This window comes from Nanorana parkeri, unplaced genomic scaffold (assembly GCF_000935625.1).
Source record: "Nanorana parkeri isolate BGI_ZX_2015 unplaced genomic scaffold, ASM93562v1 scaffold675, whole genome shotgun sequence".
In the NCBI taxonomy this organism is placed as follows: Eukaryota; Metazoa; Chordata; class Amphibia; order Anura; family Dicroglossidae; genus Nanorana; species Nanorana parkeri.
In genome coordinates, this window is record NW_017306943.1 from 632,867 (window position 1) to 704,955 (window position 72,089).

At 40.4% G+C, this 72,089-nt stretch overlaps 1 protein-coding gene across 2 annotated transcripts; it reads left to right on the top strand.

Moving 5' to 3' along the window:
- Window positions 1-13,432: 13,432 nt before the first annotated feature.
- CMC1 (C-X9-C motif containing 1) lies at window positions 13,433-58,488 on the top strand. Of its 2 annotated transcripts, XM_018563560.1 has the most exons (5): window positions 13,433-13,574; window positions 14,801-14,805; window positions 24,110-24,197; window positions 54,963-55,053; window positions 58,353-58,488. In XM_018563560.1, the coding sequence occupies exons 1-5, from the start codon at window positions 13,556-13,558 to the stop codon at window positions 58,471-58,473; spliced, it is 324 nt and encodes a 107-aa protein (XP_018419062.1). In that variant the 5' UTR covers window positions 13,433-13,555; the 3' UTR covers window positions 58,474-58,488. The 2 variants fall into 2 exon arrangements, with proteins under 2 accessions (XP_018419062.1, XP_018419065.1); XM_018563563.1 differs by lacking the exon at window positions 14,801-14,805 and having other exon boundaries at window positions 24,108-24,197.
- The last annotated feature ends 13,601 nt before the right edge of the window (window positions 58,489-72,089 follow it).

Consider the following 72,089-nt stretch of genomic DNA (forward strand, 5'->3'; position numbering starts at 1 on the left):
ATTATTAGTGAGGCTCCTACATCAAAAACATAACTTTTATAGTCATATATAGTCAATAAAGGCCTAACTAACATCCTTAGAAGACAGTAACATAGTTAGTCAGATATAAAAACACACAAGTCCATCAAGTTCAACCTACAGAGGGAAAAAAAGAAAGGAAAAACTACCAAAAAACAGAGCCCTATGTCCACAGTTACCCACAGTTAATCCAAAGAAAGGCAACAAAAAACCCTAAAGAGCATGGTTCTATTGCTCCAATAGGAGAAAATGCCGGTGAAGGTTCTCATTCATCCTGGTCATGGTACACCTGTAAAAAATACATCAAGGCAACTGGACTTCAAGTACAGTTGCCTTGATGTATTTTTATAGATAGTCCTTCCTGATCCCATAAAGTAATCAGATATTCACTGTATCAATAATCTCTGGTGTTTTCCTTACTTATAAAATGTTAGCTAATCCTTTGGTATTGATGACTTTTAAAGGACTAATACTGTCTATTAAACACAACTGCATTACCAATAGACAAATACAAGCTCAAATATTACATTTTCTGTACATCATAAGGTAAGTATTTTTTTTTTGGTTTAATGACAGTTTAAGAGTTAAATAACTTAAGAAGACGGCAGAACGTGTTCAGATCATATCAAGTGTGTCAGGAAGATTCTCTTCCTCCGTTCTGATATCCTGTTTCTCAGGTTTCTATCTAGGTGTCAAGTTTAAATTTGGAATCTGAAGACTGCAATGCAATTAGCTAACATACATCAGAATCTCTGATTAAGACATCAGAAGTGGGTTTTCTGTTAAGTGTGAGTCTGAGATTTGTCTTCAGCTGCCCAAACAGCTGTACAGCAGTTCCAGTATTCTGGTAACGTAGCTAATATTAATGTGGCACGGTGCACGTGTCTGCACAATGGCTTATAACAATTTAAAAATATTTATTTAGATGTTTGGATGGAAACCTTTGGCAGGCAAACCAGTGCTGGCAGAGTTCAAGGCAGAAATGCTTGGTGTGGAATGCAAACTTGGAATTAGGTAAAATTAGCTCCCATTACATTATCCTACTCAATTTTCCAAATGAAAAAATACACACATATTTTAATACATGGATAGTTTAAATTTCTTTTGCCATATTTGGAAGCCCATTTCAATAAAAAAAAAAAAACTGTTTAATGGTATATTTACCAGTATATCTACTGGTATATAGTTTAAAGCTGAACTCTAGACAGATATCAATAAATGTATTATTTTAAATGCAAGCAGCATAAGTATTTAAATATGCCCTGGTATCAGCCTCTTGCAGTCACTGTGCAGCAGGACTGGAGTGTGTAAAGAAGAAGCAGCACAAAGAGGCAATCACTTAATGTGTTGATAAGGAGTATGCTGATAAAAGGAGAAAGCAGAGTGATAGAGATATTAGCTTATCACTTCTACTTCAATATCCAGCCTCAACCTGAGGCAGATACAGGTCAGCCTATGATCAAAGAATGTGAGTGAAATGATCCTGGCCACCATTCAACCAATGACATCTGGTAGAGGAAAGGAAGTACATTGGGGGGACACTTTCGGATTAAATAACAACTCCAATTAACCCTTGCAGTGGGGCTACCCTTGCAGGGTTGAGCTGTAGCTCGCTATATACTGAGCTTTGGGTCACGGGAGGACGTTAGTATATGTCCTTCCGTGAACCTCAAGAGAACTATGCGACAAAAAGTTTACCCCATAGTTCTCTTTTAAGTATTTGACAGAACACAATACCACTTCAGCTCCTACCCCATGGAACACAATCTTTCTTCAGGATTTCTGTACAACAATTACCACTTACAGATATTTAAGTATATGATAGCACATAACACCTCTTTATCCCCTACCCACCGCTTGATCTTATTTCATCTGTGGAACACAATCTCACTACAGGGTTGCTGTAAAATGGTAATACCTCCATACTGTTCATTTTGGTAGATCAGTCATTCTCACATACAAATAAACAGTTTTTGAACAGGCTGGACAAAGGAGATACTCGTAACTTTAGTCTATGTTCCCCTTTTCTTTTATGCAACTATGTCATAAGAATTAAAGCCCAAACCCACTCCTTTTCTGTCTCTGGTACCTAAACTTGCCTTCAGCTCGGCTCCCTCATTACTCTAATCTCCACCACTCCCCTACAAATTACTCATTGCAATTGCCAACCAAAAATCAGTACCCTATAATTGCACACTGGGGCCTAGTGATTTGCTGCTCAGATCCTAAGTGCAGCATTCTGGGGAGGTACATGGTATAGTATGTTCTCCCCTATACCTGGATGTTCCAGTGGCGGGGGGGATCAAAGCAGAAGGCTACAGTTAGTAATGCATCACAAATTCATCTGTGTAACTATGTAATGTAAAAAAGGGGAAAGGCAATCTTTGACCAAGGGCTTTGCAATACAAACATTACATAGAAAACTGCTCTTGGCATGTGGTATCCTGGTAGTATGAACTGTATAATGATTATAATGTGGTGTCAATAACGGGATCATGTTATTTATCCAGGCACTACATTGGGGAAATATAGCTAGAGCACATATATTTCCCTCCTATAAAATAAAAATATATAAATCCAAATATGCTACAAAATTAAAGCCTGACCTGTCCAAAAAAAAAGGATGTATGCTTAGATAGATTACAAATCCAAAAGTAATTTAAATTGATACATCTTCAAAATCTGAAATAAACTCTGGGAGTTAAGGGGTTTAAAAGTTAAAATGTAAGTAGATATGAAAAACAATATTTAATCTATCAGGATGAAGGAAAAGGAATCGAGCCGCACTCCGTATCTCACTTGCCTATAGTTTATAGGTAGTAGGTAGTACAGATCATACAGCAGCATTTAGTCCCGCCTCAGGCCCGCCCAAACTGACCCATTTCACCCTATGTGGGCTTAGTCTTAGATCTCTATGGCTAAGCTTGGAGAGGGGGAAACGCATCTGAGTGGGCAAGCCTGAGACAGGATTAATGCTGCTGTGTGATCTGTACTTGCTACAATAAACTATCGGTAAGCCAGGTACTGAGTGTGGCCGGATTACTTTTCTTTCATCCTGATAACAATGATTGCTGCAGTGTGGACGTGCTGCAGCTGGCAGCCACCTGTTCATGGTTTTCCCCCTGCAGCCAAGGAAGAGCAGTGTCAATCTTTCTATTAGGCCCACATTATTTAATCTAGTTATAGATTCAAGAAACAACTAACAAAAAGTACCTAAGTGCTCGTGTACATGAGTGCTGTTGTCAAACACTGAAGAAATTTAGTGCTGCCAGAGCTGTAGTCAGTCTAGCTTAATTATAGTTAACATTTATCTGGTTAATTCCAGGTGTTCTGTCATTGATTGTACCTGCCTCAGTGGGGTGTGACCCTGCTGCAGTGTGGGACAGCCAATGGGGCTTGGCCTGGGGGAGGGAATCCTCAAGTGCAGAAAATGCTGCCTAGGCCTCAAGCCTGGAGGAGGCCTAATACTGATAGAGGAAGAGAAGCTGGATGCCTGCCGGAAGTGCCTGATATTGGAATGGACCTCAGGAGCAAGTCTAGTGTCACTCCTGCTGAAGATCTCATGCCTATCCCTGTTCAGCTGTTCCTCTAGTACCCAGTGTCAGCCTGTGCTCTTATTGATTCTACACTGTGGAATATTGAAAGGGAATGGTGAGTCTGTGTTCTGTGCCTATTTTTGTCATGGATGTCTGAAGCCCTAAACCCTCTCTCACAATTATGAACTTCTGCAATAAAGTTCCATCAGCATTATATCTACAGTCTGGATCTCAGTCTTATAGGTCACCAGAAAAGGGTGGTAGATGCTATTGGGGCAGCTGGTTGCTAAAATCCCTAGACAGGCTATGGAAGACCCGTTCATCCAGCGGCTCCTTCGGGGGTGAGCGCTACACAAGCAAAAAAAGCTTCTCAGGGTAAAGGAGCTTACAGCTCAATCCCTTATACAGAAATAGGCAACATTTATGTTAATAGTTAAAGTATTGAATGCATTTTTAAGATTTCACTCCTGAGTTTGGTGTCACTTTAAGTGCACTGTCCATCACAACCAAATTCCACCATGGAATAAGTCGGAAAATAGAAACAGCTGTTTTGGGCAACGTCACTTCCTTAATTAAACTATTGTTTGATCATTAGCAAGAAAATACTTTATAGGGTTAATCCTGGCCAAAAATTAAGTGCTATAGTGGCACTTTTAGTAGGTAAATAGTATATTTAGAGTTTAACTATGAGCAAAATAAAAGTATAGCATATATGAAGCAGTCTGTCACCAACGCTAACACAGTTTCCCGTGTAAAGTTTTCTTACCTGTTGATCTGTCCAGAAGATTCTTTATTTTTTCATCTCCAGGGTGTCAGTGAAATCACACAGTAGCATTGTCACTCCAGGGTAGTCTTAGATTTTAAAATGGACTTTATGTAAGAGACAACCAAATCAAAGGCCAAATCCAGCTAACCTTCAAATTAAAAATGTTGCATTCCTTGTTCTCTAGTGGGTCACCGCAGCTCTCTCCCCCCGCCTCCTACATGGGTGCCACCATTAGCTAAGCAGCTGCTGTGGAGGCACCCATGCGTGCTCACTCCTGGCTGTGCCTGCAAGTGGCTGTGTGTGTCCATAGCCCCTCCTCTCGGCCCAACAGGTTATTGAAGGCAAAAGGAGCCTGTGGCTCCTCTGCCCCCAATCTCCTCCCCTGCAACCAGGAAGTTTGGACGGAGGATCGCTTCGGTGACTGACAGAGGTGACAAGACCGCTGACAGGTAAGTGGAGGGGGGACGGGGGGAAGGGGGCATTAAGGTACTGGGTGTTTTTTACCTTAATGCAGAGAATGCATTAAGGCAAAAAACACCCTGCCTTTAGTAATACTTTAAGCCATATAAATAAAAGTTGACCATTGTAAGCACCCTCACAATTGTAATATAGCTTGTCCCAATCATGTAACTGCTGTGTACAGGACATGGAAAAATGTCAATCTACTGGCAGGATCAACAAGTAATACCACTATGTTACAGTGGGGGAAAAACTGCTTTGTAAATGTGCCAGATGGCATTATATATATTTGGCAACATTAATTTTGCCCATAGTTATACTTTAAGGCATAAGTAGTCAAACTATGGCCCTCCAGTTGTGGCACAACTAGAAATCCCATTAGGCATTGCAAGACTCTGACAGCCATCCTAAAGGATGGAAAAGAAGAATAACAACGCTAAATATTTTACCTATAAAATGAGATGTCTGGCAGGAGTTCTGGATTAAACAAGACATGTTTGTTACTTCTCAGCCACCAATCAGCTTTAACATTTCATTCTGCTCATTCAGGCAGTGCACATCTGAATCTAACTAGTCCAGAAACAAAGCAGGTAGTTCTTACTGGGAAAACAGAAATTAAAGCACAAATAAACAATATACCCACTGCTGTATTCAACAAAATAAATGCTCACTTGAATGGTCTTCCCAATATATCTCAAAATTTTGAATTGTAGATCAAATATTTATTGAAAAAATATGAAAGGCGCAATGTCAAGTTTACGTATTTTAAAGGCGCCATTTAAATAAAAAATCCTTTTAATCAAGTATCACACCTGTAGGCTGCCATAACCTCTCTTTCTTTTTTGATAACCAAAAGGTGTGGGATTTCTGCAACAGATAATTAATCTCTGTTGTTATCTATAGTTTCATAGTTAACACTGTCTTAAAAGTGTAAAAACACATTCACACCTCACAAAACAGATGATTAGCTAATCAAATGACAATATGGATATTTGACTAGAGCTTTGGAATGAATTCTGTATTGAGAGTTCCAGAACTAGTATTTGTCTTGTAAACTGAATAATTCATTTAATTAAAATGTGAGTTACTATTTTTTTCTAAACATATGACTAGTGGGGAGGGATCCTTGGCAGATTTCGTGGAGCAAAGTCTAACATTTACTGAAGCTAGGATGGTGAATATCAACCCAGCTTTTGGTAAACTAGTAAAGCAGGCCTTTTGAACTGTCACTGAAAACTGTCACTGCACTCTCTGTAATGTCAATACCCTAACTGGGAACTGATCTGCTTTATTATTAGGGTAAGCATTTAGAATAATAAGGAAATATTGTACTTTCATTCACATTACGATAATGGGAATTTAAACGAATAATTTCCTGCATTTCACTCCAGTCAATACAAGTAGGATCCCCACTGCTTCCTGTGTACAGCTCAGCAGTAAATGATGAGGAGCTGAAATTGTGGGGTGGACCATGCGCTTCCTATAAATCAGGGGTCCCCGCACTCTTCAGTTCATTGACCCTTTATTGACCCTTTATAAAGTTTCAGATTGTTCATTAACCCCTTAAACATTTATTATACCAAAATTATTTAATAAATACATTTTTAAATAACAGTACAGATAATAATACTAATAATACTACTACTACTACTACTACTAATAATAATAATCATAATAATATTGTTGTGAATACTGTCAACCTGTTGATATCAGCAGCTGCCATTATGTTTGTTACAATGCTGAAATCTTAGTAGATGCACAGTAATCAATCTTTTTGGCAACACTCCTATTGCTATGGGTGTACTCACTGGCTCTCTAACAGAATTTTAGACTGGTTTACTCAATGGCTCTCCAACAGAGATTAAGGAAGGTGCACTCACTAACTGTCTAACAGAATTTAAGGTAGGGGAATAACCACAGTACTGGAAGTGAACGTAGACAAATATCTTTCTTGGAAAGGGAGGGTAGAAGGTTACACATACACAAACAAAGCACACTGGTAAACAAGGCCAGTAGCAACACACAACTGATAAGAGATAACTCTAGGCCATTCTTACTGGTGACTGGCCATATATCTTTGGCTAAAATTGTCTTTGCAATAACCACCTCACCTTCAGGACTTGGGACTGATGAAGAGCTGTACAGAGAACTCAAGAGATGAATTGAGCCCAATCGTCCTTCCATCATTTATCAAACACCTATTGACCCCAAAATGTTTACTGACCTCTAATCATTTTATCAAACCCTTGGGGGTCAATACTTACCACTTTGTTGAACCCGGACAAAAATGGTGCCTGAAGAGAACTGGTACAGGGCCTAATTTTCAGTTCACAGATTATGGGCTTGGTTTGCCCAGGCAGATTAGCAATCAGCAGTCAATAGCCACTCACTGTGGATCAACCCAATTCAGTGCAAAGTGTAGTTTAAGTGAACCATTCTGATCACCACTAAGTATAAATAAGAACTAATTTTAGCTGTTATTTTAAATATCATTTGCTACATTTATAAGAAAGAAAGGTGCACATAAGACTATAAGATATACATATATGGTATGTACTGTTACAGAAGAACTAGCAAGTACCACTAGAACATGGACTGGTGACATAACATAAAGTTAAGGTATTTTAATAAACATATAAACCTTGCCTGTTAACAAATTTTAGCTGATTTACTAAAGAAAGGGTAATTTTCACCCCAGGTGGAGATCACTTTAATTACCCATTCAGATTCACAAGAAATGTTTGGAATCCCTCTGAGCCCAATTTCATATTTGAAGTGAAAATTACTATGTTATCAGATCAGCTACCTTAGTCCTTATGATGACCATATGCACAGTAATTCCCACCAGCTTTATATTATAAAAACTAATTGATAGGAATGAGTGAAATTTCTCCAAAATTTCTCCAAAAATTCAGCAGATTTTAGCACTTTCTCCATTTTGCCTAAAGGTATTAAAGTCAATGGGGAAGAGGAAATTAGAATGTTTTGTCAGCTTTCAGGGGTGCAATAAGCCTTAAATTACTCCTATGGGTTACATAAGCTGCTTTCAACTATCCTTGATTTATTCATGTTTAAAAAAAAAGGTACTATTTTTTCACAGGAAGGAAAATCACAGTGAAAAAAGTACATCAATAACAATTAAAGTGCAATTAAACCTTCTTTATTTTGCATATATCTACTGTTAGCAAGCAGTGGACATATGCAAAAACATAAAAAAATGAAAAACTTACCAAACAGGTTATTACTTACCTCTGTCTCCACCGCTCGCTCCCGTCTGAAGACATGAAGATTCTCGAGTGGCCCTGAAGGATCATGGGGCTGGCACATGCGCAGTAGAGATCTTCAGCTGGGAGAAGAGGAGAGACACAGGGTAGGTCAATGCAGGCAGCCTGGCAGCGTGCACAGACACCATGGGACAGAGAAAACACAGCAGTCAGCACTGGATCGGAAAGCAGCACCAGTGCTGGAGGGACTCCTGAAAACTACTAAAAAGAAGAAGATCGGATCAAGAGGCATTATTTAGGGTAAGTCCTTAAAGCAGAATGGGGGGGTGATGTCACTTTAAACATGCAGAATATGGGTAAAAAACAGTAATGTATACGGAGGGATGGGAACAGACACAAAATATTTCATAGTGCTGGGTTCAGAAGTGCATATTGGCTTCTCCCCATTTGCTAGAGAAGTAGGTACCATCCTAACCCCTTAGTGACACAGCTTCAGAAAATCTTTTAGTTCCTGGGGACTGGAGCAATTTTGCCATTTTTTGCCATGTATTTGTTTAACCATAATTTCCATCTTCCTAATTCATTGCAGCTACCCATATTATATACCGTTTTTTTAAAAGGACAAAATATGCTTTAATTTGATGTGACATATGCATATATATAAATTCTTTTTTATAAAAAAATACAAGAAAAAAAAAAGAACAATTTTCACACTTTTGGCAATAATAATGTGTACATAATTAGTGTAGCTATCAGAAAGTAATTCATAATAAAGTATTTTATGTGTCCTGATTTATAGGGTATATCATATTTCTGGGATCTCAGTTTATTTTGGGAGTTACAGGTCACAAAATATACGAGTAAAATACAATTTTACTGTGAAACAATTTTAGAATGTAGTATGTTTGTCTCCTAACTTTAATAGCCCGCTTTGCACTATAGTTTCCATAGTTGTTAAGGTTAATAAAGACACCGATCCACCGATCCAACGAATGAGAAAAGTATCTAGACGGGTCTTGAATGATTCCATGCTCTCAGCTGATACCACTGTCTGTGGAAGGGAGTTGCACAATTTTATAGCTCTCACAGTAAAGAATCCCCTTCACTGTTTAAGATTAAACCTTTTCTCTTCCAGTTTCAGATGGTGGCCTCTTATATTCTTGTAAACAGTTTATTACTGATTATCCCATGACCATTAACCCCTTCGTGACTGACGACTTACAGTGTACGTCGCCAGCATCGGGGCTGTTTAAACAGACTCCCGGCGACTTTTGCCACGGGGACTCTGTTTAATCTTGTAGAGCCGACTGTCGGCTTTACAACAGAACAATTTGTACGTTAATATCATGTCCCCTCTCAGTCTCCTCTTCTCCAGAGTGAACAAGTTTAATGCATGCAGTCTTTCCTCATAGTTTAGGTCCTCTAGGACCTTTATTAGCTTTGTCGCCCTTCTCTGGACTCCCTCTAGCTCAAGGACATGCTTTCTGTGGATCGGTGACCAAAACTGAACCGCATACTCAAGATGTGGCCGGACCAGTGTTTTGTACAGGGGCAGAATTATGGATTTATCTCTACAGTACATTCACTTTGTTATGCATAATAGTACCCTGCTTGCCTTATTACCTGGCATTGCATGCTGTTACTAAGGCGACAGTCCACTAGGAATCCCAAATATTTTTCCACTTTTTATTCCCCCAGTGGGATGCCCATTAAATGAGTAGCTCGCTTTCGTATTTTTAACTCCAAAAAGCATAACATTACACTTCTCAATATTAAACCTCATCTGCCATGTAGATGCCCACCCCCCTATTTTATCCAGATCTTCCTATAATATTGCTATAACTTCTGTTGGGTTTACTACCCTACAAAGTTTGGTGTTGTCAGCAAAACCTGAAATATTTCTATTAATAGCAGTCCTACAATCATTGATAAACAGTTTGAGCAGCAATGGCCCCAAGACAGAACCGTTTTTACTTTTCAAAAAAAAAAAAACATTTTAAAACTGTTTGACTTTTTTTTTTAAACTGGGGGGACACTAAAGGGTTAATTTTTTTATTCACAGGGGCTTTGGATACTTAATATTCTGAGGAGACACTGTATTCAGGGTTATTCACTAAGCTGCCAAAGGCAGCCGAGTGAATAACCCAGCCGAGGTGAACAATGTTCGGCTATTCACTCCGGCTCAGTACGGCTGGGTGAAATCAGCCATCCATCGGCTGCCTTCCCCTGCCTTCGGTCAGCCGAACATGCTCTGCATGTTCGGCTGAGTCAAAGTGCAGAAGGGCTTCGACTCAGCCGATCCAACATCTGGATCAGCTGAGCTGTAGCTCCGACAGCTCACTCGCTACCGTTCGTCTCTATTCTTAGAGGAGCCGAACGGCAGTGAGTGAATAGCTGAATGCCGCCTAGCGGGGGTACCGAGCAGAATAGACAATAGTGAAAATAGTTTAAAAATTTAAATTAATAGTGAAAATAAATAAAGATATTGGAAAAACTCCCAAAACAATTGGGCAAAGCTAGCAGTGACAGCTAGCTCCGCCCAACTGTTTCCTATTGGCCGGCACCTGCTAGAGTCTTCTGCCGACAATGCCCAGTTGTTATTGTTTAATGACAGATTAGAGTCCCCAGGTCATTTGGGGACGCTGATCTGTCATTTCAACTGGGCGAAGCCAGCCATGAGATCACGGCTGGCTCAGTCCAGCTGTCATTTGCGGGACGAATGGCCGGCCTTCGTCAGGGCGTTTGCCCCGCTTCGGCTGTCACTTCGGCTCAGTCGAGCCGAAGCATATGCCTTCGGCTTGGCTGAGCCGCTTGGCCGCCTTCAGCTGCTATTCGGGCTATAGTGAATAGCCCGTACAGCAGCCCTTCGGTTCGACTAAACCGAAGGACTCCGGCGGCCGAAGGATCAGCCGAAGCTATGGCTGGATCCTTCGTTTCTTTCGTGAATAGGCCCCTTTTAATCACTTTGTAGCACACTGATCCGACTTGCTCAGCTCAGTGTGATGAGCTGCAAGCCGGATCAATGGCTGTAACAGCACTGTGATCACTGTGATTGGCTAGATAAACTTTTTTTTAAAATTTAAATTAAGATTTAGATTGTGTAGGTAAAGGTTCATACTCTGTCAGTATCTCATTGGGGTTGTGTTCTATTAAGAAGATTTCCCTTCACTTCCTGTCTTGAATCTTTTCCTTTGTCTGGGAGACACAACAGGAATTCCTTCGTCTGGGAGACACAATAGGCAAGAAGGAATCTCTGCAAAATCAGTGTAATTCCCCATTGAGGTCTATGGGACCGAAAAGTGCTGTAATCTGCCAAAAAGTATCTTGAGTATTTTTTCCAGCAACAGGCATTTTTCTGCTTGGGACAAATCACTCAGGTGTGAACAGGGGCCATAGAAATTAATTGGATTCTGTGTTTTGAGCGTTTTGAGCGATCAAAACACCTAGGTGCGAACAGGGACTAAAAGTAATTGTTTTGTGAGATAGTTCAATGGGTCAGGTTCTAGCTCAGGGCTGTGCTGGAGACATGCTGCATTTTTCAGCTTTGGATGGCATTGCAGGCCACTGAACCACAGCACACCACCCTGCTGTGTCTGGAGTGTACACTGCCAATAGAGTAATAATAAAGTAAACCATACCACACCACTGCCACCCAGCAAGCAAAAGCCGCACGCTAAAATGGAACATTTTAACATGTGAATGGTGCGACTAAGCCCTAAATACAAGTGACAGGTAGCATCATTTCCCTTTTGATTTTGGCCATGGTTCCACTTTAAGGGACCATTGCATACAAAATTGTTAAAGCGGACCTTTACCCATATCTTTAAAATAGCAACAAACACACATAGTTACATAGTATTTGAGGTTGAATAAAGACATTAGTCCATCAAGTCCAACCTATTAGGATCTCATTCTTAGGAGTACTACTTGTACCCCTGTATATTACACCTTTAGGAATGTTTGGTAATGACAATCTACAAACAGATACTTCTAGATAATTGCAGGCTTTGTATTCTTTGCATACCTTATTTCTCGTTTCATTCCGTCTTCTGACAGTGGCCATGTTAACTAAGGGCAGGTTATTAGCTCTCCATTTACTTCCTGGATTACTGGCACATGTGACTAGACTTGTGACCACAATCCATATACCCATTGCACTCCTGACCGCTTATCCATAATAAGAATGGTTTGGTGCATCGGCAGTCGACGGATGGCTATAGTCCAGTAATACAAAAAAGTATGGACACTGGCACTCCAAAGGTAGAAGTACGTCTATTTATTGACGTATCCACTTGTTCTGCCTAATTATGGGGATCCTGCGTGACCCCGAAACATCGCAATGAGCGTGTTTTGCACATGCGTCAATAAATAGACGTACTTCTACCTTTGGAGTGCCGGTGTCCATACTTTTTTGTAGACATGTGACCATGCACATCTCAGGAGAGGAAAACGCCTTTCCCTGAGATCTCGTGAGATTACAGATGAGATCTCCCAGCAATGCTCTGCTGATGACATGGCAATCCCAGTGTGCATTGTAGGGTCGCCACCTTTTCTTCAAGTGAAACCCGAACACTCTAGCAACGCGTGGACATTTTTTAGGGGGAATAAGTCACAGCTTATTCACATGTAAATAGCGCCGCCCATTCATATATAAATATCACAGTGGAGAGTATTTTCAGTGGGGGGCCAGTGGCCCCTATCTTAATTTTGGTTGCCCCTGTCTGCCTGGCATCTTGTGTCCGGGTTTCTGCTGCCATGAAACCTGGACACAGCATTCAAAACCCGAACTGTCCGGGTGAATCCTGGACAGGTGGCAACCCTAGTGCATTAGTTTGCCAAACTGTAGCCAATTTGTCCTTTCAAAGCAGGAGCTGAATGTTCTGCAAGTGTATTTCAAAATCACAGCATTTTACACCCGACATGGCTATGTTATTATTAATCATCATACATAGAGGGATGCATCGGTAGAATTTTATTTTTGACTGTAAAGGTCCGCTTTAAGTGCTGCTTAGTATCAAAAGAGTGACCACTTGCTGGCAAATGGAAAAGTCAAAGAAAAAAAAAAGGAATTTTCATCTTCATGCCAATTAAAAAAAAAGTCTCAAAGTGAGTCCAGGAAACTACCGTACATACAGGTAGTAAAATAAGCTGGTTACATGACAGAAAGCATCCCTGGCATCTCTTCAGCCGTGCACGATCCAAGCTCCGCCCACGCTGTGACCTACTGACCATTCAGCGAAGACTTTCTCAGTTACATTAGATTAGTGATTCTGGCAGAGAAGTGAGTCTTTACTCACACATTAACCCATTACTGCTGTCATTTAAAAAAACAGCTGAAGCCATTACACACTATGGAAGGCGCCCGATCATCTAAAGGGATGCAGGGATGTCTTATTTGTTAGCATCCTTTCTTTCTCTGCCCCGGAAGTACATGTGCGGCCAGTGAGTAGTGTGACCCCAGCAAGGTTATGTGCGCTTCTCCTCTCCATGTGTAGGGGTGCTGTAATATAGTGAAGTCTCCGTAGGCGGTAGTGTTGTGTGTCTTCCTTGTCATGGACTCTGGCAAAGAGGGTAAGCTCTGCTGTGTGCTTAATGTGACAGGGTTTGACGTGTAATGGGAAGCAGTGTTTTCAGGCAAGGCAGTGTGTAAACAAAGTGCAGGACTTTCTGATAGCTGTGTGATGCAATGTTTATAAGGCCTGCTGCTACTCTGCTAGTATACCTCTATACCTCACTGCACACCCCACACTGATTATATATATATATATTTACATAGGAATAAGTGTTAAAGATAAGTTTCTTTTTACACCTGTGCCCCTGCCTTCACATGTGTTTTTCAGCCGTGCATTCTTCATGCATTTTACATACACTTCCATTACAGCCTATGGGGTTACAAATGCATGTGTTACACCGAAAGAAGCATTAGTATTGAGGCCAGGCTTCGTGTGAACCCAGTTCGCATGAGTTTGCTCAAAACGGTGACTGCCACCCCCTCCTCCGGACCCAGTCAGTTGCGAGAAGGCGCATTGCCTGCTTCACAGCTATATGTCACAAAGGAGCTGGGAGGCTGATTGACCGGGTATTGGTTAGGGATATGAGCGGGCTTGGGCGAACTGGATTCACAACAAGCCCAGCCTAATCTGCACCCTTTTCAAAGCCGAACTGCAGCGCAAAGCATAAGTGTAAACAGGCCCCATAAAAGTGATGGGATTCCTTTTTGTCATTCGTTGTCAGCAATGGCTGAAGTGCTTCAGATTGCACAGGTGTCAACGTGGGCTTCAAGTGGACCTTTACCCCTTTTAACAAAAAATCACATCAGCATTCAGCTATGCATGCTGATGTGAAATCATCTTACATTTATTAGTTAAAACATTTTTCTTTTACTTACAATTACTGTTTTTACACTTCCTGGTCCTCTTGGGCATTAGTGATGTAGCCCATGCCTAAGTGATGCATCTTGGAAAGGTTACATCAACAGTGTATTGCTGGGAATGCTTATCTGTAAACTGCAAAATCTGCAAAATCTTGTGAGATCTTAGGCCCAGTTGTGAGATCTTAGGCCCAGTTGTGAGATCTTAGGCCCAGTTCACATTACCGCGCGATATCGCTCTCCAATGCTTCTCAATGGGGCAAAGGTAAGACCCTCCACGGCAGTCCCTGGCTCACACAAGGGACAGTGGAGCCCAGGACTGCCGTGGAGGGTCTTCCCTAATAGATCAGAGGAGAGATCAGCGGCTTCCAGCATTACATCACTTCCGGTGTCACTGGGCACATTCTCTGGCTCCTAGAGCCAGAAGAAGAAGCTGATGAAGCAAATCTCTGAAAGACCCCTGATGTCTCCATAAAGAGGACCTGTCACATTATAGTTGTTATTACATAGGGGGTTTTTAGCCCCCTATGCAATAGCAATAAAGCTGAGTGAAAAAAAAAAAGTCTACCGCCCCCCACGTCCACTCGCATACAACGGAAACACGCGCCGGATGCGCCTACGTGCAAAAACAGTTGCGCCACACTTTACATATCGTCACGATTGTCGGAGTGAGAGCAATAATTCTAGGCCCATCAATCACTGTTGGCACTAAACTGATGAGTTTAAAGCACCTGCTATGGGGAATTTTGGTCTTTGTAGTTTTTTGCAGGTTTCACGGACGCACGCAATTTTAAGGCTTGACATGTTTGGTATCTATTTACCCGGCGTGACCCCATCTTTTATATTTTTACAAAAAATTATACATTATATTCTGTTTCTGTGCACTAAATTTAGTTTTAGTGTATTTTATGCCCAAAATACTTGTTTGATAAACATTTGCGCAAATACCATGTGACATAAAAAATTACAACTAGCATCTATTTATTCTACAGGGCCTCTGCTTTCAGAAAATATATAATTGGTTGGGGGGTCTGAAGCTGTGTTCTAGCCAAAAATTCAGATTTTATCATGTGTGCGCAAAAAAGAAAAAAAGTGGTTAAACAGATGTCTACATTGGAAAAAAATGTCTCACTTCCATGTGCTAGTGATAACTGGAAAATGTTTTTTTTTTTAGTTTTGGATTGAGAAGGGAATACTTAAAGTGACATTAAAGTCACAATTTTTTCTCCCCCCCCCCCAATGCTGCTAAGGACTTACCTTAAATGATGCCTCTTGATCCGATCATCTTCTTCTTTCCTGTAGTTTTCAGGGGTCACTCCAGCGCTGACTGCTGTGTCTTCTGTATACCACGTTGTCTGTCCGTGTGCACGCTATAAGCTGCGTGCATTGACCTTTACTGTTTCTCTCCTCTTCCCCCAGCCGAAGATCTTTACTGCGCATGCGCCCTCCCCATGATCCTTCATGGTTGCGCTAATATCGTGCAATATAAAAATTTGCAACCGGCACCATTTTATTCTACAGGGTCTTGGTTTTCAGAAAATATATAATGTTTGGGGTTTTAAGTAATGTTCAGGCCTAACATGTGGATTATAACATGTAAACAAAAATGGGGAAAAAAGGCCTCGTCATTAGGGGGTTAAACCATATTGTTTACCATCACATTAATTAATTACCCGTCACATCTTTACAACTTTCTCTGTAAGACAACAGAAAGATTATAGTAATTCTTTGGAAGATACACACAGAAGTAAATTCACTGTGCAGTGTAGAGCATACCCTCATCGATAAGGAGGGGTGGGAGTGAGTTTAAAGCTGGCCACAAACCTATAGATTATCTTAGAGCTGCAACAGTTAATCGATTTAGTCGATTAAAATCGACGATTGAAAACGTTACCAGCGTTTTCGATCGTCGATTCGTCGGCTATCAATTATTTCAATAACACCAGCTATAGAGGAATACATCAGATCCCAGCAATAATACATTATAGTATAATGTACCATTGCTGCGAGTTGCTGTATTCCTCTATAGCTGCTGGTATTCTGCACTGTGCCGCTGTATAATGTCACTATATTGCACACCACACTCTTTTTTTACTTCTACCGCTCCAACTTGCTCCCGTGATGGACTACAATCTCAATAGAAACTAGTAGTCCATCACTGGAGACTTTTTTTAGAAACCCGATTAGTCGATTAATCGAACGTAATAATCGGCTAACTAATCGATTATGAAAATAATCGTTAGCTGCAGCCCTAGATTATCTACAGATTTTCTGTGGTCAGATGGAAAAAGTGCAACAGATTCCTCCATCTACACTAAACTGTGTGGATGGAAGAATCTCCCACTGGGCCAAGCTTCAGTATCTTGCTAGTCGGCCCCACTGGCTGTTAAAATACCTGAACAATCTGATTGGATGAGAGACAGCGCAGCCGACTAGCAAGATACTGAAGCTTGGCCCAGTGGGAGATTCCTCCATCCACACAGTTTAGTGTAGACGGAAGAATCTGACCATAGAAAATCTGCAGATAATCTATAGGTCTGTGGCCAGCTTTAGCAAGAGGAGGAAGGCACTCGAGAAGAAACAAATTTGTCTGCTGCAGTTCACAGATCACAAATTAGTGGTGTATTCCCAGCAGCTTCTATCCTGGCACTGCATTTTAAAGGGAGAGGCTGCCACCTCTTGTGGCTCTAACTTCCAGCAGATATTTCTCCCTTCTGCCAAGACAAAACTTTCTGTTTCAATTTTATGCACAAAAACACTTAACATCCTTTTACATACCGTCTCCACTACTATAAATGATACACAATCCTATTGAAGGCTGCAAAAATACTTTATTTCTTAACAAAACAATAGGTAGTACTGCACTTGTAAATAAATTACCAAAAGTGCACATGAAAGAAAACATTTTTATGAAACACTTAAAAACATACCTAGCTCCCTAATAAAATCACTAAGAAATCCGCAGTGAATAAACTTGCAATTGCAGTGTTCAGATAGATACCAGAGCTGATGACCCAGGTCTTATTTATAACCTTAGAAGGACATGGACCTAAATCTGCGATAGTATAAAATGGATCACACCTCCACTGCATGTGAGGCTATTTGGTTTAGCAAATGAGCCAAATACAGTGGTACCTCGGTTCAGGAACTTAATTCGTTCCATGATTCTGCTCGCGAACCGAATCGAACTGTGATCAGACCGCAATCTCGACTATAGGAAGCCACGGCCATGCGTCAGAGCAGGGAACATGGCTGCGGTTATGTTCGTCACCCGATGCGGAGTTCACGAACGGAAGCAATATTTTGCCGAACTTCCTGTTCACGAACCGAATTGTTCGCGAACAGAGGTACCACTGTACTTATTGCAAGGGGACATACCTTGACAAAAACTCATATGGCAGCAATGTAACGGTGCAGAAATTAATATATCACTCAACAATAGGCAATGAAATAACTCAAAACATTGCAACAGAATGGAGTAAGCCTCCCCCCAGTACATATGATGTGATGATAATTCTAAACGACATACTCATGCCACAGCGGTGTCTCCTCCAATTCAAATGATGTAAATGTGAAATCAACAATATATCACAATATTATATGGAGAGGCATAGGCAGAGATCCTCAGCCCCATATCGCATATCCTATATGTTCCTTCATATTGTCTTTTTAAGAAAAAAAAAAGTACTTTTTGTATCCTTCAATAAGATTGTGTGTCATTTATAGTGGTGCAGAGAGTATATAATTGGAAGTAAAGTGTTTTTGTGCTTAAAACGTTTGTAGTGGTTTGTTCCTTGTCTTGCGTGGTCAGTGGTGCAGGTCCAATCATATAAAGAACTTTTTGGCAATGTTCTTGCACAAAATCTAGACATTGTGCACACCTAATTCCCCTCAACTGCAAGACTTGTGCCAGTCCCTCCACACTAACAAGATAACACAATCCACAGGTTTGCATGACCCACTTTAGATTCTTCCCTCGTCTATCTCAAGGACCCTAAAATACTACCACCATTTAAATTCATCTTTGTGCCACCATCACAAGCTGCAAAGACAGTTCTCCTAATCTGAATGTTCTCCCAGTGGCAAGGTGTCTTAAGTGCTCGAACAACAAGCAGTCTCCAATCCACGTACTCCTGTAGCTAATTAGTATGGTTAGTGGAAAGCTTGGTGAATGAAATAGAAGTTGACATGGTTACAGAATCATCTCACATTAGTTTATATTTGTTCAGCCGTGCCTTGCATTCACACACACACACACACACACACACACACACACACTGGAATTAGCTCGAGCACGCAGGAAGCTACATACTTTTACAGACACACAATGTTATTAGCAAATCTATTACTGCACAAGAGAGATTGAGTCACCTGTCACATAATAGTAGCGAGTCACAAAGCGACTTGGCTAGCCTACCTATAATGCAGTGTCCATCCCATCTCTCAGAGCCCAGCCGCCTGATCCGGTAAATAAAATAATGTTAGGTACCTGCATTCTCCACCAACTTTTGTAGGAAAACTGAGGCCAGAAACGTATTCTTTGCTGTGCCATATTGCTGCCCCATAGTTCTGCTGCATGTCTCTGCTGTACCCCAGATTGCTGCCACTGGATTTACTCCTTTTGGTGCATCATGTATCTGTCCTGTGATCCTGTGGATTCAGTCTGGCTGTACCATTCTGCTGTCCGGCACCTCTCTAGAACTAATCCTGGCTCTACCACATTTCTTCTTTGTGCCCTGTGGACTTACCCATTTTATAAACAATCTGTTGAACCCCTTAATCAAGAACCCCTTGTCCCACGGATCTGAACCACCCTTGATTTCTGCACATTTTCTGTTCTGCCCACGCCTCCGTCACAATGAGGTTTAGGGGCATTTACCAAGTTGATCTATTTACTTCAAGCAAGCATAAGGTAGGGTAGGTTCATGCTGTTCTCTTTTTATGGACCTGAGAGACCAGCACATAGGAATGGATGCTCTAAGGCAACCTTTGAGCTTTCAGCCAACCAATGTCTTTCTGCCTCTTCTTCTATTGCCTTTAGTTCACCAGAAAAATTAAATAATAGAAGGTGAAAGTGACTCTTTTATCAAGACTGGACCTCCTATCTCAGGTTTCAGTTTCATCACCACATTCCAACCTTAGTATTTTTATACAGGCTATTAGAGTTGCAATTGTTTGGGAGGTATATTCCTTGTTGGCCTGGTCATGGCCTAGAATTGATGTTACTGTAGTGTTCATTATCCTTCAGGATGGTATAGGAAAAAGGCTTTCCTTTGAGCATTATTAAAAGAAACTTATAAGGGAAACATTGATTTGATCCAACTGCCTCTGTATTTTCAGACCTACCCCTCCCCCAATAAAAGACCCTCATTAATTTCTATGGCTATGTTCACATCTGAGCATTGCTTGTAACAAAACAATTGTCGCTTGAAGATTGAAGCCACTGGTTCAGACTTCCACCCTGCTGCTAACATTTTCTAAAGGATCAGTTAGCAGTGACAGATCGTGTCATTCAGGTGCCTTTTAAAGCTGATATCCAGACAGATAGCTATATCCACATTTGAATGACATATAGTGCTGTTTTACTTGCCAGAGGATTTGTACTTCTTTCCATCTGGTTCTGAGATTTCCTCAGCCTTAAGAAACCACACAGCAAGGCTGGCGGCCTGACTTTTGTCTTATAGACTTAGAACAATAGAACCTGGTCACCTCCCTGCTCTGGACAGTGAAGAAGCAACTGAGGGTTGCAGCTCTGCAGGCTGTTCTCGTTTCCTGTCAGAATGTTCTTTATCAGTGTACTTGCCTGCAGCACACCTGATTGGTCACTACTACTGCCCCTTCTCCCAGTTCCTCTGTGCAGATAACTAAAACAAGCTGATATTGAGTCAAATTCAGGTACTTAGACCAACATTTATAAAAGCATTTATCAATTTTATTCAATACACAGCTGCATTAAAGGAGAACTATGAGGTGGGTGATTTCCACTCATCCTCATAGTTAGAGCCGACCTGTGACAAAGAAACTGTCACAGGTCGGCTTTATCGATCGGGAAGTGAGCAGAAACGTGCACCGATCTGCTCACTTCTCGATCCGTGTCTGTCAGTCACCGCTGCCCGCAGGGATTCCCCCCTTCCCTCTTCGATCCTCCAGTACTGAACAGAGGGGGCGGGCACAGCTGGCTCTGCCTCTAGATAGGCAGAGGGGGCGGGCACAGCTGGCTCTGCCTCTAGATAGGCAGAGGCAGCTGTCACTCACGCAGCTGGGTGGATCTCGACAGTAATGGTGGGATCTGTCCCGGCTGCTGTGCTCACAGTATATTGCGGTCTATGGCCCACGATATACTGAGCTTTGGGTCACGGGAGGAGGTTAGTATATGTCCTCCCTTGACCCTAAAGAGAACTATGGGGAAAAACACTTACCCCATAGTTCTCTTTTAATTGGTGTTTTTATATTTGCCTGGATTTCAGCTTTAAGAAAATTGGAACAAAATTTTAGCAGCTTTCCCACACAACCAATCATGTTTCAAATTTTAAATGAAGCCAAAAATTAAACTGGATGCTTTTGGTTTCTGCGCTATTTTTGCTTCAGTTTTCTCTGGACCAGGCTTTGTATTTTACTCCCACTGTATACCAAGAGATTCCTATGACATACTAGTGCTGGGAGGGATCAAATCCAAGTCCAGATGGCCTTTGGAAACCTTATATTGTAGCACATATAACTGGATATGTTATTGTGAGTTTAGAAAAATGTCTAATTGAAAGTTTTTTTATTTAAAGACACACCGACCTATAGCATACTATAAGCTTATCCACTATCTGGAATATATGGTTGTCCTTACTTTATGTAATCGGGCTTTAAACTAAAATTTCATTAGCATCATCTGACTTTCTGTAATCAACACATTCTGCTTGTACAGTTGTTTAATCCTCATTTTCACAGGCACAGGTTTTAAAGCATGCAAGTAATAGGTTGTAATAAAGGAATGAATTTGAGCAACCTTAGATTAGATGGGCTGTGCTGACTCCGCACTCTATGGAAATTAATGGATCTGGGTCACCTTGTAACTGAGCCAGGGTAAACTTACTTGTTAAAGTTATGTGTTAATTAAATCATCATTTTCTACTCTATCGCTAAACTGTAACATGTCTTATTTCTTTTGGACTTGCGGACTATCTGCCTTTTGACAGCTTCAAAAATTAACATTGCTTAGTTATGTAGACTGACCTCGCAGGAGTCTGCGAAAATCTAAAATGTTGAAACCAGTTCACATAAACTTGGATTTGATCCAATCGTGCCAATTTATTTTATGTGAATATCCACAACTTCTGGTTTTATCTGCCATTTCTAGTTATTACAGACTTTTAGCAAACTCACAAATTGCTTACATGCTCTGCCACCCTTTTATGGCCCTGACTGCACTTTTTTACCCCCAGTCAGGAAGGTTTGTTTTGTCAAACATGACCCCCATATAAAACCGTTATCAAATGTTTCATAAATGTACCTATACATTTGACCATGCTCCAAAATCTGATTTTTCTGCTTATCACAATAACATTTCTCCCTTTCCCTCTATGACTTCCATGACTGAAAAATTGCTCCTTGCACCTGAATTTGGAAGCACAGCAAAGAGATTTATTGACAACCACACCTACGTTCTCCATGTCCTTTCTATTTCTGTTAACATAGGTTAGACAAGTTAATATGGAATTCTGGAGCCAGTCTGCAATCCAGGAGCCAACTTCATTGACAGCTAGAGAAAACCCCAAAAGGTGGGTGCAAACTGTAATTTTCGGGAGCATTGGCTTCCTGGCTCCTGGGACTTATCCAGCCTTGGTATGGGGGCACTCAAATATAGAATCTTCTTTTGTAAAGCTTCAGTGTATGAGGCCATAGGCAAGATTCTTCAAAAGGTTTTAAGCCCATTCAGCCAGAGTATTTCTGTGTCCTGGATAGGGCTGCAACAACTAATCGACATAATCGATTATAATCGATTATTGAAAAAGTTGTCAACTTTTTCAAAGTGCATGTTTCAGCAGGTGTAGTGTCAGCAGGTGAGATGTGCATGGTAGTTACTAGGAATGTACAGATACCAGTGCCGATACTTGTCATTTTCACTAGAACTACCAGGTTCGCAGTGGTTGCAGCTGGGACCTGGCTCTGGCGCTCCACCACTGTCCTGAAATCATTAGTCTGTATTGTTTTAGAAAAAACTGTCACATGACAACAAACCAAAATGTATCAGTACTCGTATCTATGGGTAGTTGGACAAGTATCAGTACTTGGAAAAATGGTATCGGTGCATCACTTATATATATTTATAAAAAAAATTATGCATTAAAACAGGAATGCACAAATCCCAGGAGCTCTGTATGCCCCTAAAAATGACAGCTGCCTCCTAACGTTTGATTTTTTTTTTTTCTCTAGTCTTGTAGCTGAAAAAGTTTCTGTACTTGTACCGAGTACGGGATTTGATGTCTGAATATCCCTAGTAGTTACCTGAAAAAGTTTACTCTCAGACGCAAGCATTACAGATGGTTATTCTACCCCCAAGTAAATGTCATGCATGTTGTAGATCACATGTGTCAAACTCAAGGCCCAGGGGCCGAATCTGACCCACCAGGCCATTTCCTAGACTTCTACTTTCAGATCTAGGCATTAAGTTATTACTAAAACCAGTGATAATCGAATGCAGAGGCAATAAAGATTATTTAAATGTATCTAATCTTACAGGCCCTTTGAGGGCAACCATAATGTTGATGCGACCCACGATTAAATTGAGTATGACACCCCTGTAGAGGAAGAGAGTGTACCATTACTTAAAAATATGAAATAAGAATTCAATCACCCTTCAACAATAGGTGTGTATCCCACGCTATGGGTGATTAATTTTATGGACATCTATAGTGTACTGAGAAGGTGGCTTTTAAACTTCAAGCTGTGCTTCCTGTCTAATTCAGGTTGAATGAGCGATCTCTCAGTGATAGTTGCTGTAGAGGAGTTATGAAATTTCCCATACTGGTAAGTAACGATGCAGTTTTTTCTGTCCATTATGTAACATAAGTAGAAAAAAAACCATTAATAAACTGTCATTATGTTGTGTCTTTTATTTATCTGCTTGTAGATCAACTTTAAATATAAAATAAAGTGTTGGCATTTCACTTTAATTTTTATAGAACAGTTAATTTGGAAAACCCTGTTCATTATAACAAATTCAATCGTTATTAACCAGGCTCTTTGCATAATATATGATCACTATATTTTCACTGAATATTTATGGAAATTACAGTAAAAATAATCCTTAGCAAGCAGAGTATATGCCTTCTCAGAAAAAAAGATCAGTTTAACTGCGACTATATTTTATGGCTGATTGATATTCAGGATTCATTGTCCTTTAGTGGTGAATCCTGTTGTTTCAGAGTTATTTAGCCACTAGGTATTTATGATGTGAGCACTGTATCATTATTCTGTGCTAGCACATTTCATCAGTATGAGTCTTAAAGTAAAGCCTAACAAATTCAGTCAGTAAAGAAGGTGAAAATTGATTCCTACGCAATAAAAAAAAATAATGAAAAATGTTAAGCTTTGACTTGCTTGATTTTTGGCTCCCTTTAGTTGCTTCCTACTGAAATACTCATACCAAAAGTTCTCAAACTTTCCTCAGAGTAAGTGTATGTAAAGTATTCCATATGTACACGTGCATTGTTGCTTCTATAATTGTTTTCCTCTCCTTGCAGAGGAAGATCTGCGGCATGTAGAAAAAGATGTTCTTGTCCCGATGATTATGAGAGAGAAATCCAAAGTGCGATGTGCTGAACATGTAGAAGGTAACAAACTAGAATGACAACGCAGTCACACTATACTGCAGTTAGCCAAACTAGTTAAAACCAAAGTTATCTATGCTGTAACAGGAACAGGTGACATGCGTAACACCGTAAAGCTGAAATTAGAAAAGTCGCGGTAGGAGGTAGCAGGTTTGGTGGATCTTATCCTTTATAGAGGACTAAAATGGCAAATTTTGGGGGGACTGCTCTTTGTATCGCACATTTTCTTGACCTTTACAAACTGGTGTTTTACTGTTTTAAACTACCTATTTATTTATTTTTGCTATTATCTCTCTCATGCTGTTTTACCTTTGTCAGTATGGGTGATAGTGCTTTAAGGTTCAACAGTTGGATGCAGCTATTGGTACTGGTCATCTACCCCCCCTCTCCCACCACCATTTCAATCCTCCTCTTTTGCTTGGCCACATGAGTTTTGATGATGTGCAGCCTTATAGGCATCTCTGTACTAACAGGTCCGTTGCCCATCAAATCCATAACTACTACCGCTGATGAGGTAGTAACTTTTTGAAGAGTGGTCAGGTTTATAAGGTTAGAACTAGAAGTTTCCCCGTCAGGTCTGCTGTGTAGATGGAAAGGGTGAAACTACATAGAGAAATTATTTCCAGTCAATTTAGTTGTTTAGCTGTCACTTGTGATTAAAAAAAAAAAAAAAAAGGACAATCACCATTTAACTACTCACTTTTTTGATTGGTTGATTATTTGTTTTGCGTTACTATAAAGGTAGAATAATGTATTATGTAACCATATGGCAAAATAACCAAAGGGAATAACCCCAAGACATTGCTCTATATAACTGTTATGGGCTATTTTAATGAACTCTGTACTTAATGCAGATCAGAGATGTACTGTGCAGTGTAAGAGTACCATATGCCAGCACTTGGTCTTTACAGCACTGCGGGTAATTGCTTTCAGCTCAATCATCCCCTGCAGAACATTTTTTGGAGAACCTTCCAAAGTGGGGAGGAGACTTTAAAACCTTTTGTGGTCTGCCCGATTACCAGGAAAATTATAGGTTTGTGAATGGCATGAAGCTTTGCTATTTTTCTAATGCTTGGACTATGAGCATGCAGGTATTACCTCAAAACACAAAATAAGAGGTACACACAGGGACCCAGATTTATGGTGCTCCTTTTTGGAAGAGAAAACGGGCAGGACCTACTCCCATGTTCATGTCTAACAAAATGATCTCCACTGAGGTGGAAAGATTTTTCCTCTTTTAGTTAATTAGATCAACTAGCAGTGAATAACAAGGACACACTGAAGAATAGTGAGTGTATAGTGTGATCTTTCTGTTTTTTATCATTTCATTTTGATTTCAGATATGTTTTTGGTCTTTAGCATAGGACACATGTTCGGTTTTATCACATAACCTTTATGTGGCACACTTGCCTTTTTTACTGTATATGACCAGCTAGCATTTACAATTATGGTGACAAAATGTGTTATGTGCTACACCTTGAAACAAAAAAGACTATTTTGGTAGGTAGAAGAAGAAAGGTTATTTGACAACACCCAGGTTTCCTTATAGTACTACTGCTCTGGGCACTCAATGATATTTAGTAGAAATGATTGGCCACAATATAACTTCAGGCCTACCTTCTCCAAAGGCTGGCCAGTGTCAAGCATGGTTTCAGTAACGTGCACTTGTTCAACAATACTTCACCAATAAGCAACGCTGTGTCCCTCAAGGGTTACACTGGGTTAAGATTAGGATATTTTCAAGTGACAAGAAAAGACCCATATGTGAAGAACAGAGCCCGTTTTCAGCTCCACACCATGCATTTATACAGCCCAAGGACAAATTAAAATGACATATGATGGGAGTAAGTTAAGGGGAATAGTTATGGCCGATTATGAGATATGGTGTAACAAGAGAAGTGTGAGATACTTGGCGGCTTTAGAACCTAAGAATATGGGTAGGTTGTGTCTAAGATCATTTTGTCAAATATATTTCATGATACCTAGGGCATATTTCTCTCTTGCTTTACTCATGAGGTACTGTTATGTCTTTGTACAGTATGTAGTTAAGCAGGTATGTATGGTGCAAGGAATTCTACCCTTTAATCCTTTGTCTTTGTGGAAAAAAATATACACTCCTAAGCATATACATATAGTTGTTTTCAAGTAACTAAACTCTACAAAACGTTATTGTAGAATTTTATAGACTAACATATTAGATAATGTTAGGTTCTGGTGAGTTTTATTAATCTTTATTATGGTTGTATCTTCTCCTGCAACGTTTATGTGGTTTAGGTTAAACAATATCAAACATTCAGACTGGCAGTGCCTTAAAAGCAACTGGCTTTGAGAGCAGTGACCTTTCAAAGAGGCAAAGAAAGTCTGACCCCTGATGAACAATGTGCGGTTAAGGGTTCTAAATGGCTTTATTGCCTGAATTAAAAAAATATGAGCACATATCTGTACAGTTGTGTAGCAGATAATTGTTCTACAGAGAATTTAATTTTGAAGAACATTAATGATGATTACACCAATGACGTAGTGTAAAATGTTTTAATATGCTAAATGCAAACATTATTGTATTGCTATAGAGTATGCTGCTAGACTTATCCACCTAACCAACCGCTCTGTATCTGCAACCCCCCTCTGCCAATCCCTGCACTGGCTTCCAATCGCCCAAAGGATAACATTCAAAATATTAACCTCTTACAAAGCCATCCACAACTCTGCCCCCGCTTACATCTCCAACCTTTTCTCAGAGTATCACCCTAACTGTCCCCTCCGCTCCTCCCAAGACCTCCTGCTTTGTAGCTCCCTCATCAACTCCTCCCACGCTCGCCTCCAGGACTTCCCTAGAGTCTCTCCCATTCTTTGGAGCTCCTTACCCCAACCTGTCAGTCTATCTCCCACTTTGACTGCCTTTCGGCGATCACTAAAGACTCATCTCTTCAGGGAAACCTATCACACTTCAAACTAACCACTGAACTATTTCTTAAACAATTTATCCCCACACAGCTACCTACTCATGTATCACTTTCCCCTCCCTCTTAGATTATAAGCACTCACAGGCAGAGCCCTCCTTGCCATCTTGTCTTGAATGTATTGTAATTATAATGTCTTCCCTATATTGTAAAGCGCTGTGCAAACTGTTGGCGCTATATAAATCCTGTATTATAATAATAATTCCAAAAATTTAGTTTATATCATGGTAATGCTTGTAGCAATGAGGGCAATGGTTCTAAGAATACTTCCATGTACTCAAAACGTGGCCTGCTTAATCACTAAAGCTTAGTCCAAAATGGACAGAAAAAAACCTAGGCCTGCAACTATGACAAGTCCACTCAGTTGACCTTAATTTCATGGCAGCTGATGGGTGGAACCACTGCATGGAATAGGGCAGCTGGTGCCTAACTTTTGGCATTTTCTCTAGTTGTTGTCTATGGAGCTGGCTCCTCAAAAAAAAAAAATCCTGCTGGCTTCTAGACAGCAGGCAGGACAGATTGGCTCCTGAATGCTATATTTTGTCCGCCCTTGACGTAGGGGATGCAGGCATCTCATTTTCCTGAAACTGTTAGATAATACTCACCCATATTGAAGATAATACTGACCCAAGGAGCTCTGCAAGAGAGCAAAGATTAGAGCGAGGCATGGTGGCACTGGTAAGAATTAACGATCTGTTCCAAGATTTTTGTTTCTTTTTAGTGATCAGTTTGCCTTTATTTTTAAAAGACTTCCTTGCCCTTTAATGTAAGGGACTTTATTAATCACTAGGGATATGTAGGAAGCAGATTACGTAAATGGTTAGGTTTCTACACGAAAAACTGAGATTTGCATATAGCTTCAGCTACCAATATCTCTTGATCTCTCCTCATTGTCCTCATTCATTTTTATCTGTGATGTTGGCAATTGAAAGTATTTTAAACACACTTCAATAAAATCTTAATTTCAGTGTATACACACTTCAAAAAATAAGTTAAACCTTTTTTTTTAACTACTATCTAAATCTGTTCCAAAGTATGTATTTTCTGTAAAGATGATTGCAGCCAAATATTGAATCTTGAATTTCTTGTTCATGTTAGTTTTCTGAAAAGGGAAAAGAAAAGTCTGTAGTTGAATATAAATTAGCAGACCACTAGCACCTATATGTAAATGTATCTATATTTGAGTCATTTAAGATTAGAGCTTTGCTCTATCCTTTTATATTGTAAAGTTATTATAAAGTTAAAAAAAATTACAATAAATCATTCATAGAAGATGTGTATCTGTCTTCCGAAGGATCAGGCCGATTTAGTACAAGGTTTTTACAGCAGCATGTAAAATATAATTTGGGAGTGAACTTTTATTCCATTTGATTTTCAATGTCATCTCAACCCAGCTTATCAGCAGAATTAAGAGAGGAGGGAGGGAGAGAGAGTGTACTAACACCACCATTACTATGTAGGGTGTTTTTTAAGGGGAAGGAGCAGCTTTTACAAGGACAAAGAGACATGAAATGACTTTCAGTGAAAGAAGCAGGCCTCATTAAAGCCACCAACAGCAGTTATTGACAGCTACACTTCCTATTAACAAGGAGCATTTAACTAAGAGTTTGGCTGTTGGATCCTTGGAGTTGATCTAATTTGCTTGCATTAATTAGTTTCTTTTGAGCCTGGACACTTGGTGCTCACAGCTATAGATTCATAGGACTAATTAGGAAACAGAATTGAACAGAATATGGTAAAGTCTTAACCTTCTACCATAACCAGCTGGGGCTAGGATAAAGACCAGAAAGCCCAAATGTTCCCTATTCAGGTAAAAGTACCCTAATGAATATCAATTTCAGCAAGCTGACAGGTTTTCTTTTACCATACATGCTCACGTCTTCAAAATGACATTACAGAAATAATGTATTTGTGCTCTGAATCAGTATACTGTATAACAAAGAGCAGCTTTTTTTTGTCTATTGCTTTATGCTTGTGAATTGGATTTACGTAGATAGAAGTATAATAATGGACAGCGAAAAAACTGACAAAGGACTAGGTTGCATTCGGCATGTGACAAAGGTTTCTGAATTATTTTAAAGCCCAAACACACCTAAATCTGACATGTAAATTATGGGGTGATTCTGCTTTGCTCAGTGGTACACTGGCTTATCTCTCAAGGACTCCAGTAGGAATATCTTGGTAGAAATCCTGGCTGTAATATCTCTGGAAACAGTCTTTTGGTTCTCCAAGGGAAGTTCTAAGTAATCTTGCTGCATTGTTGGTTATGCAAAATATTTGGCTAGGGCAAGTGTTCATCTCTGGGATGTTTAGTGCAGAAACCATGCAGTCAGAAACCCATAAAGGGACTTTTTTTTATGAATTTGTGTACTTGGAGAACTACAGTTACTTTTCTTCAATCACCATCATACTTGCCCTAAAAGTTTGTCCTCACAAGTATTGTTAGTCTGTGCGGTGCAGACAAGCTTGTTGGCGCAAATCATATTACTGAAAAAGTGTATGCTAACAATGGCAAATATGTATTATTTTTAATATTGCTTACTTATGTGTCAATCTTGTGTCACCATGTTGCATATAGGTTTAACTAATTCTATATAAGGGTGGGAGAACTGAAAAATGAGGTTCTGCCTGGGGAATGGAGCATTGTACATTTAAAAATGTACATAATGACTTTTGCATGAGATGGAAGTTGATATTACTACAAGTCTGCTTTTGAAAGTTGGGGAGTGCCTTTAGAGGGGAGGATGCACAGAGCTCTCCACAAATTGATTGTACAAACACAAGCAGTAAAATTCATAAAGTGAGTCTATGACACTCTATAGAAATCTGTTGTCCATGTGCACGACAAATGTCAGTGCTTGCCCCAGATTCATGTACCTTTTGGAAACTGCTGATGAACAATGGGCAATTGGTAGATTTTATAGTCAGCAGGCAGATTACATAGCCCATAGCCAGCCTGCTACTGTCAGTCACAGGGGAGATGGACCTGATGGAGAACTAGTCGCTCAGCTTCCCCATCAGGCTTCGCCCACTCATCCACATCATTGGTTACATAGAGGCTGTCGGCTGTCTCATTCAAGCAACCAGTGAATGGGAAGCTGTCACATTCATGATAGTTTCCGAATACATACATTCCCCACTCTAATCACTGGCATCTCTCTAAATGCCAGATCAGAGTTGATCTTATTTACTTCAGTTTTCTAATGTGTAAGCTGGTGGTAATTATTTTTTTAATCTGTTGCATCTATAGCAACAAATTCTTTAGGGGCCCAATTTGGAACTACCTGAATTTTATTGCACATGTTGGTAAGGATACGGAAACTGCTGACAGGGCTTTTTTTATTTGACACAAGACCATTTAAATATCGGTACTGCCTGAGAAGTGGTGCTAAGCCTTTATTGAAATCCCCCCAATATTTTCAGCATCCCCCCAAAAAACATGAAGTAAAACCTTCCCATGTAATAATATGCAAAAGTTGGAATCATAGGAGATGTAACTTACCGGCAGGCACACATCACTGGGAAGTGGCAGAGGAACTCGCCCACATTTCTTCTCTGTGCACACTTTACCTGATAGCCTTCCTTGAAATCACAGCCATTTTTTCAAAATGTTAGCTGGCTTCACACAGGCATTTGGAGCATAGAAATTGAATTTTTTGTTTTTAAGAGAAACGTTGCATTTTGGTAATTAAAAAGAACTGGATGAACTGAAAGTGCAAATGAAGCCAAAACTGTTTTCTTTTAGTTTTGGATAGAGTGGAGAAAGGTGTTCCAATCCGTCAGTTTTTTTTTTTTTTTATTGCTGTCTTGTGTTCCCTTTAGAGAATTTGACCCTCTCTTTTTTTGTCCTGGTGAAAGTGAAAGAATTCAGAAATTTTGGGTTGTCCTCAGAACAGGAATAGGGAAATCTTCTGATAGGGTTTTTAGATCTGGTGACCCTGCTGACCTCCAGGAATTCCCCTTGCTTTAGAAGGTTTCCTCTCACTTTCTGTTTTGGAAATGTCCCCAATAGGGCACCCATGGCAAAAAAAAATGCTAACGGGTTAAAACCCTCCCTTATTCTGTCTAAAACTATTTAAAAAAAAAAAAAAAAAAAAAAGTTTGGGCTTCAATTCTACTTGTACTCTGGAAGCTATGGGCAAGAAAGTCAGTGGACTAGTATATTAGGTTTCTCTGTGGTCTTCCTGATGCTGATAATTTCCTATTTTTGACTGAACTGCATCTCTGTGTAGAGTAGGGCTGCAACAACTAATCGATATAATCGATTATAATCGATTATTGAAAAAGTTGTCAACTTTTTCAATAAAGGTAGCCCTCTTGGTAGAGACAATGCTTTGCTTCCTTTATTACAGAGCCTCCAGCAAGAAAAACCGTGATCAGCACCTTTTAGGGTCATCGCTAAATTAGGCTAACAGTCAGAGTCACAGGGCCATAGATCTCACTGTGCAGATATAATGCAATTGGGATGAAAGCACATGCGTCCCTAGGCACCTTTTATATACCAGGAGTTGCACTGCTAATTTTGAAGAGAAACTCAAGACCAATGGCAGCTTTGTCAGGGCACTGTGTAAGCAAAATAACCACTTCAAAATGTTCCCTATAACATAGCAAATATTTACTGTTCAGTTCAGGCCCACTGAGGAACATCATGTTTCCTGCCCTGCTAGACAGTGCTGCGCGGATGGTTTTTGTGTAAATATCCAAATTGGAGGTACAAAAATACAAATTATTTGGATGGTAAAACGGCTCTCGCTTATGTATTTCATATGGGGATTTAGCTGTTTTTTCTGGAGTTCAACTTTAATGCGCCTTTTTTTTTATATTTTTTTCCTGTGCTAAAACTTATTTTTACTATACAATGTAAAATTTAACTTGGTATATTATTGTTGTGTAGCCTAGCACTTCTATAGTCACATAACTCATTTTCTGTTCTAATAAGTAAATACCAGTTTGGTTTTTACACAATTGATGGAGGTGCCCTCCGCACACCTTTCAGCAGTCCCGGCCAACAATCAAATAAATGGTGCTCGAAGTAACTTCACGGATGGCACTGTGCAAAACACAAGATTGAAGAAAATAGGTCACCAGCACTCCATAAGTTAAAATGAATGAGTCCTTTTAATGGACAATGATGTCACAGAAATCCAACATGAGCCGACGTTTCGGGGCCACACAGGGTCCCTTCTTCAAGGCAAGAGATGTGACCTAATGGCAAGAGATGTGTGTCACATCTCTTGCCTTGAAGAAGGGACCCTGTGTGGCCCCGAAACGTCGGCTCATGTTGGATTTCTGTGACATCATTGTCCATTAAAAGGACTCATTCATTTTAACTTATGGAGTGCTGGTGACCTATTTTCTTCAATCTGGTTTTTACACAATTCTGTGTCAGACAGATTTTACAAGTAGCACACTTCGTTTGATAATCTCTCACAATGATTTTATTGATTGTGCTTTTCGTACTACCAAGAAATGCAAAAATGTTGACTTCAAAGGTGTTTATAGTTTTTGCAAAGTACCAGACAGTGGGCAGTATTAAAAAGGGATCATATACTTTGCAGAAAAATCTTGTGTATTATGGTGTGTAACTGTGCCCAATATACAGATGTTTAACCATGATCTAATAACTTCTTTAAATAGTGAATTATCTTGTCTATGCAATTTACTATCTTGTGTGAAGGAAAAGGGATTCCCATAAGGGATAATTTAGTTTATATACATGACATTAGTGAAAACCTCCTCCACTGAATTTTAATGACTTAAGCATTTGTACCCCCTAAACCGCTTTGACGCTACAAAAGTGAGCATTGCTGCTTAACTTTTTCCATGCAGAATAACCAAACCTGGGAAGCCCATTGGTTTCAGTGTGTTTCTAAATTTAGGTTGCATTTTGATGAGAAAAGCTGTAAAGCTCTAATCTCAGTTGCAGACCTGTGGACTGGCTTTGGTGTTTAGTGCTACCAACTGACTGTTGGGGTTACACCCATCATAATCATTCTCATTAGCGCTCCTCCTAGGGGGTGGGGAAGGTTTTCACCTCCAGCTTATGAGGTTTATAGCCCTTTAATTAAATGGGTTGGAACCTAGTAACAAGGATTCCAGTGTAGTAGGTTGAGCAAATACTAGAGAAGTTGAAAAAAATAAAAAAAATAAATTCATAGAGAATGTATCATTTATTACCACCTATCATTCTTTTCTCTATTTAGTATTGCTTCCATTAGATGGTTACTCTGCCTCAAGTTTTTAGAAAGCTAAAATCTGGTCTGTAAGGAATGGAGTTCATAACCACTGATCAATAAGCAAGTACTAATCCTCTCCCAGAGCATTTAATGTTCATGCAACTGATTTCAGTACACCGATATAGCCAAAAGACAGTTGTAGTGTTTTGATGTGGTATCCTAACCCAGTTGCATAAAACCATATTAATCCGGAGTCAGAAGGTAAGACTATTATTTATAGTAAAGGATTTTCCTTGATGATCCTGTTAAAAAAAAAAAATCATTTATATGGTGGCTTCATAAGCATTGATTGGCGTATTAATATGCATACATAATTGTTAAAGTGGAAGTCCACTCAAAACTTTTTTTCTTCCTTGTTACTTTGGCCAAAAGAGTCATAAACTTAACTGTGAGGTGGACTTACTAGTTCTTCTGTGGTATTATAGTGTCTAGGCAACTGTTTGTCTTAATAAATACAGCCATTTCAAAGGAATGGACATTTTTACAAACAAGATATAAAAATTAGCTTTTCTGATTCTAAAAGAAAAGGCGATTGTTTTACAAAGAGAAAATAGTACCTCTTCTTTGCCACAACATGTCCTCAGATTGAATGACCCCCAGGATCACTCTAAGGCTAGGAAAAATATAACTGGCTAAACACTGCAGGTCCCTTTTCATTCAGTCCCACTGAATAAATATGTACATAAAAATATCAGTGATGTACACACAGACATACAGAGCGTTCTGATGCAATTGCCCTATTCTAAGAGAAAACAAAGTAATACATTCACCAACCCATCAATGAAAGATTACTTAATCAGTATTTTGTAAGAAGGAAGTTCTTATGGTTCAGTAGATGCTTTCAATTGACTGCGTCTGGCTCTTGGGCAGACAACATTGCAAGACCTATCTCACTCTTTCCTATTCCTAAGCCCTATCTTGGCCACTTTCTACTCCTCGCAGCTGTATAAAATGCACACAGACTTCAGCTTCCTGTTTTAATCTGATTGAAGCATTTGGATTCTTTTAGTCCAGATCAGACTTGGAGGGGAAACCTATTTAGACTGCATGGCAGTTAGAAACCCTGGTGGCATTTAGCAAAAGGGAACTTTACCGATGCATTTCACTGTAGCACAGTTAAACCTTTTGATTCACTAATGGAATCTACTGATGTTTCCTATATTTTGCTACAAAATCACTACACATGTGGGCATAGTCCATACAGAGTGAATTCTTCATATGCTTATGTGCATAACCTACTAAAAAATAGTGGATTCTGGTGAAGCAGAGAAAATGTCCCTGTGGGTGTCAAGACAATAGTAAAAACGTGGCAGAGGAAGAAAACCTTCTCTGCTCTATCAAGACTTAAAAGGGTTTCTATTGGAGTTCCACATTTATTTTAGAGAGCGTGGTATACATTGGCAAATAATTATATGAATAAACAATATATGACTTTAACATGGGAATATGATAGGCCTATCACCTGTTTTGTTGTGATCCTGTGGAGCTCATCTTGACAATGGATTTTGATTTACAGCACTATTTTTTTTTTATTAAGTAGAATGAAAGATTTTTTTCCAAAAATTAATCCAAATGATCAAACAAATATACAATATCCAGCAAATTATTTAGTTAAAGCCATTACAGTTATCATGTTTCCAAACCGCTCCAACACTCTCAGCTCTGCTTCCCGGAACCTCCTGTCTAGTACAAGATCACAAGGGACTTAACAGTCTCCAGCAGCTGTCCATCTACTAGCTTGGAAAAGGAAGAAGAGGGGAATGCCGTTCTGTTTGTAAAGATGCAGACTTGTTACTAGCAAAAGGGTGGCTCCATAGGACCCTACAAGCCACCCTAACACAGGATATCAGGACCAGTGCTCGGGGGATCAGCTGATTTTGCAGGAAACTAAAACTTAAACATCAAGAAGCAGCAGTAAGTGATTTAATGAGCATTTGAAATGACTTAAAACATTTTCACTTGAATATTACTTTATATACCCTTCTATAAATTTTAAAGTGAAACTGTTGGCAGGCTATAGGCATTGAAGTGTTTACATATTCTTAAAAAGCAGTAAATGAGCTTTAATACAAGCCCTCACTAAGAATTTTAGCAGTTTACTGAACTTAAATTAGCAAAAGATTCATTTGGATTTTGGTTGCTGGTGTTACTGCACTTTGTTTGACACATTAAATAAACCTGGTGGGAATCTTTTTGGATCCCATGCTCTGGATGTCCTTTTGAAACTAAAACAGGGAGAATGAGGGCTCCATATTTATGCTGAAATACATATACAATATAAGCTAAACCAATCAAAAATCTGTTGCTCAGGACCCTGGAAGAGCAGAAGTCGAAAAACAATGCCACCCCTCCCACACTCGGTTTTAATTATATTGTTTCATCTGGCAATATTTAAATGAATCTCATTCTTCTACATACTCCTGCTCAAATTAAGATAATTCCTTCTAATCAATTGTCATGCATGCCATAGCAGTAGAATTAATAATAAAAAAAGAAAAATGCCTTGCGACTAACCGAAGAGGCAGAGGTTTTATTATTTATAAGTGTGATTTAAAAGTAAAATAAGAAATATTGATTTCTACTTGACTGGAGTCTTGATTTAGTTGGAATATCAGACTGATCCTAATCAGGTGAGAATTAATTGAGTCTGAGGTCTTAGATATTCACTGATGTTAACTGAACCATGATCAGTCTAGGCCAGGCTGGTGTGTGCATTACTATGACAATTCCAAGCAGTTCACGCACCCAGCATAGAACAATACACGGCAGTGTGTAATCTCATTCTCAGGCTCATCTTCTCAACTTCCTGGCTCATTACATGCACCCGCTAAAGATTCTCTGAGCGCTTGCACACTGCAGGCTGCAACATAGCAAACTAATCAACCTTGATCTGGCACAAAATTAAAGACATGCTAGCTTTGTCACAAGCTTTGGAATCTGCTTTTATTCTTTTACAAATCCAACAAACAGTATATGAAAGCACTCCTTCTATGCCAAATATGCAAGTTCAAGCACTCTAGCTGTTACTAAACCATTACTGTTTTACCTTTTTATATAAGTTCATCATTTATATTTAGAAACTGTTCTGTATGAACTGGAAAAAAAATTTGCACTCCCCACTCCTCCACTTATAGTAATAACACTACCAGAGTAGGCAACATACACTCACCGGCTACTTTATTAGGTCAGAAAAAGAGAAAATATCCAGTGAGCGGGAGTTGTGTGGACGAAAATGCCTTGAAGTCAGAGGAGAATGGTCAGACTGGTTTGAGATGCTAGAAAGGCAACAGTAACTCAAATAACTACTTGTTACAACCAAGGTAAGCAGAATACCATCTCTGAAGCCACAACACGTCAAACCTTGAAGCAGATGGGCTATAGCAGCAGAAGACCACACCGGGTGCCATTCCTGTCAGCTAAGAACAGGAAAGGGAGGCTACAATTCACACAGGCTCACCAAAATTGGACAATACTGTAGAAGACTGAAAAAAACGCTGCCTGGTCTGATGTCTCGATTTCATCAGCGACGTTCGGATGGTCAAGTCAGAAATTTGACGTAAACAACATGAAAGCTGTTGGTGGAGGTGTAATGGTGTGGGGGATATTTTCTTGGCACACTTTGGGCCCCTTAGTACCAATTGAACATTGTTTAAACGCCACGGCCCACCTGATTAATGTTGCTAAACATGTCCATCCCTTTCTGACTACAGTGTACCCATCTTCTGATAGCTACTTCCTGCAGCATAATGCACCATGTCACAAAGCTCACATCATCTCAAACTGGTTTCTTTAACATGACAATGAGTTCACTGTACTCCAATGGTCTCCACAGTCACCAAATCTCAATCTAATAGAGCACCTTTGGGATGTGGTGGAACGGGAGATTCGCATCATGGATGTGCAGCCGACAAATCTGCAGCAACTGCGTGATGCTATCATGTCAATATGGACCAAACTCTCTGAGAAATGTTTCCGACATTCCAACACGAAGAATAAGGGCAGTTCTGAAGGCAAAAGGAAGTCCAACACGGTACTATCAAGGTGTACCTGATAAAGTGGCCGGTGAGTGTATGTAGAATTGATAAACCAAATGAACCTAGAAGCTTGCAGATACATTTAAAAGATGGATTTGAACTGACAACAAATGAAAAGGGAAAAAGGAGATAAGGCACAAGATTGTAGCCACCACTTCTACGCTATTACTTGTAATTATATTACATTTATTACCATTTTTACTCAAAATATATAAATCCACTTTATGTGCACTAAATTCCTTTGAAAACTTTATTATTTTGTAAATATTGTGGTGACATGATCACTGTGCTGCACTTTGCCAGTGCAGAGAGTGGAACCCAATAGGTCCACCCACTACAGGCCCCCTGCAGAAAACTACAGGAGGGACAGATACCAGATCAGCCACCCTGCACAAGGAGAGAGTGCAGCAGTGACCCTTCTATTACAGGAAGCACAGAGGCAAAGTTTCACACTGAATTGCTGCACAGATCTGGGAAAAATAAACAAATCACACCAAGATTCAAGTAACATTAGTCATGCCACTTGTATTTAAAGCTAAACTCCGGGTTATGCAAATATTCACCACGCGTAAACAAGTTCTTTTTAGGGCGTCCTGCCCACTTTTATTCAATCGCAACTCAAAAGAAAAGTCAAATACGGGTGTTCCCGCGCAGGGGTTTTCAAGCAAAGTATCATTTTAAAAAGAAAACATTTTTCCCGTCTCGCTAACTGCAGGTTGGTCCTTTAACAAAAACGTCCACTGGCCACACAGGCTGTATTTTAAGGGCTTGCCACACAGGCTTGTCTTTTCGCCACACAGGAGGACTGCCACACAGGCTTGTCTTTAGCCACCCAGGCGGATTGCCACACAGGCTGCTCTTTGGCCACGCAGGCGGATTGCCACACAGGCTGCTCTTTTGCCACACAGGCGATCTGCTCCCCAGTCCACCAGACACCCAGTCTGGTTCTAGGGTGGGGCTGTTCTCTTAGGAGGCTGGGACTTCTTCTAGAGGCCCTAACAAGCCAGCTAACTTCAGCTGGGCTTGTTACCTCCAAGAATCCAGCCCTATCAGCACTTCCCCCTAGAGGACAACCTTTTTGTATAACACCTGAACAGAAGAATAATATATTTTTATTTTGATCAATTTACAAAATGCAAGGTGAGTAAACAAAAGACAAAGCTAAATCAAATTTATATTTGGTGTGATTACCCTTTGGCTTCAAACCAGCATTGATTCTAAAGGTGGCCATTCACCTGCTGATTATCGTACGATAATCGCGGGAAATCCTGCGATCGTACGATAATCGGCAGGTGTATGGGAGGCGTTCGACTGTTTCTACTGTACGGTCATACGTCTTTTGTCTTACAAGCACGTTGGAAAACCAGACGAAAATCGTACGATTTTCGGCGGGTTTGTGGCGTGCTCGTAAGAGAAATGCCGCACGGGCCAGTGTGCGCAAGCGCACACTGCCCGCTCAGCTTTGCAGTCATCGGAAGCCCTCCCCTCAGCGGAGCGTTTATTTTATGATCGCCCGATGATCGCCCTGTCCAAGATGGGCGAATCGTACAAGCTTTTACCTACCTTACAACCATCGCAAGACTAAAGTCATGTGATGGTTGTAAAGTGTATGGCCAGCTTTACACTTGCACACTTGTAGAAAGTCAGGGATTCGAGTAGGATTCGAGTCATGTCTATGATTAACCAATTATACCAAGCAGGTGCTACTAATCATCAGTTTCATATGTAGGTTTCATATGTAGGTTTAAACACAGTCATTAACTGAAATTGTAGGAGGCTAAACACTGGGAACAGCCAAACTCTGCTACTAAGGTTAGGTTGTGGAAGACTGTTTCATGTCACAGGTCATACACCATGGCATATAATGCAATGAACAAATCAAAGAAAAGCAATTTAAATAGATCAACACAATGAATGTTTCAAGTGGTTTCCCCAAATTGAACTTAAAATGCAACTTTTAATGACTTCCGCAGTCTCACAATTTGTATTTAACCTCTTCATGGCAAGCATCTTTAGTACTTGGTAGAGCACCCGTTTGCTTATATGACCTGCTGCAAATGAGATGCATAGCCAGATCACAGCTTCTGACAGCATTCCTGAGGAATCTAAGCCCATTCCTCATGAGCTATGGCCTTCAGTTGACTAATATTCTTCAGTTTGCGAGCTGCAACCGCTTTCTTCAAATCCCTCCAGAGATTTTCAATGGGGTTCCAGTCATGTGATGGCCACTGCAGAATCTTCCAGGACTTCGTCTTCAACCAAGCCTTGGCTGAATTTGAGGTGTTCTTGGGATCATTGTCCTGTCGGAAGGTCCAATAACGCCCGAGCTTCAGCTTCCTCACAGACTGCATGACATTTTCTCCTAGGATTTCCTGATCAACAAATCCATCTTACACAAATATGTGATCACTGGCAGGGCTATGGGCATCTTGTAAAACACTGTAGTAGCTGCAGATACTACAGTAAATTGCAGTGTCTTTCGGGTCCCTGCTACAGCTGCTATGCTTGGCAACTTCCCCATGCTGTTAAAACACAGAGAGTTGCTCGTGGAGTATAGCAGTCATTCAGAGGATACCTGGCATTTATTTTGTTATTTCAATAAATACTAGGAGAGGAATTTATCAAAACTGGAGCAGTTGTGCATAGCAACCAATCAGCTTCTCTCTTTTATTTTCAAATCTTAACTGAACAAACTGAAGAGAAATGCTGATTGGTTGGCATGCACAACTGGTCCAGATTTTCTTTGCTCCAGGTGTTCTGTGATTGAATAAGGGGCTGTGCATAAGTCACTGCCCCTCATCCAATCAGAGAACTCCTAGTATTGGGCCTCAGATTTAACTGACATCTATTGGTAATAACATTATACCTGCAGGAAATCCATGTAACCACTGAAAACCGTTCCAGTTTTAGAGCTAAACTCATAGGTGCACATTAATGTACATCTTCATTAATCATTCAATTTATTTATTTTTTAAATGCAGCTAATATAAGTACCTGAATTTGATTTTGTATTGGTCACCTGTAATCCCCTATACAGCAGAACTCAGACTGGAAGAGGAAGGGTCAGTTAGGGTCAGAGTGAGTGAACAGATGACCTACTCAGTCTGCATTTGCTCCTTAACTGTCCAGTCAGCAGGCATGATGTAAGAAGTATACTACTGTGCTTCTTATCTGTAAGCGGTGTCATCCACCTGGCTGTGTGGCAGAGCTGTGTAAATGCCAGAACTGGAGAGACAAAAATAAAATACAAACCCTTTGGCAGGTAAAACAGCTCTTGTATATGTATGTAATCAATGTATTGAGCTCTTTACCTGAAGTTCAGCTTTAAACCGGCACATAGACTTGCAACCTCAGCAGCATTTTTAAAATAGCGCCTGGGTATCAAGTGGTTAACAAGACGAGATAAAATATTTATATCTTTATTATATCTACCAGATTTTGGTTCACTGTAGTCTGTCAAATATGTGTTTTGGTTGCTATGGGTTGCACCTTTTTGTAGAGCTATAAAAAAAAAAAGCCCGGTAATGTCACCTTTCTTTTTACTACGAGTCAGCATCAACAGCTGTATTTGGACAGCATTTGTCTTGATTTTCGGAGACACTTTAGGCTTCCAAGAAAAAGAAAATTAACCTTTTTAACACGTTGTACCCTGCTGGCAGCTTGCAATGACGCTGCATCCTTCTCAGTGCTCCTATGCACTTAGCACAGTCCTCCACCTCAGCTGCTCTTTGTTTTAACGCCTGCATATCATATCATTGCAAAGTGTTGAGCATAGAGGAAAATAAATAAATAAAAGTAGCCCTCCCTATTCATGGCAAACACTTTCATTTATTTGAAGAGTGTGATCACAATATCTTAAGTGTTGTGATAATATACATGGTGAGATGACACCTCAGTAGGGCCAGCTACTAAGTAGAAAAATTGTAAAGATTTCCAAGCTGCAGCCGGGGCAATGCTGGCAAAGTTATGCTGATGTTTGTAGTTATGTTTTTAACAAGTTTCAGCCTTGCTGTTACATCTCAGCGGCTGTTGAATACATTGCTTGTAACTTAGAACATTTCTTATGATGCGGAACGTGACATGGCTTACTGGCAAGTGTAACAAAAGTAACTCGTCTACCCTGAAGCAATAAATGGAGATAGCAGTGCTGTCCAAGTATAAAATCAGATGGCTGGAATGATAGGATTTGTAGCAATCTAACTAAACTGTTTACATAACTGATTAACCTCTTGCCGTCCACCCGTAGTAAAAAAACGGACGGACGGCACTGCAGCATCTGCGGGCATCAGCAATTTTTTTCTGCTCGCGCGCGCCCCCTAGCGGGCACGCACGGGCAGAAAAGACACGATCAATGCACACACCCGTTACCGGGTGTTTCACATATAGGCGATTAGCGGGTCCATAGCCCGCCGATCGCCTATATGTGCTCGTTCGCGGCACCGTACCCTTAACCACTGCCGGGTCGGCGCTTCCGGGTTCCCCCCCCCTGACCCCTCACCTTGATTCCCGGGATCCGCTGCCCCATTTTGGATCCCAGGACCGGCTCCGAGGGTGTCAGGAGGAGGAGGACGGGAGATCAGCTCCTTGCTGATCCCCGTCCGGGCTGTGAATGCAGAAGTGATGTGTATTACATCACTTCCGCATTCACCTGTCAGTCATCTGGCTGCTATAGCCAGAGAGAAGAAGCTGATAAAGCAGATCTCTGCTTCATCAGCTTCTTTTGGGGTCCACAGGTGATATTAGGGGTCCTAGAGACCCCTAATATCTCCATAAAGAGGACCTGTCAGTGTGCCTTTGCTATTATATAGGGGGTTGTTATCCCCCTATATAATAGCAATACCAATAAGTGCAAAAAAAATAAATATAAATAAAAAATAAATAAAAGTAACACATAAAAAAGTAAAATAAAATAAAAGTCACATATAAAAAAAGGGGAAAAAACCCCCCCAAAATGTTTAACTCCCCCACCCCCACGTTTACGCGCCTATAAACGTAAATACGCGTCCGGTGCCCCAGCGCGCAAAAATTACAATTGCGCTACACATGTTACATATCGCCGCGAACGTCGCAGTGAGAGCAATCATTTTAGGGCCATCAATCACTGATAACACTAAACTGATGAGCGGTAACAGCTTTTAAAGCGTCGCCTATGGCCAATTTTGGGTATTATCGTTTTTTGAGGTTTCGCGCGCGCACGCAATTTTAAGGCTTGACATGTTTAGTGTCTTTTTACCCGACGTGACCCCATCTTTTATATTTTACCAAAAAATTGGGTAATAATAAATGTTTTATCATTTAATATAGGGGAAACTGTTTTTTTTTTTAAATTTCGGTAATTTTTCCTTAATATAGTAAAAAAATAAAACCCCCAGTGGTGAATAAATACCACCAAAAGAAAGCTCTATCTGTCCCCAAAAAAGGGTATAAAATTCATTTCAGTACAGCGCTGCATGACGGAATAAATGTCAGTTAAAGTACCGCAGCGCTGAATACTGAAAAATGGCCTGGATGGGAAGGGGGTTTAACACCGCGGATGTCAACTGGTTAAAGGAGCACTCCAGGCCTGATGCACAAAGTAATGTAGGTAAAGTGGAACACTTTTTCTGCACTTTCTCCAGACAGAGATGGCTCTGCCTTCCAACAGGCACAAGAAGCAAAGGTAAAGCTTTATGGAGTCCGTCTGCACCCTCTGTCGTCATTGCTTTTCTGTCCAATGCCTTAAAGTAGTATTTAAACTCTCAAACTTTTTTCAATAATGAATCCAGATCAAGCAAATGTGCATTGCCCAGCAAAGCATTGCTTTAGATTTTGTCCAAACACTTCCAATCATCATGTTTCTAAACAGCTGCTTCCAAGTTTCTCGGCTCAGCTTCCCTGGACTTCCTGTCCAGTACCAGATCACAAAGGACAGTGCAGACTCCAGTAACTGTTTATCTACTAGCTTAGAGAAGGGAGGAGAGGGGGCCAGGGGGGTAGCTTGATTTGCTGTGTCTGTGTGTTTGTGGAGACACACACACAGCTGACTAGCACACGCAATGGTGACTGCCTAGCACTCTGCTTGAGAAAGGAGTCACTCTAAAACAGGAAGTCAGGGCCAGTCCTCAGGGGACCAGCTGATTCTGCAGGAAACTAAAACTTTTTAAAGATCAAGAAGCAGCATCCATTGCAAGTGATTTCATCAGCATTTGAAATAGCTTAAAATCCTTTTCACTTTAATATCACTTTAATTCTGCCACTTTCTACTTGTACCTAGAATAGAGGTATAGGGCTTTTGTATATGTATATTTTACTGTACACTATCCAATTACAATGTGCTTTACGTTTATTGTACATTACTTGTGATGCTACAGTTTAAACACAGTGCTGCACATTACATACTGGACACTGCAAAGTTTAATACACTGTTCTGTACATACAGTATGCAGTACATCATTCACTTCACATTGCATGCTGTATTCACTGTGTCGTACATTATACACTCTACACTGCTCAGCTGTATTCACTGTGGTATACATTGTATGCTGCACGCTGCTCAGATGTCTATCCTGTGCTGTACATGATATACTCCTCACTGTTCTCCTCTACATGCTGTACATTATGTACTCCAATCTGCTCAGCTATATACACTTTGCTGTACATTATATACTCCACATTTTCCACTGTATATGTGCTTACACAATGTATATAAAAATTCACACCCCTGTAAAATTGCCAGGCTTTTGAGATGTAAAAAAATCAAACTAAGATAAATCACTTCTAATTTTTTTTCCCCACCGTTAATGTATCCTATGATCTGTGCAATTCACTTAAATGATGACATCATTCAATCTTTTGGGGGAGGAGTCTTTTAGCATGACACATCTTGCCTTGGGTATCTTTGCCCACTCTTCCTTGCAAAAGCACTCTAAATCTGTCAGATTGTGAGGACCTCTCCTGGGCACAGCCACAGATTTTCATTTGGATTCAGGTCCGGGCTCTGGCTGGCCCATTCCAAAACTTTGATCTTCTGGGTAAGCCATTCTTTTGCTGATTTGAAAGTATGCTTTGGGTCGTTCTTGTGCTGAAAGGTGGAATTCCTCCTTTATCTTCAGCTTTTTTAGCAGAGGTCTGACCGCAATAAATGAACTGTCCTATATACTCGCTACTACTGTAGCTCAGTTTATACCACACCCACCAACTAAATACACCGTTTTATACATTACTGCTGTGCTGCGGCATACATTGCAAGTCCTGGACAGTACAATTCTGTTCTGATCCACTATATACACTTTTATGTGCCCTGCTCTGAACTGTATACACCCTGCTGTATGCATGGTCCATCCTGCTCTGCTTGTTTGGAAGTGATAGTAATTCTCCATATGCTCCAATGTACATAATGCAGTATTATTCAGCAATTAATTGTAACTCCTCTCTTTGTTTTGAGAATAATTGTATTTAGTGTATTTGATGATTCAGCACAGATAATACGGCAGCTCACAAAAAATAAATGCATGCAACCCAACATTGTATATGTTGACTGGTGAGCTTTGTCCAAGTTAGGCTGGCAAACTACTTTAACATAATAAATAAAAACATGTGTAATGCAAGTTTTTAAATCTGAAAACAATGTTGATTCTTGCTTGAATCTTGGCATGCTTTATGTAGTTTTTCTTTACATAGTACCCAGCATGGCATGCCTCTGTGGAGATATTTCCTGTAATGAAAACCTATCATTGCTGCACTCTGTCCTTGTACAAGGTTACTGGGCTTGTCTCTGCCTCCCACCCCCATCTCCCAAATGTCATATATAGCTCCCCCCTCCACTAGGAGCGAGGAAAGACAACTTTGTGTAAGCTCAGATCTCCTATTGAAGCTTACACAGGGCTTACGGTCTTCCTGCCCCTATGTGACCCGGCAGGTCTAATCATATGCTACTCCATACTCAGAAGTTCTAGGTATTTTTTTTTTTTCTCTCATGGCTGAATGAAGTATCGTGGGAGCAAAGGAGAAATTAGTATATGCTACTAGCCACCATGCTTTAACGAGAACCTGTTTGCTCTTGTTGATGATTTCATCTGGTGTTTTTGTGGCAGGGGTACAGGTGAAACTCGAATAATTAGAATATTGTGCAAAAGTAATGGCAGTAAGTGCTGCAAAAGGGGCCCAAACCAAGTACTGAGTACATATGCATGCTTGTACTTTTCAGAGGTCCGATATTGTTCTATGTACAATCCTTGTTTTATTGATTGCATGTAATAATCTACTTTTTTGAGGTTGTGGATTTGGGGTTCTTGGGGTTTTCATGAGCTGTAAGCCATAATCATCACAATTATGACAAATCACGGCTTGAATTATCTTGCTTTGTATGTAATGAGTCTATCTCATATATTAGTTTCACCTTTTAAATTGCATTAGTGAAATAAATGAACTTTGCATGATATTCTAATTATTCAAGTTTCACCTGTATATGGGTTAACAATAATGTAAAGATTCCTGGGGTGTAACTTTATTTATATTTGTCCATAAGTATTTTATCTTTACCAGTATATGCATTGCAAAGTGGTGGAGTTTGCATTACATTTTTAAACATGGTTCAAGTATGCTCAGGTGTGAATGCAGCATAACAGCTCTTAGGATGTTGTACAATTTCCCACCAGTATTGTACTGCTGGAAACCACAGACATGTGAGCAGGGCTTTAATTAGTGACACATCTAAGCTTTATGGATTCCATGGCTAATAGATTGTCAGTGACCTGCATTTACTTAGGCACATATTTTGTCAAATTTGTATTTGTCTGTATGTACCGGGATCAGAAGGTAACCCCGGGGAAAGCAAGGTGTGACCAGCTCATATGCAGTCTGAGAAAAGAGCATATACTTAAAGTTGGATGGAAAGTATTGCAAGTCTTGTCTCATAGTTGAAGGAAAGCATTGACTACTTGCATACTTGCCCAGGTCAGTGATTCATTCAGAGGATCATCATAACATCCTGGCAACCAACATTTTTAGACGGAAGCCCTCCTATTTCTGTCATGGCAGGTTTACTTTAAATCCAGCACTGCAAGGAATAAATGTAAGGGTTGGAGTAAAGCAGATTGACTGACTTACCTGGTCCCCGCTCCCTCGGTGGTCAGCGCTCTCCTATTCTCCAGCTCTGGCTGGTGCAATGAGCCTTGGCCTCCTCATGTCTAATGAAGATTTGTGGAAGCTGCATTAGACCTGATGACATCAGCGATCCTTAGACCGCTGGAGCATAAGGGAAAAGAGGCTGCACAGGGCCGGCCTAGTAGCCCCAAGGGAGCCAGCGGGGGCAAAGATAAGGTGAGGAAATCTGCTTTTAACAAGTCCCCTAGATATAAACAAGCATTTAACCCTTGAAGTACGGGGGTACTTTTTTCTTTGCACGGAAATTGGCTTTAAGCCTCTGTAGATTGTGGTCTGTACTGAGCCCTTTTAATGTCCCGTAGGTAGCTTCCGGAGCTTTTAACATGCATTGCCAAAAGGGGGTTTTAATATTACATTAAAAAAATTCCAAAAAGCTTGATAACTGGAAAATCCTAAACCTAGCACCTGTTTATTATAGAACGATAGGTGATCTCTAAATATAGTTGTCTGTAATATTCCAATTTAATTCTGTTGGTTGGAAGATCAAGTAATAAAGATCTAATGCAATTAAAAATGTGTGACTGAACTTTGGCAATTTGCATTTCTTTGAGTAGAGGTAATATGGATAAAAGCTGCAACCTTGTTTTATTTATGGGTACAAGCTTCAGGTCTGCAGCTCCATAGCATAAGGGTTTATTTTATCACCTGACAATGATTCCGCCGCTCTGCTCCAAGCAGTGCTTTTTATATCACTATTCTAAAGCAAGCTCGCTGCTGTACCTAAGGGTCTCTTCCTGGGATATCGCACCTTTTAACCAAACAAGACTGGTGACTTAACAAGTGAGAGGGACCTCCCGATGGCTTTGCTAAATAAAAGCAGTCTTCAGAAGCGTCAAGAGAAATTATTTCTTTACTGAAAGCAGTTCAACATTTTCCAGTGGGGACCTCACATCATAACTTCACTAGCCTACAGCTCAAAACTATATACTGTACTTTTAATACAGTACTTCTACTAACTGTAAGAGGTATTTATGTCTGTAATCCTTTTTGTTTTCATTCTAAGTGTTAGATTTATCTTTATTTTTTTCTAAGCTGCCCTTTTATAAAAATGTGTTGATGATTTAGCATGCATTTCACATTTTGCACAACAAAAAAATTGATGGTGTTAAAATTGCAAATACCGGATGCTATATGAAATAGCCCTTGGTGATCATGATGATCTGAATACAAAGCTTCATTGCAATCAGACTGGAACCGTTATAGTTTATAACATATCTAAGTCCCAAAACAAACATTTTATATATTGCAATTTAACAGTGCTTGGGTGAGGTACCTGCATTTTGTCTTTTGTTTTTTTTTTCCACCTGGCAATCTGGCGAATAACATAATTACTGGAGTGGGTGGCTCCGTACATAGATACAGGGTAGGAGTGACTCCTACCCTGTATCAATGTACGGAGCCACCCCTGGCTGGACATCAAACATGTCTACCTGACGGGTTTAGTAGTTTGCAGAAGAAACATAAGGTTGTTTGAGCTTTTTATTAACGTGACACTAACCTCAAGAGTTATATCTTAAAAATGCATTCAAGTACCTTTTACTATTAAGAAAAATATAGTTTATTTGTATCACTCAGCTGAACATTTTTGTTAATGGGGTACTAGAATGCATTGTTAAGATTTAACTCCTGAGTTTAGTGTCACTTTAAGCTCACAGTAAGAGACAAGACAACTGTATTTTTGGCAAGATCAACAGACATTTTCTCTACTGTACTTAAATGTTCTTGGCCTAAAAAAGAAAATAAATGCAGCTACCACATCTAAGCACTCATTTATTGTTTGTTTTTGGGTATAGTCATCCTTTGTTACCAAACCCTAAAGGAGAACTATGGGTTCAGGGCTTTTCCCCATAGTTCTCCTAAGGGTAACGGGAGGACACAAACTAGCGTCCTCCCGTCACCCAAAGCTCAGTATACAGCTGCAGCTCGCGGTATACTAAGACGCCGGAACGGATCCCCACAATTATGTCTGTGTCCACCCAGCTGCGTGAGTGACAGCTGGCTTTGCCTATCTAGAGGTAGAGCCAGCTGTACCCACCCCCTTCCCCGTCTGTTCCGCCAGTCAGCGCTGGAGGATCGGACTTGGGAGGGGGGAACCCAGTCCCTCCCCTGTCACGGCTCTCTGCCGGAACAGGATCGAGAAGTGAGCGAGCGCCGGTATGTGTTCGCTCACTTCCCGATCTACTGAGCCGACCTGTGACAGTTTAATTGTCACAGGTCGGCTCAGATTATGAGGCTGAGTGAAAATCACTCACCTCATAATTCTCCTTTTTAAACATTTTGTTTTGTCTGTGAAAGTTCACTTCAATGGGGAAAACTTAGCAGCTTGACAAGCTTTGGCCAGTTGAGCTCAGACATTTTTGGTTTATATGTTGTTAAAATATATTGCTGATTTCTTATTTTTTTTAAGTTCTGTGTCACAATCCTTTATTCAAGTCATGTTAAAAAGGATGTGATTGCCTGAATCAAATACATACACAGCAAATTAAAGTGTATGTTAACCCAAAAACAAAAATGTGGTGGCTGCATTAGTTTTCTTTTCTAGACTTTCTTCCTTTATTTTCACCTGGTGATCCAGCCATAGGGTGGCTACACTCACTCCATTGTATTTAGGAGCAATGTAGCCACTCTTGCGCATCAGCAATTTCAGCCTGTGGAGAGAGTAGCGTTAGATGGACTTTAATGGCTAACAAATGAAATCCTTGTATTAACAGCAGTGCAGTGACGAACAGCTGAGACCAGGTTTCCGAACTAAGCAATAAATCACCCATTTTGTTTTGCTATCCAATATGAGGTGCATGTGTAAAATATCGTTTTGGCCTGTAACATGATAGACCTATACGTAAACCTAATTTTGTAAATCCCATAAATTTTTTTATATGTTAATGTAATTTCAAAAGTATTTTTTTAATATTTTAATCTGCATCTTCCACTAAAATAATACATGGTTATGGGCTTATGAAAGAATCGTACCCCTTTTGTTTTCAGAATTTTGTTATCTCGTATGTCACCCCATATTGATGCCTCCTATGTATCTTTTGGCAGGCTGGACCTTTTAATATGTACAAAAAAAACAACAAACAAACACAAAATCCTAAGTTTGCTTTTTTTTTTATGCCAGAAAAATGGCGACGTTAAACTGCTCATCAACCAAGCCCTTGGACATTAAAAGAGAAGTCAATTTTCTTTTTTGGCTTTACTTCTCTTGTCATTCAATGGAATACATTAACTAAGTGACTGCAATCTATGGAGGAGCAATGGAGCCACCCTCGGACAGCAGCATTGTTAACCTGTGGAGAGGGTAGGGTCTAGAGTTGCCACCTTTTCTTCAAGCAAAACCCGAACACTCTAGCGACACACAAACATTTTTTTGGGAGAATGAGTGGTGGCTTATTTAGCGCCACCCACTCATATGTAAATATCACAGTTGAGACTAATTTCAGTGGGGGGCCAGTAGACCCTATCTTAATTTTTGGTTACCCTTGTCTGTTTGGGGTGAATCCTGGACAGGTGGCATCCCTAGTAGGGTCAGATGAACTATCAAATTTAGATTTGGACTTTTAAAACCAAACTGGTGCCACAACAGTTTTTCAGCAATTACAGCAATATTTCTTTTTTTCTTTTGGTATAATATTTTTACATAAATGAATAAACTAGCCATTATAAGTCCCCCTGTCAGGGCTTGTTCACACCAAATGCAGACCAGATCTGCATGGGTTTCTGCGCACACAGTGCAGTGTGTTTTGACGTGTTTTTGACGCGTTCAGGGCCGTTTTTGCAACAACAACAAAAGTGTGATTTTTTTTTTTACGTTTAAAATGGGCTTTCAGTGCGTTCCAGTGCGCTTGCATGCGTTTTTAATGTGTAGGCATGCGTTCCAGAGCAGGTAAAATAGGGCTTGCTGCACTTTTTTTACATGCTCTGGAACTGAACGCTGCGATGTAAACTAGAGCCCAAAATACCAGTGGAATACATTGATCCGGTCTGTAACTGCTCTGCTCCTGGAACGCGCTTGGTGTGAACTAGCCCTCAGTGTTAATGGTTTGTCTCTGTCACTTTTGCTGGACAACTTGGTTTGTCAAAAAATAATAATTGAGAAACAACAGACTTACTGGCTGGATCACTAGGTGAAATAAAAGAAAAAAAAGTCTAAACCCCCCAGGCAGATAGCAGCACTACATAGTGAAAAATAGATTTGAGGGGGGTATAGAACTTTAAAGAGCTAAAAAGGCGTGAGACTTTATTTAGGTATTAGTACATATAGCCACACAATGCAATTGGGGTCCGGATAATGGCTATGTTTCCTGGTTACACACTGCTTTCTAGGTGATGAAGTCCCTTGTCATGGCATGTGTAATCTCCTTTAGCTTTACTTACAACTGTTTAGGTTGAGGACACCCTACTAGAATGGAATGTTACAGTTGATCATACATCTAAAGGGGTTGTGCAAAGAGTACATTAGGCACAATGGAGGGCAAGCCACCCATACCAGGTGTCCATCTTGTGTTGGGGCACCATGCAATGTCTCAACTCTAAGCAGAGCTGTGCAATAGAAATGCTTTAATATACAGGCTTTTAAACATAACACTTTTTATGTTTAATATGTCACAAGATTCCGCATTTCTTTTCTTACCCTATGGTTTTCTATATTTGTTCTTTGCCTGGGGTGAGTGCTGCAGCAGCATTGAAGCATATCCACTAATACATCCATAGGTCTTATGATTGGGATTGTTTTTACCAGGCAAACATCAATTGTGTTAAGTGAGATGTTGCTCTGTATACAACCGCTCACATAAAAAGTGTTGTGTTGTATGGATGCTGTGGGGTGCTAAAATATTTTTTAAATACCAGGTAATGAACTCTGGGGCTTAATCTTGGTTGAATAAAAGGAAGTGTTTGCACAATGCCTCAAAACATGGTGCATAACATAAGGGTGTAGCTCATTTACAGGAAATGTTTGTGCATGTTATTTGTAAACTTTTAGACTTTTTGGAAGTCAGTCTTACTTACAAGAAGCAATAGTAAGAATCAATACCAGGGATTTAAGGCCAAAATTTGAAAGGTAATTATTTTAATTAGAGAGCAAATATTCCTATACATGTTTCACAATACAGTGCTGTGCACTATTAACAGAGCAGATCCAGATATTTACCAGAAGAAAAAAATCATGAGTAAACTGTTCTGACTACAAAGAAACCACATAAATGCTTTTTTGTTGTGACACAGCTAAGTAGTAAAGCCCTTAAGTTTTGAGTTTTTTTTTTTTCCTTTTTAACATTACATACCAACCACACGAGAATCTTTGGTGTAACATTAAATATGTTAATCCAAAACCAAAAAATAATATATTGCAGCTTAACACGTTAGATGACGTAGCTGTATTAGTTTTAAATTTTTTTGGCTTTTTTTCCTTTATTTTTACCTGGCAATGTTTCCAATAACAGTTTTTTGTTCTTATAATTCTTTATTTATGACACTGGTAGAGAATACAATACAGGCAAAAACACATTGGCATTCGAAAGTTATAATAGTGTGGTTTGATGGTTTTATCAGGGGGCATGGCCTAGGAGCAAGAAGAGCTCTATCACAAAGTCAAAGACACTGTGCACTGGGTAGAAATGTGGGTCTAGGTAAAATATCGACTGCAGGATGCTGATTGTAAGTGCTCTATCATTCACAAATAACTTGTCTCACATTGTTTAAAGGATAAGGTTGCCTAACTCTAGGTTCCCTTTAATTGTGCATAACAATAACAACTCTTGCAGGATCTGAATCCCACTAATTCTAATTAGAAAAAGAACACATGCCCCACCCATATAATCCGCTCACCTCCCAGCTAGGAGATGTGCTTTCCTTTTTTTCCACATACATTATGAGTTTGTTTTTATGGGTTTGTTTTTCTAAATCAATGCTGGCACATTCTGGTGTACCAACTCAAGAATACTGATAAAAATGGCAAATATAAACTTTTTCTACAGTCTGTGCGCTTTTGTATCCGCAAGCACATAAATGTTTAAGTAAAAGTGAAATAATTTGACACACAGTACACCCAAATCCAACCTTACAACGTTAAAAAAAAAAAGCGTAAAAGGCCTGCATCAATCGAAACAAATAAAAGTGGAGTGCAGTTATTATCTGATATGAAAGGAAAGATTCTAATTAAATCCTTGTGCTAAATAAACGAAAGACCTTCCAAACAGCGCGTGGCTGCAGGCCAGCAATGGCGAGACTTGAAGATCCGATTTGGTCAGTGAGTGAGAAAATGCTTGCAAGAAGGATTAATTTGTTGATCACAATGCTATAACGTTGTATTAGAAGCCCTAGTCATGTGTAAAGCAATTTCAGAAGCTATAAATTCAGCTTGTGCCATCATGCAGAATGTATTGGTCCTTCCATTTAATTGAATGTTATGTTTGTATTTCGCATCCCTTATGTATGTCATTGAAGGATATCGAGAGCATAAAGGTCCTGTTAGTAAAATCTGACATTTTAAAAAGTAGAATTGGCTTTCTTCAAGAACAGAATTTTTATGGATAAAAGTAAACCCATCTCTGTATTTTTTTTTAGTACAAAAAAAAAAGAACCCACATACTTCAAAGACATGAGCTTTTACACAGTAATATCACCAGGATAAAGGTGATGGGAAGTGAACAATTACTGTGCAACCGGCCGAATTTCCTGGAACGGTCAGACTGGAAAATATTTTTGAATCATCCAAAAATTGATGGATTAGTGCTGTTTTCGTGCGGAAACAATTGCAACATAAACACTGCACAAACGAAAATCCGTTCTGCCGATCGACGAAATTTGGCCAGTTAGTATTGCTAACGTACGATAATGAAAATCTACATTGGTCTGTGCATGGGGTAATAAATTGGCAGCTTCAGTAATATTTATTGAAAGATTCTAATGAAAAAGGAAAAAAAAAATAGGGTAATGTGTTCAAAAGCAATTGGACTTGTCCACCGGGTTCCACGTGACTATATCAATCCTTTCTCATTGTGGTCACTTGAAACCACAATTTTATATCTTTGATTGCTTTGTGATTTTAACAACTAATGAAATCAAAAGTAGGATTCTTTCAATAAATTTCTATGCGTATGGCCAGCTAGAGAACATTGTTCTTCCAATTGGACACCTCGGTTATGCCAATACGATACTGGGGAATAACCGGTGGGCTTAGGAAGGTGCTGCCTGGTTTCTAGCAACTGCAATTCTGCCTGGTAGGTTGTAACTGATGAGATTGCTTGGTGGTTTTTATATACTAACTGTTAATCATTTTTGCTTGTATTCATTTGTATGCCTGTGTTTATCTTGGGCCCGATAAGGGCAGTATTATTTCTTGACTCCTGTTTCTATTGAAAACCCATAAAAATTAATGAAAATAAAGTGCTAACAAAATGAAAGTAATTCTTTTGGGAATCTTTTGTTGCTGATCTCCTTCAGCAAAATACTAATGCTTTGGCTTTAGCTCTTTTGCCTTTTGTGAGTCACTGGCCCAAAATAAGAGACGGCATAAAGCCATCCACAACTCTGCCCCCGGATATATCTCAGACCTTGTCTCAAAATATCACCCTAACCGTCCACTCCGCTCTTCCCTAGACCTCCTGCTTTCCAGCTCCCTAGTCAATTCCTCCCATACTTGCCTCCAGGACTTCTCTAGAGTCTCTCCCATCCTCTGGAACTCTTTACCCAAACCTGTCCATCTATCTCCCACCTTGACTGTCTTTAGGCGTTCCCTGAAGACTCATCTCTTCAGGGAAGCCTATCCCACCTCAACCTAACCACTGAACCATCACATTCTCAAACAATTCATCCCCACACAGCTACCTCCTCATGTATCACTTCCCCCTCCTCTTTCAGATTGTAAGCTCTCAGGGGCAGGGCCCTCCTTACCATCTTGTCTTAAATTGTATTGTAATTGTAATGTCCTTACATTGTAAAGCCCTGCCCAAACTGTTGGCGATACATACATACTATGTAATAATAATAATAACTAATCCACATTTTACTCAAATGGTTCACCCACTCTACTACAAAACGTTTTACCTTTCCCTTTTACCTAAATGGGAACTTTGATGGTTTTAGTTCAAGAACGTATTAATTAATTGCTTTGCTAGACTTGCATTTTTTTTATATATTTGTTTTTACTTTGTTTCTATGGACATCTTCTCCAGTTTTGTTCTATTTTTATACCGTTTGAAGCAGTAAAAGAAAAGACTCATCTTCACCTCCTGCTTTAGGTGTGACAGAACATATCCCAGTGTAGTCCTCTTGTTCTGAGTTTTTTATAACATTATTTTAACCACTTCAGGTTGAAAAGATGTGACAAGCAATGGAGAGTTACCAGATATAAACCAACTATTTATTGTGGTTTTTTTTTTTCTTTATCTTTAGCTTTCACAAAATGCTGTCATGAAAGCGGTTTTCTCATGGTGGTAAAATGTCGAGATGAAAACGCAGCACTGAAGGAGTGTCTAACAAAGCAGTAAGTGGTACTTTCCTTCCCTCTCAACACTCAAGTGCTTTGCTGGTTTGAAGAACGGCCGCCCTACTATTTGCTACACGTGGCAGTTATCTTTTGTGCTTCAGTTACAGGACAGAGTCAATCCATTTTAATTTTGTATAAAGAAGAGAGCAACAGAGTATAACTCTTATTTCCTGATTACACGTTAGATGCTATGTAAGAAACTTTGAAGTAGAAAGGTACTTCAAAAGAAAAACTTCTTTTTTTTGTTTTTTGCAAGAAAACCAAACATTTTTGTATTATTAAGCTGGGCTGTGGGGCAATCTATATCTTACATTTTGTTGCTTATGTACAAATACTGCAGGCAGTTGATTAGGTTCATTAAAATTCTAGCCCGAAAATAATGGCACTGACAGCACGATCGGCGGTGGTGTACGATTCCGTGACCACCCAGCCATCCGCTCGGTTTCGTGCACGATGACCGGGCAGTCACAGATCGCACACCACCTCCGATCGCGCTGGCAGTGCTATTATTTTCTAATGGCACCCCAGTCGTGCCAGGCAGGTTGCGGTGTTTTCCGAGCGGTAGCACACAATCGCAGTTTATTCACATGCAGATGGGGCAGCGGGACTGGTTTTCATTTTTTATTTACTTTGTAAAAAAAATTCATTTGTTTTATTATTTTTAAATTTTTATTTAGTTACATTTTTAACTATTTATTTTTTAACGATACGAATTCCACACCCCTGAGTCTTGATGTCTCTATAAAGTGGACCTGTCACTGCCAATTGGCTATCACATAGGAGGCTTGTTAGCCCCCATGTGACAGCAATAAAGTTAAGTGTAAAAAAAAGTGTTAAAAAGTAATTAAAAAAAATTAAAGAAACAAATGTTTTAAAAAAAAACACACTTTTTTGTTAAAGTCCCACGCCCCCCACCTACACATGCAAACATGTGTCGGGTGCGCCTATGTGCAAAAAACGACGATTGCGCCTTTTCTGCCGCACATGTTACATATCACCGCGAACGTCTGAGTGAGAGCAATAAATTTAGGGCCATTAATCACTGATAACACTAAACTGATGAGCGGTAAAAGCATTTAAAGCGTTGCCTATGTCCAATTTTTGGTGTGGTCGTTTTTTGCTATTGCGCGGGCAATTTTAAGGCTTGATATGTTTGGTGTCTATTTACCCGAAAAAAAAAACCCCAGTGGTGATTCTATACCACCAAAAGAAAGCTCTATCTGTCTCTAAAAAATGCTAACATAAATTGTTAGCCCCGTGTTTCCCCGAAAATAAGACAGTGTCTTATATTTTTTTTTCTACGAAAAAAGACACTAGGTCTTATTTTCGGGGGATGTCTTACCTGGCGGCAGCTGTCCGCTCTGCCGTCCAGGGAGCCGGGCGGGGGGGAGGGATAGGCCAATGCCTTGGCTAGCGCTCGTGCAGAGCAAGTTTCTTGGGCAAAACTCTTAGTTGTAACGAAACCGGAAGTCAGGCAGTCGCAGAACTCTATAATTTCTCGGTGTCGACAGATCACCGGCCCAAGTGGCTCCGTCGGCTAACTAAGGGAAGGGGGAAGAGTCTGGTGACGTCACGGGACTCCTCCCCCCTTCCCTTTGTTAGCCGACGGAGCCACTTGGGGAAGGGGGGAGGAGTCCGGTGACCGTATGTGACATGGGGACCTTAGATTGTAGACTTCTTGGACAGGCACTGATGTGAATGTGCAGTATGTAAAAGCACAGTATTGTCAGCACTATAGAAATTATTTATTTAAACAGCTTCATTACTACAAAACGCAAAGTGAGTGAGCAGAAGAAAAATCTGAATCAGATCAATATTTGATGTGACTACCCTTTGGCTTCAAACCAGCATCTATTTTTACACTTGCACAAAGTCAGGGATTTGATTAACCATTTATACCAAACAGGTGCTAATGATCATCAATTTCATATGTAGGTTGAAACACAGTCATTAATTGAAACGGAAACAGCTGTGTAGGAGGCTTAAAACTGGGTGAGAAACAGACAAACTGCTACTAGGGTGAGGTTGTGGAAGACGGTTTCATGTAACAGGTCATACACCATGGCAAGACCGAGCACAGCAACAAGACACAAGGTAGTTATACTGCATCAGAAAGGTCTCTCCCAGGCAAAGGTTTCAAATCAGACGGGTTTCAAGATGTGCTGTTCAGGCTCTTTTGAAGAAGCACAACGGGCAACGTTGAGGACGCAATGGTCGGCCAAGGAAACTTACTGCAGGAGATGAAAGACACATCATCCTTATTTCCCTTCAACATTGGAAGATGACCAGCAGTGCCATCAGCACCGAACTGGAGGAAACCAGTGGGACCCAGGAACACCCATCTACTGTCTGGAGAAGTCTGGTCAGAAGTGGTCTTCATTGAAGAATTGGGGCCACAAAACCATACCTCTGACGTGAAAAAAAGGCTAGGCGACTCAACTAGGCACGGAAACACAGGAATCGGGGTACAGAAAAATGGCAGCAGGTGCTCTGGAGTGGTGAGTCAAAATTTGAAGGAGTCAGTTTGTTCGCTGAAGGGCTGGAGAGCGGTACAACAATAAGTGTATGCAGGCAACAGTGAAGCATGGTGGGGGTTCTTGCAAGTCTGCGGCTGCATTTCTGCCAGTGGAGTTGGAAATTTCATCTATCAATGGTGACCTCAATTCTGAGAAATGCAAGCAGATACTTTTCCATCATGCATACCATCAGGGAGGTGTGTGATTGGCCCCAAATTTATTTTGCAGCAGGACAACTAACGCAAACATACAACCAATGTTATTAAGAACTATCCTCAACGTAAAGGCCCCTTACAGAGCCCTGATCTCAACATCATCGAGTCTGCTGAGAATACATGAAGAGACAGATGGATTTGAGGCAGCCGACATCCACAGAAGATCTGTGGTTGGTTCTCCAAGATGTTTGGAACATCCTACCTGCTGAGTTCCTTCAAAAACTGTGTGCAAGTGTACCTAGAAGAATTGATGCTGTTTGGAAAGCAAAGGGTGGTCACACCAAATATTGAACTGATTTCCTCTTCTGTTCATTTACTTTCCATTTTGGTCATTGATGAAAAATGATTACCACTTTTATTTCTGAAGCATTCATACTTTACAGCATTTTCTCATACCTGCCTAAAACTTTTGCACAGTACTGTGTGTGTAATAAATAAATTATATATAGATATAATTTATTATATCTTGCCTTCCAGATTTTCCTGGAATATTTTCATTTTAACTGTAATCTGTTTTCGTTAATATATATTGATTGCATGCTTTTAAATCTCATCTATTTCCTAGCTATAGAGATCCTGTTTTCTATGAAGAATGTAAGCAAGAATATTTAAAGGAAAGAGAAGAATTTAGAAAAACGGGTATTCGCACCAAAAAACGAGAGCAGAAGTTACCAGCCAGCATGTAACATTTACCCAAATGTCCTCCCGATTATTCTGATGCGTACAATAAATGAATTGGTGATTCGTATGTATCATGTTTTTACTTTTTTGAATAAATAGTTTTTGCAACCTATTGTATGTGAAACAATCTCATGGTTTATGCAGCTGTACATAGTAATGGCTAATTTATAGCTTACATTTGTATCTGTATCTTCTTTCTCTGATAAATGGTCTTTTGAGTGCTACCCTTGATAAGTACATTGCTACTTTGTATTCTGTTATATTTTCTAGGGAAGGAGTGTACTTTCTAACATCCAGGTCATTTGTGGCGACCCCTGACTATATGCACAAATAAAACAAATGTGCCACACATTAGCAGTGTTGCAGAAGAGCTTCCCGCTATTGTGAATTCACTTTCATATTTTAAAAGAATGCTTCTATACCAAAATGTATGTTTTTTCACTTTATTTCTCTTTACACCTTTGCAGAAAGCTGCGTACATTTAGGCCTTGTTCACACCAAATGCAGAGCAGATCTGGTCAGGTTTCTGCACACGCACGCTAGTCTTTTAGATGCGTTTTGACGCGTTTTTGGCTAAAAAACAATTTATTTTTTTAAACATGGGCTCTCGTGCGTTTTTGCGTTTTTGATGCGTTTGCAGATCCAGTGCAGGTAAATAGGGCCTGCTGCAGTTTCTTTACCTGCTCTGGAACTGCACGCTGCGATGTGAACTGGAGCTAAAAATACCATTGGAATACATTGGACGCAGTTTTGATCCGGTCTGCAGCTGCTCTGCTCTGGACCTGCTCCGCGCTTGGTGTGAACTAGCCCTTAGAGACGTTTACATTGTTCTCTGCTTGGATATGATAGGAAATTATTCAGCAGTTTCTTTTACATACCATTGCGGTCTTAGAAAAATGCACATAAAAATAACACTTGGCTCCACAGCTCACAAAGAAACAAAACCAAACAAAAAGCTGTTCAGTCAGTTTGCATTGAGTTTCACCTTAGGACATGGCCCTATAGTCAAAGCTTTTCCTTGAATACACAATTATATGGTGGTATACATTACCTTGTGGAATATAAATATTCCACAAGGTAATGTATAGTTTATTTTATACTTGCATTTCCAGAAGAAGCCTTTAATATACTGTATCAGTTTTAAAGAGTGTTTATCAGCGTGAAATATTGCTTATAGTGTTTCTGTTCTTTAACCGCTTGTCGTCTGCCTATTGTAAATAAATGGACGGATGGCAAGCTTCCTACAGCGGGGCGCCGTAAATATACAGCTGTTTACACTGACAAGTGTAAACAGCCGGTAACAGCTTTTACATACAAGTGTTCGGATGGCTCTACAGCTATCCAATCGCTTGTATTTGCCGAGCAGTGTGCTCCCCCTCTACTTCAGCGCCGCCCACACCTTCACTGCTGTTACCGGCCATCCCGGGCTCCGCTGTCCCTTCTGCAGGACCGGCTCGGCGGCTCTCTGCACTAAGATCGGAGGGAGATCAGCACTCCCACCTGCTGTTCTCTCCGAGCTCTAAATGCGGAAACAAAGTGTATTTAATCTCTTCTGCATTCAGCGGTCATTGCTCTGGCTGCTATAGCCACAGAAGCAGCTGGTGAAGCAGATTTGTGCTTTATCAGCTTCTTTGGGGGTTCATAGATGACATTAGGGGTCTTATGGACCCCTAATGTCTTCATAAAGAGGACCTGCCTGTGCCATCACATAGGGGGTTGTTAGTCCTCTATGTGATAGCAATAACATTAAGTGTAACAAAAAAAATAGTTGCATATAAAAAATGTAAAAAAAAACAACAATTTTTTAAGTCTCCCGCCCCCACAGATACGCACATACAAATGTAAATATGCTTTGGGTGCGCTTACGTGCAAAATTGACGATTGCACCGCACATGTTACATATCTCCGTGAATGTCAGAGTGCAAGCAATAATTCTAGGGCCATCAATCACAGATAAAACTAAAGTGATAAGCAGTGAAAGCTTTTAAATAGTCATCGATTTGGCAATTTTGGGTATTGTAGTTTTTTGTGGTTTCACGCAATTTTAAGACTTGACGCGTCTATTTACCTGACGTGACCCCGTCTTTCTCAAAAAATTGTTCAGTAATGTTTCACAACATAACGTAGGGGAAAGTTTTTTTTTGTTGTTTTTTTTTTTTCTTCAAAATTTTTGGTAATTTTTCCTTTACTATAGTAAAAAATAAAACCCGCAGTGGTGATTTAAATACCACCAAAAGAAAGCTCTATCTGTCCCTAAAAAATGGTATAAAATTCATTTCAGTACAGCGCTGCATGACGGAATAAATGTCAAAGTATCGCAGCGCTGAATACTGAAAAATGGCCTGGCCAGGAAGTGGGTTTACCACCCCGGTCTTCAAGTAGTTAAAGAAGAACTCTGGGCAGAATAAAATGTAACTTGTAGTGGGGCTACCCCGCACTGCACCGGATAAGTACTGGTTTTGGTCTAGGCTGTAAAATGTTTTCCCAAATCTCGGTCCTGCCTGGCTTCTAGACCGGTCTCCGAGGCGTCTCTCCCCTTCCACTCTGGCAGTCTAAGGATCCGCGAGTCATCACATCTATTGCACTGTATTAGACATGAGGACACTGAGGTACATACAACTGCCAGAGTGAAGGGGAGAGAAGCTGCATGAACCAGTCTAGCAGCCGGATGGAACCAATGTTCAGGTGAGTATGTCTTTTATTTGACACCCTAGACCAAAATGAGCACCTTAACCCTTTCAGTGCGGGGGTAGCCCTACTGCAAGGGTTACTTTTATTCTGCCTAGAGTTCATCTTTAAATATTCTTTTTTTTTTTACATCATACTTTTCAGCCAGCATGTGAAGCTCTAGACTGCTCACATGTTTACAAGGCGTATCTTAACTGCTTTTCTAAAAAATAAAGCCTGCTTACAGAGCTGAATAGCTGAAGTTCAAATGACATGCACAGCTGAATCATCGGAGGAATGATTCTCTCCCCATCCTGTATGGCTCCATGCAGAGTTTTAATATAAAGCATCAGTTTCAAATGAAAAGCTACTGATGTGTTTTCTTTAGACAGCTTTAGTCATCGTGTGTTTGTAAAATAAAGATTGTATATTAATACAAAAATATATATATATATGTGTAAAAAGCTTGTAAAGTGAAATAAAAGGATAATATTGACCTCTATTGTGGTTTCCCTTTTTGAGTATGTAAATTATTTATTCTGTAGGAATGATCCTGTATCGAGATACAGGCCTGACAGGCTGAGGAATGCCTAGGAAGGTAAGGCCTCATTCACACGAGAAACGGGCGGCACATACAGCGGCTGTATCGGGCAGCTCCCGGGAAGGACAGGTACTGCGTGGGATTATTATGCAGCCCCTGTCCTTCTCTATGGGAGTACGCTGCACGTCCGTGCGGGTGTCGGTACTCATACGATGACAGGATGGATCCTGTCTGCGTCCGAGCCGGGACACCCGCACTTGTACGGACCTGCACTTGGGGTGAGCGTAGGGTGGCGTATGGCCGCCTACTCCCATAGAGAAGGACAGGGGCTGCATACTAATCACACGCAGCACCTGTCCCTCCCGGGAGCTGCCCGATACAGCACGGAGCTGTATGTGCCGGCCTTTTCTCGTGTGAATGAGGCCTAAGAAGGTGAAACATAAGTTGGGGGTGTACACAAGGAGGACGATAAGGGGAGACTACATGCTGAAAAGAAGTTGGCCTGGGCCTTTCAGAAGGGGGATGAGACCCCTAGTATATGCCGAACATTTGAACTCCTTGATGCGGCAGGTAAAACTAACCTTGATGTCAGAAATCATATCTTTGCAACTCTTTAGTATACTACGCCTGCCGCTCTTTTGGGCTAAAAGGACTGAAAATGAATGAAATTATGTAGGAAAACTAAAATAATTTGCCCACTTAGACTGACCACTGTGCACTAAAAAAAGGTGACGTATAGGCCAATATAGACACAGTAACACTTATGTCAGTACCTGACATAATGTCAGAATGAAAAGACATTTGGTTAAACTGTTTACTGTATGTGGCAGTGATCAGTCAGCAGGGGAAAATAAAGCATGTGCCATCTTACTTTATTTCATTTTTTAAATGTGATCACTGATTAGCTATCACAGTGATCATGTGACTGGGAGCCCATCCTACCTGTTCCTCACTATCACTCTGTGACTGGGAGCTGTTGGTGATAACACTGTTATAAAGCTGGTAGCTTATGACTGAGTGAGTTCCCGACACAACACGGCAACCTATTTTTGTGGCAGCATGGCATAAGACCCACCTTCATGTTGCCACATATATGGGTGTGGCTGACGATAAGAGCTTGTGTCAATAGGCTTTGGTTCACATCAGAACTGTTTTTCTCTCCACTCAAGTCTACAAGAATGTGAAAGTAGCTTGAAGAATGTAGGTCGGAAGGAAGTCACCTGCAGGTCAAATGTACATGTCAGTGAGTGTTGAATGGATTTAGTTTCGCAAAAACTGATCTTAACAGCAGGCTGCATTTGAATATCAAAACAAAACCCAAGTAAGTAGTGTTAATTATTGGTGAGTGAGGGTGGAGCTAGCGGGAAATACAAACGAGCACAACCATTACTGAGGGGAAAAAAAAGGGCAAATGCGTAAGGTAAACCATTAATTCCCTAAAAAGAAACAAAATAAAAGTAATTAAAACCCACTACTAACAATCTGCTTTCTAGCACCTCCTAATCGTACAGTATGAGAAGCACAAAGTAGCAGTTCGGACAAACGTCAATCAATGTTAAAGGTACAATCCTTACACAGTAGATACTCATGCTTTCCAAACTGGGCAAAAGTGGCAGAAATGTTAAGAAAAATGGCCAGTTCTAGTTTTAGTCAAACAAAATTCTCTTTAGTTGAACAAGATTTCTCTGACTGGCCCATGAGCTTGTGGGTAAGATGGACAAGGCCGGGACAACGTGGATAGGGGCATGCATATCCATGAAGCAACAGTAGTGAGTTTAAAAGAAAGCTGTTTACATAAGTGTCTTCTCCAAGCTGTTGCATCAGCCTGAGTAGCCAATCGGTCCCTCATGGAATGAAAGACAATGGTTGGTGGGACTCCGAGCCCTGGGATTTATAGTAGGGATGCACAGATACTTTTCGAGTACCAGTGCAGATACTTGGCATTTTCATGAGAACTACCAGGGTGGCAGCGGTTGAAGCTGGGACCTGGCTCTGGCGCTCCACCACTGTCCTGAAATCATTAGTCTGTATTGTTTTAGAAAAACTGTCACATGACAATAAACAAATGTATCAGTACTCGTACTTGTAAGTACTCGGCAAGTACCAGTACTCGTACTCACAGAACTGGTATCTGTGCATCGCTTTATTTATATTTATAAAACCAAAATCCTACATTAAAACAGAGATGTGCAAATCCCGGGAGCTCCGTATGCTCCTTACAAATGACAGCTGCCTCCTAATTTTTGAATTTTAGAAGTCTAGTCTTGGAGCTCAAAAGTATCGGTACATGTACTCGTACTTGTACCGAGTACTGTACTTGGTATCTGTGCAACCCTAATTTATAGCATGGATCACTAGGTCTAAATGTATTTAATGACTGTCCACTTAAATGTGACCTTTACTAAACAAAGGGCTCTGAAAAGGGGAGGGTTACCCCGAAACACGTTAGATGTTTAAAGATTCTGCACAGACCCATTGTGGTGAATCCTACGTTTGATTGCAATCTCAGTATTATCCGGTTTTCCAGAGTGGACGTATATATGCTTTGATTTGCATGGTACATGTGAGTAGCTTGACGCACTGCTTTGATTTGATTATCAATAAACAATACACGAGGAGAAGGCGCTGTCTTTATGTTCTTTTAAAACAAAATGTGAGTGCTACCATTGATGACCTCTCAAAACAATGCTAGTTACCTGGCTGTTTTGTTGTTCTAAAGTTCTCTTTACTGAACCTTAACAGGTATGCAGATCAGTCGCTCTGACACCACTTGTTCTTGACCAGTGACTTAAGAAGAATCAAAGCCAGAGACTGCAAGGCAACTAGAAGCAATGGCAGACTACACATATCCCTCTTTACATGCTTTCTTGAAATCCCCTCTCAGATATTATGTTTTTGCTTATTTTTGTATTGACACTTTTTTTTTTTTACCATTAATATATATTTTTTAAATGTAATTAATTTTGTTTATTTTTTTTAAATATAAAAAAAAAAGATTTGCAAATAACTTTGCCATGCTGTCTACCAGAGATACAGGGTTAGTGTCTTTTAGAATTTTCAAAGCTAACATGTCAAAATAGTAACAAAATGCATTTTTTTTAATAATGTCTATAGATAACACAGAAGATATATAATATATCGAATGCATTTAATAACTTCTGAGCAAAATATTGCCAAAAGATACCCTAGTTTGTCTCCCTTCCCTGATAATAATAAAAAAAATTAAAAATGCATGCGTTACCTTCTTAAGTAATCACAGTTATTTCCAGGCCCATAGTGGGCATTTAAAGATTGCTCTGGTCCTTAAAGTGTATTTCTACTTTTGCAGTCAAATTGGAGACAACCTCTCTATATGTTTGTTATGTGTTCCTACTTACCCAGCATACTGAAAAACATAAAACAAGAAAACAAATCTGACCTTTTTAGATGTTTTGTTGTTGCAGGCGACATGGCTAATTCCAGGTTTTTCTGAGCACCTTCACAACGATCTGTCCTTATACAAAGACTTAAGACGGAAATTTGAGGATTGTGTTTCTCTCATTAGCATACAATGGAGAAGTCGGGGTTGTAACCCTTTAACCCCTCATCTCTCACAGCCCCTTCCAGCATTACAAAGAAGGAGAAACAAGTAGATACCCTAACCCAAGTAAACGCAATTTAAACTGCAAGATGTTTTTTATTTTTTAGCTTATGCTATGTGAATAGGAACATATAACAAATATAAAATAGGTGTTATCCCAATTTGGCAGTGAATGTGTACATGTACTTTAAGGCAGTGCTCCCCAACCTTTTTATCGCCGCGGACCGGTCAACGTTTAATAATTTTAATTTAAGGGATATAAAAATATGAGCGCTAAGAGGTAAGTGGTTAAATGGCATTGGTGTACTTTAGGGCTTGTGTTGATGGGCAGGTATGCTTTCGGGTGCATTAAAGTTGTTTCAAACCCTCACGTTTTTTTGCCTATATCTACTGCTATCAAGCAGTAGATATAGGCAAACAGTTTAAAACAAAAACCGCTAAAACAGCGGTTTAAATTTACCTTTTTTTCTGTGAGCGCTCCCGCCCGAGAAAACGAAACTGTTCGGGCGGCCGCAAAGCATCTTGGGGCGGGCGCATGCGCAGTTCGGATTCTCGGCCGGGAGACGAGCAGAGACGCAAGGTAAGTGTATGGAAGCGTGCACCCGCCTGCAGACACCGCTGGATCGGAGGGACAGAGCAGTCAGTGCTGGATCGGAGAGCCGCTGCACCGCTGGAGGGACAGATGAAAACATCAGGAAAGAAGAAGAAGATCGGATTAAGAGACCTCATTTAAGGTAAGTGCTTACACTAACATGGGGGGAGGGGGAAAAAATTTGACTTTAATGTCACTTTAAGCTTACTTTTGAGATCAGTTTTGAAATGCATTGGAGTTACTTCACAAGAGCATTGGATCTGCAATTAACCTCCTTCTGACTTGCAATTGGCCTCCTAATCTGCATCATGCTGCTTCTGCATTCCTATTGACAGATGTAGGAAGAAAAGCACATGTACGCAAGTCATTATAGTAAACGTGCCACATGAGTGGGCTCTGAATATTACATTAAAATGACAAAGCTTTGCAAAGATATTTAAAAATTATATTAACCACCTGCTGTCCGGCCATTGTAATTAAACGGCTGGACAGCGGCTTCTTAAATGCGCTAGGTGGCGGGCACGAGCGGCAAATCAGCCTGGAATGTAAACAGCCAGCGATGGCTGTTTTTATATACAAGCGTTCGGGCGTCTGTAGAGATGCCCGATCGCTTGTAATATGCGTGCGGGTGTGCGCCCCCCCTCCGTTGCAGCTGCTGCTGGCAATCCTGAGCTCCGCTGTGCCCGGTGTGAGCCCGGGACCAGCACAGCAGCGGAGGTCAGTACACGATCTCCGTTTGATCTCCTCCTCCTCGGAATGCAAGAAGTGATGTGTATTACATCACTTCCGCATTCCTCTGTCACTCTCTGGTACAGAAACCAGAGAGAAGCTGGTGAAGCAGGTGTTTGCTTCATCAGCTTCTCTGGGGGTCCCTAGGTGACATTAGGGGTCTTAAAGACCCCTGATGTCTCCATAAAGAGGACCTGTCACTGAAAATTGGCTATCACAAAGGGGGCTTGTTACTCCCCTATGTGAGAGCAATAAAATTAAGTGGAAAAAAAAAAAAGGTTTAAAAGAATTAGTTACAAAAAATATATAAGTACAGCGTTGCATGACGGAATAAATGTCAGGTAATCCATAAGGCCCTTCAGGTCTTCCCAAGGAGAAAAGAGAAAAGAGGCAGAGCAGAAAAGTAGTTTAAAAAAATAAGAGAGGGGGGAAATGCCAACCGAAGAAAACAGCATAAAGAACACAGTTGCAGCTAGCAGCCAACGCTTTACTGGCTGCATGCTTGTTACACATCAGAGGCTCACTAGGAAGTGAGGCCAGGATTAGCATTAATGCCATGGACCTTTCAGCTTTTAAAACAGGCCAGCAATGACAACTCCCATGTTTCTATCCTCACTGGTTCCATTCACAGTTTCGATAATTTTTCTGAAAAAAAAGGATTCAGCAATGGCAGCCTACTTAGTTCTCTCTGCACAGGTTTTCTTGAAGGCATAATACATTAGGTCAGGGGTAGCCAGGGCCGGATTTCCCACAAGGCCAACCAAGGCCTGGCCTCGGGGCAACAAGGAGTAGAGGGGCAGCAGGGGTGTGGAATTCCTATCTCCTGATGCCCGGGCGCATAGTTGTTTTCTACATTTAGACCTGCTTTGGGCAAGCAGAGCTAAATGTACAGCGGGGAAGCTGCCGCTTGTTTTGTACAAGTGATCTCGGCGACATTGTATGCAGCCTGTAGGTCTGCCATTCTCTATGTGGGGCGCATTGATGAACCTGGCCTTGGGGCAGCAGAGAGAGTAAATCCGGCCCTGGGGGTAGCCAACCTCCGGCCCTACAGCTTTGGTGAAACTACAGACCCCATGATGCATCTCTCTCCAGGAGTCATATCTGTGGCTGTGAGAATCTTGCAATGCTTCATGGTATTTGTAGTTCCACCGCAGCTGGGCGGCCAGAGTTTGGCTACCCCTGCATTAGGTGGATCTATAATATTCTATTGCACCTAAAACACCTGCAACAGTTGTATTATGCAGAAAATGAATATGCTGCTTCAGAGGCCACCAACGTTTTTACATCATCTCATTACATATGTGTGTGCATATAACTAATGTGTATGCTAGAAAACTTCACCTAAAATAACTATAATTATCTATAAAATCAACTACAAAAACGTTGTACTATTACAAAGAGAGAAACAATCAACTTAAAAGAGACAATGGGGGGAATTTATGATAGCAATTGCGCCTGTTTGAACTTGCACCGAATATATTTGACACACTTTGCGCCAGATTTATGTTGCTAGTGTAATGTTGTGTCGGAAAGAAGACTCGCAACTCCAGGCAAAAAGATTAACTGTCGCTTCTTGAAGAAGTGGTCATGGGGACTTCCTAAGTTGTGATTGTTTTGTTAGGTGATGCTCCAGTTTCAGGCAGCCGCAGAGCAGGTGCAGATGTAACCATTTGCAGACTTTCTTAAAACAGGCGCAAAACACACGCAATTGTAAAACTAGTGTAAGCTCTGGTCAAAACAGGTGCAATTGCTAAAAGACAGATTTGCACATAAAAAAAAAAGATTTAAGAGGCTAAAACTATCACAATTGCTTTGATAAATTCCCTCCGTGTCTCTAAAAAAACTATTCCATGGGCAGACTGCAAAAAACCTAGAGGTGCCTATGTATACCGAGACAAGCTTACAAAACCTGCAGGCATGCTGTGTTTTTGCTATTTATATAGGTTACCTTAAAGTGTATTTCCTCTTGTGCAGTCAACATTTGAGAAAACCCCTCTATATGTTCGTTATGTGTTCCTGTTCACACAGCATACTGACAAATAATTTAAAAAAAATTCTTACCTTTGAGATGTTTTGGTAAAACAGGTAAAATGGCTGATTCCAGGTTGTTCTTAGCCCTTTCACAGTGGTCTGTTCTCATACAAAGACTTGGGACTGAAATTTTATGATTGTGTTTATCTGATAAGCTTCATTAACATACAATGGACAAGCCGCCTCAGACCCCCCCACAGCCCCTCCTAACATTTCAAAGAAATAGAAGGAAGAAGAAATGTTAACCCTTAAAACCCTAACCCAAGTAAAAACAATTTAAACTGCAAGAAGTCAGGGTTGTAATAATTTAACCCCTCCCCTCTCACAGCCCCTCCCAACATTACAAAGAAGGAGAGGCAAATAGAAACCCTAACCCATGTAAAAGCAATTTAAACGGCAAGAATCAGTTTTTTCTTTCTTTTAGCTAATGCTATGTGCATGGGAACATGGAACAAATACAAAATAGGTGTTATTCCAATTTGGCTACAAAATTGGAAATACACTTTAACTGCCTCAGGGCCGGCCGTAGTAAAAACACGGCCGGATCAAGCTCTCCCCCAAAATTTTGTAAAGTTACACATAAAAAAGAATAAAAAAACAAAAAGATTTTTTAAAGTCCCCACCCATACATACACGCATGCAAACATGCGTCGGGGGCGTGTACGTGCATATACGCTGGTAGATGTTCGTACGAACAATCTTGGCGGAACATTTGATAATGTCATCAGACACTTGACGAATATTGTTTGAAATTTGGTTTGAAAAGCATCTTGATTTAACATTCGATTCTGAAATGATTGGAGTTTCCCAAATGAAAATCACATTCACTTTTAGAATTTTATACTCACCTGTCCAGGGCCGATCCATTCTATTGGCCGGGATCAGCTCTCATAACAATGAGAGTTTGTCGGAGCCGGTGGTGATATCAAAGCCGGCTCCGCTAAGCTCTTATCGTAATGACAGATCAGCGGTAACCAGGGATGCTGTTCTGTCATTACGATGAGAGCTTAGCAGAGCTGGGTTTGATATCACCGCCGGCTCTGACAAGCTCTCATGACAGTTCAGCGTCCCTGGTCACTAGGTAACCAGGGGACGCTGAACTGTCATTACAAACTGAGAACTCGGGAAAGCCGCCATGATGTCACGGCGGCTCCGATGGGTTCTCAGCGTTCTGACAGATCAGCGTCCCTGGTTACCAGGTAACCAGAGGGCGCTGATCCGTCTCTGCATGCAAGTGGCCGGAGCCAACCGTGAGATGACGGCTGTCTTCGCCCAGCTGTCAGTAGCAGGCTGTCGGCCGGCCTCGGCTTTCACCTCAGGTCAGTCAAGCCGAAGCATATGCCTTCGGCACGACTGAGCCGCTCGGCCAACTTCGGGAGCTGTACGGGCTATAGTGAATAGCCCGTACAGCAGCCCTTCGGTTCTCCTGAACCAAAGGGATCTAGCCAAAGGATCAGCCGAAGCTACAGCTAGATCCTTCAGCAGCTTTGTGAACAGACCCCTTAGTTTTTTTTCTTCTCCCCATGCAGAACAATTCCCATTGATTCCTATAGAGAGGAAAGAAAATTAGTCTCTATCATGATACAAACAAACATTACAAAGAGGTTTTAATTTGTCCACTGAATTGTGCTTGTTGTTTGTTTTGAAACAATTGGAGAAGGACCCTTTGTACGTGTGCAGTCATACATACAACAATGCTTTAATCATGGAGCTATCAAGGTTTATTTTCTCATTACCTTTAAAAATTGTGGCCAGTATATTAATTACAAAATACATTAATGATCAGAAGCAGAATGTTTTTAGCCACAAGAGAAAAGGCTTCTTCTGCTTTGTTATTACACAGGTAGTTGATTCTATCATCTAAAGCCTAGTGAACAGGATTTGTTTTATGCATATTGAGTTCTGTTCTATTACTTTGTTGGAGATTGCAATCCCCCGAGTCTGCCGTGTTCACTGGTCACGATAAGTTTCTGTGCCTGATACGGCTCCCATTATTTACAGACTGTAGATGTGAGCAAGATAATGGAAAGCTACAATATATCAAGAGAACAATAATGTATGGTTTATGAGTAACATTCACTTATACTACAGAAAACATCGGTATTTGGTAACTACTTGGTATCACAATAGCTATACATTTCATATCTAGTATGGAGAAAAATACATCTAGCCAATAAAAGAAAATATATTTAAATTTTCACTATCCAAAATATGATGTGAGTTGTTGATCTGTTATTTTGGAATGTTTTGAGCTGCAGTGCTGTAGTACTGATTTATATATTGCCTACCAATTCCGCAACTTTATGCAAGTACATTGAGCCATTCACAGCAGTCATTTACCTCTACTGCGCTTATACACTCACTGGCCGCTTTATTAGGTACACCTCTTCAACTGCTCGTTAACACAAATATCTAATCAGCCAATCACATGGCAATAACTCAATACATTTAGGCATGTAGACATGGTCAAGATGGTCTGCTGAAGTTCAAACTGAGTATCATAATGGGGAAGAAAGGTGATTTAAGTGACTTTGAACATGACATGGTTGTTGGTGCCAGGCGGGCTGGTTTTAGTATATCAGAAACTGCTGATCTACTGAGATTTTCATACACAACCATCTCTCGGGTTTATAGAGAATGGTCTGAAAAAGAGAAAATATCCAATGAGCGGCAGCTCTCTGGGCAAGAATACCTTGTTGATGCCAGAGGTCAGAGGAGAATGGCCAGACTGATTCAAGCTGATAGAAAGGCAACAGTAACTCAAATAACTACTCGTTACATCCGAGGTATGCAGAATGCCATCTCTGAACGCACAACACATTGAACCTTGAAACAGATGGGCTACAGCCAAAGAAGACCACACCGAGTGCCACTTCTGTCAGCTAAGAACAGGAAACTGAGGCTACAGTTTGCAAGGGCTCACCAAAATGGTAAAATAGAAGATTGGAAAACGTTGCCTGGTCTGATGAGTTTCGATTTTCTGTTGCAACATTCGGATGGTCGGGTTAGAATTTGATGTAAACAACATGAAAGCATGGATCCATCCTGCCTTGTATCAATGGTTCAGACTGGTGGAGCTTCACATCATGGATGTGCAGCTAACAAATCTGCAGCAATTGTGTGATGCTATCATGTCAGTATGAACCAAACCCCCTAAGGAATGTTTTTCCATCACCTTGTTGAATCTATGCCACAAAGAATGAAAGCAGTTCTGAAGACATAAGGGGTCCAAGCCAGTACTAGCAGGGTGTACCTAATAAAGTGGCCAGTAAGTGTAACTTAATATACCTAATAGTGACGGATTATAATATATGTAATGTGATTGGCCAGAGGGATTGCCCATGTTATAATCCACCATTAAGTGTACCTTAAGGACACAAAATGCAAGCTGATGCTGGAATGTTACATGTTCCATCACGCAACTGAAATGCTATGCAGGTGCCGAAACAGGTTCCATGCAGCCCTTTCCAGGATGTTTCCT

What these genes read in the sequence shown, in the direction of transcription:
- CMC1 (XM_018563560.1), top strand. An exon ending in ATGTGCTGAACATGTAGAAG is followed by an intron (nt 24,198 to 54,962) that starts GTAACAAACTAG and finishes CTTTATCTTTAG; the next exon opens with CTTTCACAAAATGCTGTCAT. An exon ending in AAGGAGTGTCTAACAAAGCA is followed by an intron (nt 55,054 to 58,352) that starts GTAAGTGGTACT and finishes TCTATTTCCTAG; the next exon opens with CTATAGAGATCCTGTTTTCT.